At 39.0% G+C, this 72,089-nt stretch overlaps 1 protein-coding gene and 1 non-coding gene across 2 annotated transcripts; both read left to right on the plus strand.

Moving 5' to 3' along the window:
* The first annotated feature begins 1,567 nt into the window (after positions 1-1,567).
* TRNAV-AAC (transfer RNA valine (anticodon AAC)) lies at positions 1,568-1,640 on the plus strand. Its single transcript has one exon. It is a non-coding gene; the product is annotated as a tRNA-Val (tRNA).
* Positions 1,641-1,948: 308 nt separating this feature from the next.
* On the plus strand, positions 1,949-58,501 carry MYNN (myoneurin). The gene is made up of 8 exons (XM_053709028.1): positions 1,949-1,978; positions 8,444-8,734; positions 15,562-16,334; positions 49,523-49,682; positions 49,793-49,971; positions 50,465-50,548; positions 56,311-56,397; positions 57,978-58,501. The coding sequence occupies exons 2-8, from the start codon at positions 8,469-8,471 to the stop codon at positions 58,235-58,237; spliced, it is 1,809 nt and encodes a 602-aa protein (XP_053565003.1). The 5' UTR covers positions 1,949-1,978; positions 8,444-8,468; the 3' UTR covers positions 58,238-58,501.
* Positions 58,502-72,089: the final 13,588 nt, after the last annotated feature.

Raw genomic sequence — 72,089 nt, forward strand, 5'->3', positions numbered from 1 at the left:
GAAAGAATCTATATAGTCTCAATTGACAGCTGACACTCTGCGCAGAGTATAGGAAGAGACTATAAGAAGAAACTACAGAAAGAGACTTTAAATAACCATAGATCACAACAGATGAACACAGACGTAAGTGGAGGTGAGAAGAACCAGTAGCCCTGATTTCCCCGCCACCTCTGTGAGATCTACGGCAGATCCGAAATTTCAGCATTTCGTATGTGACGCTATCACACTCCAAGAGGTCAGAGGTGAGATTGGAAGTTCAACGGTCCATGAACAGACCGCAAACGTGTTGGTAAACACGCTACAAATTAGAAACGGCAAAGGGACTGGTAACGTATCTCCACTATACGTAGTAGTATGTTCATATCTGAATAATTATTAACCTACACCGGATAGCTTACGCAGCATTCACTGCAGTATATAACCTTAACGATTCAGCTAACTATGCAACCAAGTAAAAGCGCCTACTAAGTGCACTAAACAGAAGAGTAACATTGATATATTGTGAAAGTAAACAGAAGAGTAACATTGATATATTGTGAAAGTAAACAGAAGAGTAACATTGATACATTGTGAAAGTGAACTTTTTATTAACAAGTGAACTTTGCAACAATCTAACAAAAACGATCACTATATTAATACCCAACATTTAAAGGTGGTATCGATTTATAAAGTGGTATTTAAGTTTAACACAGCTGTATGAAGGTGATATTTAATCTTTGTACCGATCACCACAGAGAAGATGTTCTCAACAGTAGCAATAAGTGTACGTTTTTTTATTGCATGAATTTTATTGTATGGATTTTTATTTTTTTTTAAATTATTTTTTTATAAGACTTATTGCTTGATTTTTATTGCAACATTTTCATTGCTAAATTTCATTCTATATACCTTCACTGCATTTTAGTGAATACAATTAATTTTATATTATAACTAAGTTATGGTAATAGATTGTGTTTTATTATTAGAGATAATAAGTGTTTGATGTATAACCCTTGCTTCCTTATACTCCTAGTATTTGTTAGCGCTGTTTATTACAACTTTTTCCACATTTAACTCTTATATTAGTAGTGAGACTGATCTTATAAATAGCACACAGGGTTAAAGTTTAGCGCTTCTTGATTTTCCACATTAACCGGCATGCTTATTGAGGTAATGTCGTAGTTAATGAGATGGCGGGATGCTTACTGATTGTGGCATAATTACTGAGGGTCATATATAATGGTGGCATGCTTACTGAGGTGATGTCATAGAGGGAATGAGATTGCAGAATATTGTGAATATATTGTAATGAACAAAGCAAAACAGATTTTGGTATTCTCTACATAGGTATATATATATCCTCTAATATTAGTCTATTGTATATTCCAACAGTTAAGTGATTAAGCGAATTGATATCACAAATTATTGATGGTAAACAATGAATTTAGATTTTCTGTCGCAATGAAAATATTATATAGTAGTGAAACAAATATTGGGTATATTTTACATATGGCATGAACTATAAAACATGCAATTAGAAGGTGTCAAAGATTTAAATAAAGAGCTTGAAGGAAATATAGACAGTTGAGTTTCCGTAGTGTAGTGGTTATCACGTTCGCCTAACACGCGAAAGGTCCCCGGTTCGAAACCGGGCGGAAACACTTTTTTTTTTCGCTCTTCATTTAAACCATTTTGTAGCCGCAATAGATCGCAGTTACAATTCTCGTGTAGGCATTTTTACATTAGCTTAACTACTATAGTTACGAGTTAAACCAAATAATACGTAGCACCCTGCCATTTATTTAAAAAGAAGCAGTGAAAATCATGGTATTGAATTATTCTGCCGTAATAACCCCATCCCACTGATCCCAGAACAACAAATACACTGTGCCCTGCATTATTCGTCTAGAATGCAAAGGGTTACAATGCGTTGTGACCGGTTCCTGCGTGCTTTGCGTGTGACGTCACAAGTACTATGGCTGAATAACGAGCAGCGGAGGTAAGTGATGGAAATGGTTTCCTTGTTTCCTTCAACCACATTAGTGTGGATTTGCATATCCGGTACTATTAACCCTTAGAGTGCATTCGAACGTTAAGTCAAGGGGGTAGAACTACGTTGTTATATAAAATTAATATTGCACGGCCCCATTGTAGCTGTATTATTTAGGTTTCACCTTTATGGACTTTATAAAGCCTGCATTTAGGTTAATAGTTCTTCTTGCTTTATAAAACTACATAAATACCGCAATTTAAGACGTCTAACATAATAATAATGTTCATCTCTTCTTGCAATACGTGACCTTTTTAAAGTTGCATCAGTGTTGCAAAAGTGTTATAAAGGACAACATATATCATTTACATTCGTATGCTTTGGACAATGTTTTCCGACTGGCTACTTAGATCGTGGAACTTTTTTAGTTCTTTAATATCTGTAGATTGGAGTCATAAGCCAAAAAGAAAATGCCCATTTCATAGTTTAAAAGCAAAATGGAATTCCCTTCTCCAAATTATAGAACCTCTGCCCACTGTGCAGCTGCAGGAAGAGCAGTTTTCTTGTATAAGAAAAAATAATTAACATCAGGATCTCACAGAACATTTTCTTAGATTTACTTCTGCACTACCAAACCAACCAGTCAATGTGAAAGAGTTTAATAAAAGGAAGGATAAAGTAAGTGCTAGGTTTCTAGGAGCAAAATACATTTTTCAATCAAACAATGGCTGCATCAGGCAAGAAGGATTTGCTACTACAAATCTGAAAACAAAAAAGCAAATTGTGAAAAGAATGTCAGAGAGCACTACAATAGCAATCACATTTACAGTAAATACTCATTTGCATTTGTAGGTTTCAAAATATAACTAGACCCAGCAGTGAATGGCTCCCCCCCCCCCCTGAAACCTGAAAGGGACAGTCTACTCCACAGCATTTATTGTTTAAAAAGATAGAAAATTAGCTAGGTTTAGCTTTCAACAAAGACTAGACTGTCCCTTTAAATTTTATTTATATCTCAAAATTAATTTCTATTTAAGAGCAATATTTGCCACAAACACAGAAATAAAAATATTGGTGTTTAAAGACATATTCCCATAGAACAATACATCCCTGTTTTCTAAAAGTAGATTGTACAATCCTTGCCGAATTTAGTCGCTGTCTTTAAAACAACTATTATGATAAAAGATCATTTTAATATAACCAAGGGTGGCAATTAAAGGGACATGAAACCCAAAAATGTTCTTTTGTGATTTAGGTAGATCATACAAATTTAAACTACTTTCCAGTTTACTTCTATTAAAGTGAAGGACCATTTTTACTAGATGCACACCACCTATGTAAACAATATAATCTAACTATTACAGTCGCTAAGATATTTTTTTGAAAAAGACAATTATTTATTAATAAATTATATATATATATATAAAACCTTTGTTTCGTCATTTTACTCCTCCCCCGATCCACTTCCTTTTTTGGCACTAGTGACGTAGCGAGCGTTTCAACAAGCCCGCCGCGTCACTTCCAAGCTTGTGCACAAGACTGATTTCAAAATGCGCATGCGTATTGTAACAGCATTCGCGCATGCGTGGCAATTTTCAAGAACGTAGCACTGTTACATTGTATTCACACGTACCAAAAGTTTCAGTGTTATTTGGGAACGCAATTGTGACAAGAAATACATACTTATATTACGTCTAAGCGATTATTCGATTACCTTTCGATTGCGCAATAAGAGCATACAGCGTAATATGCATGCGCATATCATGCACAAGCATGATGACGAGAGCTGCATTTACACGCATGCGCAATTGTTACAGATGACGTGGGTAGAAAGGGGCAGGACGCCACGGGGGACGTAAAGGAATTGGATAAAACTACAAAAAAAACTGTCAATCAAATGAGGGAAGATGTCGGGCGGACATTTGCGGTGAAACGGAGGGTAATTGTAAAATAAAAATTAAAATGACACAAATATTTTTGAAGTTCTTGATCAATGAACATGCTTATTTTACATGTAAATGATAATACTAGAATCGAGTGAGGCGGACTTGACCTTCACTTTAAATTTATTTCATTCTCTTGGTATAATTTGTTGAAGGAGCAGAAATGCACTACTAGTTTATAACTGAACACATGGGTAAGCCAATGACAATCAGTATATATGTGCAGCTACCAATCAGCAGCTAGAACCTGGGTTCTTTGCTGCTCCTTAGGTTACCTAGATAAACCTTTCAGCAAAGAATAACAAGAGAAGGAAGCAAATTAAACAATATAAGTAAATTGGAAAGTTGTTTAAAATTGTGTTCTCTATCTGAATCATTAATGTCTAATTATGACTTTACAGTCCCTTTAAGTACAGTTCAGGTATCTCACTTTCCCGGGTTCCGGTAATATTTAAAGTCTGTTCAAGTGGAGACAGGGCGATTAGAGCGTCCGTTTGTGTCTCAATGAGTGGTATCAAGTAAAGTTTAAAACTGAAAAAAATGGGTGATTTTTTCATGTAAGTTGGAAGTTGTCGATAAAATCTTATAAGAAATGAAAGGGATACTAAACAGTGCTCCTTTGGTAAAAACAAATAGATTGTGTAAAGAAACAGCAAACAAGTTACCCGTTTTCTTGCAAAATTACTAGCACTTAGAATATCTCACTGTAGCCCCTGCCCCCAATGTGATAAGAACAAAACATTTTTGAAACCTAAGTTTCATTCTGTGAGTTCTGAGCATGAGCAAATCTGACTCCCTGTTAATCTAGTCTATTCACTTAATAATAAACTAACTCTAGAAGTTTTATGAGATCATGCTAGATAAGCTACCTGTAGAGACCACAGCCTCCTTGCAAGGATGTGACAGGAAGTAATGAACACTACACAAATAAAGTTTTAAAAAAAAAATATAAGGTAAAAAAGGCTGTTTAATATCCCTTTAAATTAATCTTTACCTTTTGAGACCACCTTATTTATGTCACTAAGGGCATTTCCTTAGCCAGATCACCTTTAACCCCTCTATCTTTACATGCAGAATTCCTGAGGGAGTTAATTTCTATTGCAGGGAATAGGGGGGTATGGGGGGACTCTATACCAATCATTGACGTTAATGTCCAGGCAACAGTTAAGTCGGTTGGCATTTGGAGTATTTTCCTTAGGGTTTAAAGTGAATGTAAATTTTGATGCTAAAGTGCCCGTTTTTTAAAAATTCGATTAACAAAAGGGGCACTTTAATTCATCAAAATTTACATTTCACTTGTGAAAAAATACTTACCTTTTAAACTTGACAGCCGCTCCAGCTTCCCCCGGTCGTTGCAAGCCATTTCTGACGTCAGAAATGATGGATCGATCATCCTCCAATCACTGCTTCCCCCCGGGGGAATCAGTGTCTGATTCAACGCCGTAATTGGAGGAAGCCGGATTCCTCATTTTAGACCCAGGAAGAGGCTTTGTGACGACCGTAGGAAACTGGAGCTGCTGTCAAGTTTAAAAGGTAAACTTTTTTCACAACGAGTGAAATGTAAATTTTGATGAATTGAAGTGCCCCTGTTTAAAGGGACATGCCACCCACATTTTTTCTTTTATGATTTAGAAAGAGAATGCAATTTTAAACATATTTCTAATTTACTTATATTATATAATTTGTTTTATTCTCTTGATATTCTTTGATGAAAAGCATATCTAGATATGCTCACTAGCTGCTGAATGGTTGCTGCACATAGAAGCCTCGTGTGATTGGCTCACCATGTGCATTGCTTTTTCTTCAACTAAGGATATTTTAAAAATGAAGCAAAATAAATAATGGAAGTAAATTGTAATGTTGTTTAAATTTCTATTCTCTATCTGAATCATGAAAGAAAGATTTTGGGTTTAGTGGCCCTTTAAATCAAATTTCTAAAAAACGGGCACATTAGCATCAAAATTTACATTCACTTTAAGTATGCTCAGGTGCATCACCTTCTTCATTCCTCCACTCATAGAGAGGACTTCTTTAGACCTCCTACTGAATTTGAAAAATGGAGGCTGGTGAAATCCCCACTAAAGGGCTCTTTAGCCATGACCAAACGCTTCTTAAGTAGACTCCACAGAAAGAATCTTCCTAACTACACTAACAAGTGGCATGCAGAATTAGGAATGGATCTTGCTGACAAGACATGGTCTCCCCTCAGCTTTTAGAGCTGAATTATAAGATATTAACACATTGGTATTTAACGGGACAGTCTACCCCAGTATTTTTATTGTTTAAAAAGATAGATAATATTACCCATTTCCCAATTTTGCATAACCAACACGGTTATATTAATATACTTTTCACCTCTGGGATTTTCTTGTATCTAAGCTTCTACAAACTGCCCCCTTTTCTCAATTGTTTTGACAGACATGCATTTTAGCCAATCAGTGCTTACTCACGACTAACTCCATATGACACATATAAACTAGCATTGTCTAACTGTAAAAAACTTAAAATGCACTGAGATAAGAGGCGATTTTCAAATGTTTAGAAATCAGTTTGAGCCTATATAGGTTTACCAAGAGAACAAAGCAAATTTGATGATAAAATAAATTTGTTTAAAATTGCATGCCCTATCTGAATCATGACATTTTTTATTAGATTGTCCCTTTAACTCTGATACGGATCAAACAGTTATTCCCTCATACGTATGAAAATTGTTGTAAAGAATGAGGAAGGGATGGGTAGCATGGTACACATTTGGTGGGAGTGAACACTTTATAAGACTGTTATGGTCGATAGTAGAGTCCTTAGGAAGACATCTTTTTGGGGGGCCATGTTAAATTACTCTTCACTCATGCTTTGTTAAACCATAAACCTAAAAAGTCATGTAAAATTAGGGTTACTCTATCTCAGATAGCCATCAATAGTGCTAAGTTTTTGTTAACTAGAAGGTGGAAGTCATCACAAATGCCTACAAAACATATGTGGATCGATGGAACGGACGAGCTACTGGGCCTAGAGGAATATGGATATTATAGAATTCAGAAAAGTGACTTTTTTTTCTTAAATGGACATTAAACACTTAGAGATGGTAATATAAAATGATAAATTGTATATAATAAAACAGCTCTGCAATATACTTTCATTATTTAGCTGCACTTAGTCTTATGGCGTGGTCGGGCCGGGCTGTGACTATACAGCTGGCCCGATACGCTGACTAAATATAACAGACCCGCTCAGCAGAGAGCGGGTCTGTGATACAGCGTTTGTTTTTTTAAATTAATAGGGTACAATTATGTTTTTTAATGTTTGGCTACTATAATGTTATATAATTCTGCACTATGTGCAGAATTATATAACATTATTTTTAAGGTTTACTGTCCCTTTAAAAAATACATCTACATGTTAGTCATGGACTAATCTTTTCTTTGAATGCATCATTCTATCTAGCATGTATTAAGTGTTTAATGTCCCTTTAATGCCATTTTTTATTGGGAACCATATAAATTATAACACCCTGAATTTGGAGTCACCATGGATTATTTGAGGCCTTCCGTCCCTGTCTCCCCTCTCTCCTTCCTCCCCCGCCATCGCTGTATTAGATAAAAGGTGCTAGGACTTAAAAATGTAACTCCAGGTAGGGGTTGGAATACTCAGTTACCATAGATGGTTCTGGTCAGGATCAACAGACTAGTAACAATGTTTCAGAAATGTATGGCAATTCGGCTACTTATGCGGTACCATGACAAATGTAATATGTTATGTTCATTCTCTTTTTCTAGATAAGATATTATTGCTTCATCTTTTATTTGTCTTCACGTATGATGATTGTAACATCAGTAAAAATGTAATAAAAAAAAATCTCCAATGTAAATCTATTAAGCAATAAAGCATAAGTCCATGGGTATCAAAAACATTAAATAATAATAATTCAGTGTAAGTAAGAAACATATTTTATCAGGCATAGTATATATATATATATATATATATATATATATATATATATATATATATATATATATATTGTATTTAGGGATGCTTTTTCATGGTCATATTTCAGTGTTTCTTAAACTGCTGATTGTCAGTTTAAAGGGAGATATAAATGCAACAGTAACATGTATTAGAACATTTTGCATTGCACAGGTGTTTGCCACAAAGGGGTTAAGGATCCACAGTAGAATATCATTCCAGAGTATCTCATGGCTGGTAAACTAATCAAGAGAAAACTACGTAATGGCTCTAATCGCTGTCTATGTTTAGTTTTAGCGCCAGCTCACCTGGTGAATAAATTTAACAGTATGTTTAACCCTATATCAGAGGCTAAAAACATAGTTACAGTCATTTGTGCAGTGAAAAAAAATGTTCTTCCACAATCACAATTGCTTAACATTTTCAGTAAAATGAAGACCTGGAACAAATCTTACAGAGTGTAACTTTTAAATTACATTGTGGACATTGAGTACACCTTGGTTTGTGTTATAGCTTGACTACTTTGTAGTATTATTTTTACAATTGCCTTCTATTCTTTTTTTATTAGGTTTAAAATCACACATCCTACCATCATGTCCTATTCTAATCACTGTAAGCAACTTTTAGACAAACTAAACAAGCAAAGAGAAGCTGGCTTCCTGTGTGACTGCACCATATTTATTGGCGAGTTTCAATTCAAGGCTCACAGAAACGTGCTTGCTTCTTTCAGTGAATACTTTGGAGCCTTCTTCAAGGATGCATTGGACAGTATTGTACTTCTGGATCAGAAGCAAGTGACACCTGCTGGATTCCAAACACTTCTAAATTTTATTTACAGTGGAGATTTACATTTTGATAGGTGAAGTACATTGTTTGAATTTGTAAATGTGTTCTTTTTAAATTGGAATAGTAATTAGGTATCAACAATAAATTAAGTTTAGAAAATTATCCAATTTGAAATGCATATACATAAGGATTGTGTCATATTACCCACAGTCTCTTTAAAGGATGTAACAGAACAAAATTAAACATACTGATAAAGGGGTAGCCAGCCTTGCTCTTTGGTGTTCGGGGTAATAGAGACAGATGGTAAGTTTTTTTTTTACCAATGGTGGACTGATCATAAGCAGGATGACATTAAAAGTGATGCTTAATCCTATTGTTTAAAAAACCCTAGGATTTACCATCGCTATAAATAAAAGCTACCTTAATGAGTTTTAAAAAAAGTGTGTTAATAGAACCTTTCTTCTGCCTCGGCTTTACTGCTAAATTAAGAATTTTATTCAGTGGGGTGATGTTTCAACCTCTTAGGCAATATCCGTGTTCTAATGGATTAGAGCATGTCATTTTTTATTATTATGGCCCTTTAAATGCCCTCTGAAAACTAATTTATAGAAACAAATAACTTGGCTCCAAAAATATATATATCGTATCCTTCACCACTAAGACCAACTGTTCTACCTACAAACAACTCTCCCTGACTCATTTGCCATTCTGCTTATAACTATTCCATCATTGGTCATGAAACTCCCTTACCAAATAAAATCGTAACCTATATCTGAATTATGATAGTTTCATTTTGATTTCCATGCCATTTCAAGCAATGTCCCATTAATTTAATGCAATAGCTGACAACTTCATATGTCAGAGCTGCAAGGTATGATATGTTCAGATACAACCCAAACAGGACCTGCAGCTATCTATACTATTGAAAATCAAGGTACATGTTACCTCTGCCTAATTGTGACAGTGGGAGCATGAATTAATTTTCGTTAGCAAGGCTCCAGAAGGATAAAAAAAAAAAACACCAGAGAGTTGGGCAGAGGCTAGGAAGGGTAAATGCAGGTTTACGCAGGACTATCTTTAACCAAACTTAATTACATCACACTATGGTAATATCTAGAGATGAGCATACATCAAAATTTTGCTGATTCATGGATTTGTTTACTATCAGCTAGATTACAAGTTTGTGCGTTCTTCTTTTAACGCTGAAAATATGGTATTTTAAGCGTTAAAACAGCACCGCAGCCATTACAAGTCTTATCGGTTTAGGTGTACCGCAAGCCTTTTAGCCTGTAACGCAACGTCAGTACCGCACTCATAAAAATGACGTTTTTTCATGGGTTTCCCATAGCGCTGGTATTACGAGTTTCGTGGTGAGGCTGAAAAGCGAGCGTTACAGCCTAAAACCACAAGATCCATAATGGCATCTAAAGTCAGTAGTTATGAGTTTTACGCTACAAAGCTGTAACATAAAACTCATAACTAATGTGTTAAAAAGTACACTAACACATAAACTACCTATTAACCCCTAAACCGAGGCCCTCCCGCATTGCAAATACTATATTAAATTTATTAACCCCTAATCTGCCGCTTCCGATATCGCCGCCACTAATAAACTTTAGTAACCCCTATTCCGCCGCTCCCCGACATCGTCACCACTATACTAAAGTTATTAACTCCTAAACTGCCGCACTCCCGCATCGCAAATACTATTTAAATATTATTAACCCCTAATCTGTCGTCTGCCCACATCGCCCCCACTATACTAAAGTTATTAAGCCCTACACCGCCGCCACTATAATAAACCTATTAACCCCTAAACCGAAAACCCCCCACATCGCAATAAACTAATTTAAACTAGTAACCTCTAAACCTAACCCTAACGTAACCATAACACCCCCTAACTTTAACATAATTAAAATAGAGCTAAATTAAACTTACAATTATTAACTAAATAAGCCTATTAACCCCTAAACCGCCAGCCCCCCACATCGCACCAACATAAATTAAACTATTAACCCCTAACCCTAACGTAACCCTAACTTTAACATAATTAAAATATAGCTAAATTAAACTTACAATTATTAACTAAATCATAACTAGTTAAAACTAAATACATACCTGTGAAATAAAACCTAAGCTAGCTACAATATAACTAATAGTTATATTGTAGCTAGCTTAGGTTTTATTTTTATTTCACAGGTAAGTTTGTATTTATTTTAACTAGGTAGACTAGTTTGTCAAATAAAACCTAAGCTACCTTAAATTAAAACCTAAAATAAAAAAACTTACCATTACAAAAAATAAAAAAACCTACCATTACAAAAAAGAAAAGAAATTATAAATAAATAAAAAAAATGTTTTAAAAGGGCCTTTTGCAGGGCATTGCCCTAAGTTAAACAGCTCTTTTGCTACAAAAAACAAACAAACACCCCCTAACAGTATACAAACCCCCACCACCAAACTACCAAGGGCCCTTAAAAGGGCATTTTGTAGGGCATTGCCCTAAAGATAATAGCTCTTTTCCTACTAAAGAAAAACAAACACCCCCTAAAAAAATACATTACACAAAATAACAAATAAATTATCAAAAAAAAAAAATATTTCTATTCTAATACCTATAAAAAAACACCCCAAAATAAAAAACCTAATCTAGAATAAACTACCAATGGCCCTTAAAAGGGCCTTTTGTAGGGCATTGCCCTAAGTTAAACAGCTCTTTTACCTGAAAAAAAAATACAAAATCCCACTAACATTACAAACCCCCACCCCCCCCAAACTACCAAGGGCCCTTAAAAGGGCCTTTTGTAGAGCATTGCCCTAAAGATAATAGCTCTTTTCCTACAAAAGAAAAACAAACACCCCCCAAAAAAAAACATTACACAAAATAACAAACAAATTATCAAAAAAAAAAAATTTCTATTCTAATACCCATGAAAAAAAAACACCCCAAAATAAAAAACCTAATCTAGAATAAACTACCAATGGCCCTTAAAATGGGCCTTTTGTAGGGCATTGCCCTAAGTTAAACAGCTCTTTTACCTGAAAAAAATACAAAATCCCACTAACATTACAAACCTTCACTCCCCCAAACCCACAAAATAAAAAAACTATCTAAAAAACCTAAGCTACCCATTGCCCTGAAAAGGGCATATGGATGGGCATTTAGCTCTTTTACTGCCCAAACAATAATCTAAAAATAAAACCCACCAAAAAAACTCTTAAAAAAACCTAACACTAACCCCAAGACGATCAACTTACAGTTTTTGAAGTCCCGCTTTAACGATCTTCATCCCGGCGGAGAAATCTTCATCCAGACGGCCTCTTCAATCTTCATCCAGGCGGAGAAGTCCTCATCCATGCAGCGAGAAGTCTTCATCCAGGCGGCATCTTCTATCTTGATCCCAGCGGCGCAGAGCGGGTCCATCCTGAAGACATCCGGCGTGGAGCATCCTCTTCATACGGTCGCCTCCGTATACTAAATCTTGAATGCAAGGTACGCGATCCAAGATGGGGTCCCTTGCATTCCTATTGTTTTTTTTTATTTGAACAGCCAATTGGATTTAAGCAGCTCTCATTCTATTGGCTGATTCGTCATCCAATAGAATTTCAGCTGCTTAAATCCTATTGGCTGATTTGATCAGCCAATAGGATTTTAGCAGCTTTAATTCCTATTGGCTGATTCAAATTTTTCAGCCAATAGGAATGCAAGGGACACCATCTTGGATCGCGTACCTTGCATTGAAGATTTAGTATACGGCGGTGACCGTATGAAGAGAATGCTCCATGCCAGATGTCTTCAGGATGGACCCGCTCCGCGCCGCGGGGATCAAGATAGAAGATGCCGCCTGGATGAAGATTGAAGAGGCAGCCTGGATGAAGACTTCTCGCCCCTTGGATGAGGACTTCAACGCCCGGATGAAGATTGAAGAAGCCGCCGGGATGAAGATCGTTCAAGCGGGACTTCAAAAACTGTAAGTGGATCTTCTTGGGGTTAGTGTTAGGTTTTTTAAAGTTTTTTTGGATGGGTTTTATTTTTAGATTAGGGTTTGGGCAGTAAAAGAGCTAAATGCCCTTTTAAGGGCAATGCCCATCCAAATGCCCTTTTCAGGGCAATGGGTAGCTTAGGTTTTTTAGATAGTTATTGTGTTGTGGGTTTGGGGGGGGTTTGTAATGTTAGTGGGACTTTGTATTTTTTTTTCAGGTAAAAGAGCTGTTTAACTTAGAGCAATGCCCTACAAAAGGCCCTTTTAAGGGCCATTGGTAGTTTATTCTAGAGTAGGTATTTTATTTTGGGGTGTTTTTTATGGGCATTAGAATAGGAATCATTTTTATTTTGTTTTGATAATTTGTTTATTTTGTGTAATGTGTTTTTTTTTCTTTTGTAGGAAAATAGCTATTATCTTTAGGGCAATGCCCTAGAAAAGGCCCTTTTAGTGCCCTTGGTAGTTTGGGGGGTGGGGTTTGTATACTGTTAGGGGTTGTTGTATTTTTGTAGCAAAATAGCTGTTTAACTTAGGGCAATGCCCTACAAAAGGGCCCTTGGTAGTTTATTTTATATTAGGCTTTTTTTATTTTGGGGTGGTTTTTTTTTTTTTTTTTTTTTTTAAAGGGTATTAGAATAGGAATAATTTTTTTTTTTTTTGGATAACTGTTAGTTTTTTTTTTGTAAGGATAGGTTTTTTATTTTTTTGTAATGGTAGTTTTTTTTTGTAATTTTAGTTTTTAGTGTAAGGTAGCTTAGGTTCTATTTGACAGGTAATATTTGTATTTATTTTAACTAGGTAGTTATTAAATAGTTAATAACTATCTACTAACAAGTCTACCTAGTTAAAATAAATACAAACTTCCCTGTGAAATAAAAATAAAACCTAAGCTAGCTACAATATAACTATTAGTTATGGTAGTTAGGTTTTATTTCACAGGTAAGTATGTATTTAGTTTTAACTAGGTATTATTTAGTTAATAATTGTAAGTTTAATTTATCTATATTTTAATTATGTTAAAGTTAGTGGAGGGGTTAGGTTTAGGGTTAGGGTTACTTTAGGGTTAGGTTTAGGGGTTAATATAGTTTAATTTAGGTTGTTGCGATGTGGGGGGCTGGTGGTTTAGCGGTTAATAGGTTTATTTAGTTAATAATTGTAAATTTAATTTAGCTCTATTTTAATTATGTTAAAGTTAGGGGGTGTTAGGGTTACGTTAGGGTTAGGGGTTAATAGTTTAATTTAGGTTGTTGCAATGTGGGGGGCTGGTGGTTTAGGGGTTAATAGGTTTATTTAGTGGTAGTGATGTGGGAGGCTAGAGGTTTGGGGGTTAATAGATTTATTATAGTGTGGGCAATGTTGGGGTGCGGTGGAATAGGGGTTAATAACTTTAGTATAGTGGCCGCGATATCGGGAGCGGCAGATTAGGGGTTGATACCTTTATTTAGGTGGCGGCGATATTGGGAATGGCAGATTAGGGGTTAATAACATTATATAGATGTCGGGGGCAGCAGATTAGGGGTGTTTAGACGTGGGGTTTATGTTAGGTTTAAACAGTATTTTTATTTTCCACATAGACATCAATGGGGCTGTGTTACAGAGCTTTTCTTTCCGCGATCGCAGGTGTTAGACTTTTTTCTGACCCGCTCTCCCCATTGATGTCTATGGGCAAAGCGTGCACGAGCACGTCAAATCAGCGATTGTTTTTGGTGCGGTATGTAGTTTAAAAACCCCATATCGCCCGCACAAGCCTGTTTTTTTTAAAACTTGAAATGGCAGCGCTATAGGGGATTAAATAACGCCACTTTTGTTGCGTTCGTTAATTTCCATATAGTGCTCAAAACTCGTAATCTAGCTGTATACGAACAGCCAAATACATTATAGGATGAAATGGACAAAAAAAACTATAATTGCTTGACAAAATTAATTTGTTCATGCAGTTTGGCGCCAAAAAAGGTGCATGAACAGGGGGGAGGAGTTATATTGTTTGGTTCATAAGCTCCTTTGTTTGTAATTATGTTTGGCGGGCCTCACTATTCTATTCTCCATCGTCCCTGTCCAATTCAGCCATAGTATTACTAATGACTGATGCAAGGAACAGCCGGTCAGGCACTAAATGCTGGATTTTAGTCTTATAGGAGTTGTGTGTTTTTTTAAGATTGAAAAATAGGTTCTTTTAATTGTTTGAATCCTGTAATGTAAGATTTTTGTTAATATAGTCTATATTAGTTGTTCCCATTGGAAATAACTGTAACAAATCCAAATCCAATATTCGCTTGAACCGAATGCCTGCATGGACGAAATTCAGCCAAACCGAATGTTCGAAAAAGTCAGAAACAAATCTTTCTGAAAAAACAAAATTTTTGCCTGTGCACATATCTAGTAATCTTTTAAATACGGTAATGTGTATTGTAAAAACAGGGACCTATTATACAAATACTTGTATGTCCTTTTAAAGAAACACACTACAAACATGTACACCATTACCCCCATTCACATGGCACTTTCACTTTCACAGACTCTGCACCTTCACACAAACATATATTTACATGCACACTCATTCAAACCTGAAGATCCTGGTACTCCTGTTCTCCATGTCCGGAAGCAACATAAATCGATCATCACAGTAGAAACTAAAAGCTGATGCTTGGTGTTAGCTATATCATACTCAGTTGACCCTCCAGCAATTTACCACTGCCTGCCTTTATTGACCTAATCCAGTGATGGAGAACCTTGGTACTCCAGATGTTTCAAAACTTAATTTCCCATGATATTCAACTGGACTTCAGAGTGCCCAAGCATCATGGGAAATGTAGTTCTGAAACATCTGGAGTGCCAAGGTTCGCCATCACTATCTTTTACCATATATGTAACCCAGGTTTAAAACATTTTATTCAAACCGCCATTGTATTTCTTTCAGTTGCAATATTGAAGAGATTCATTTGGCTGCAGAACATCTCAGGCTAGAGGATGCTCTATCAAAATGCAAAGACAAAATGGAATCTCTGGTATCAAATTCTTGTGTTACCAAGTTGCCTCATGTGAAGAATACCCTTGATTCTCCTGAAGTGTCTTCCCAATTTCACACTACTGGTGCAACCAATGTCAAGAAAACAAAAGCTACTTGTGCCCAGCTTGAAACAAAAACAATAGTTACAGTAAAAAAGCCCCCTCGAAATAAAAAATGGAAAAAAACAATGCGATCCCATCAAAAAGTTCTGACTGCTACACAAAACCAGCCTGTTAATCAAATAAATACATTTGATCTCACCTTAGATGCAAATAAGCTGTCAGCAGAGAAACTAACCCAGGATAGCAGTATCTGCCTGTTGCAGTGTCCATCTACCATAGAGTGTGAAACCTTGTTTACCCAAGATATAACTATACAGACTCTGCATGTGAATCAGAAAACTGCAAAATTACAGCAGGATTATGCACTCAAAGAACACTGCATGTCTAATATTGCAAGTGCTACTAATGTACGTAAGATGGAGAGCTCAAATGAGGAACTGGCTGAAAATTACTTAAAGAATAAACCAGTGTGCAATACATGTGGCAAGGTGTTCTCAGAAGCCAGCAGTCTTAGGCGCCATATGCGGATCCACAAGGGTGTTAAACCTTACGTGTGCCATCTATGTGCAAAGGCTTTTACTCAGTGTAACCAGCTGAAAACTCATGTAAGAACTCACACAGGTAAGTCACATTGTATATCAGTGCATTACAGAAGAGCTCATACATTCTCAGGTGTAGAATATATCATTGTATTGGTTGTATGCAAGATTGTTCAGTTAAATAATCTACTGGAATTTTATTAGGTGATCTACAGTATTTTAAGTATCAAGAACCTTTTTACAAAAATACTCAGTCTCAGTTTCAACCATAGAGATCAATAGCAATGTTTTAAAGGAATGGTGTACTGTAAAATAGTTTTTTCCCTTAATGTGTTTCCAATGCCTTGTTATTACAGCTGCAGAGTATAACATGTTTAAGAAATTGCTTCTTTTGGCTAATGTTTGTACAGGGAGTGCAGAATTATTAGGCAAGTTGTATTTTTGAGGATTAATTTTATTATTGAACAACAACCATGTTCTCAATGAACCCAAAAAACTCATTAATATCAAAGCTGAATAGTTTTGGAAGTAGTTTTTAGTTTGTTTTTAGTTATAGCTATTTTAGGGGGATATCTGTGTGTACAGGTGACTATTACTGTGCATAATTATTAGGCAACTTAACAAAAATCAAATATATACCCATTTCAATTATTTATTTTTACCAGTGAAACCAATATAACATCTCAACATTCACAAATATACATTTCTGACATTCAAAAACAAAACAAAAACAAATCAGTGACCAATATAGCCACCTTTCTTTGCAAGGACACTCAAAAGCCTGCCATCCATGGATTCTGTCAGTGTTTTGATCTGTTCACCATCAACATTGCGTGCAGCAGCAACCACAGCCTCCCAGACACTGTTCAGAGAGGTGTACTGTTTTCCCTCCTTGTAAATCTCACATTTGATGATGGACCACAGGTTCTCAATGGGGTTCAGATCAGGTGAACAAGGAGGCCATGTCATTAGATTTTCTTCTTTTATACCCTTTCTTGCCAGCCACGCTGTGGAGTACTTGGACGAATGTGATGGAGCATTGTCCTGCATGAAAATCATGTTTTTCTTGAAGGATGCATACTTCTTCCTGTACCACTGCTTGAAGAAGGTGTCTTCCAGAAACTGGCAGTAGGACTGGGAGTTGAGCTTGACTCCATCCTCAACCCGAAAAGGCCCCACAAGCTCATCTTTGATGATACCAGCCCAAACCAGTACTCCACCTCCACCTTGCTGGCGTCTGAGTCGGACTGGAGCTCTCTGCCCTTTACCAATCCAGCCACGGGCCCATCCATCTGGCCCATCAAGACTCACTCTCATTTCATCAGTCCATAAAACCTTAGAAAAATCAGTCTTGAGATATTTCTTGGCCCAGTCTTGACGTTTCAGCTTGTGTGTCTTGTTCATTGGTGGTCGTCTTTCAGCCTTTCTTACCTTGGCCATGTCTCTGAGTATTGCACACCTTGTGCTTTTGGGCACTCCAGTGATGTTGCAGCTCTGAAATATAGCCAAACTGGTGGCAAGTGGCATCTTGGCAGCTGCACGCTTGACTTTTCTCAGTTCATGGGCAGTTATTTTGCGCCTTGGTTTTTCCACACGCTTCTTGCGACCCTGTTGACTATTTTGAATGAAACGCTTGATTGTTCGATGATCACGCTTCAGAAGCTTTGCAATTTTAAGAGTGCTGCATCCCTCTGCAAGATATCTCACTATTTTTGACTTTTCTGAGCCTGTCAAGTCCTTCTTTTGACCCATTTTGCCAAAGGAAAGGAAGTTGCCTAATAATTATGCACTCCTGATATAGGGTGTTGATGTCATTAGACCACACCCCTTCTCATTACAGAGATGCACATCACCTAATATGCTTAATTGGTAGTAGGCTTTCGAGCCTATACAGCTTGGAGTAAGACAACATGCATAAAGAGGATGATGTGGTCAAAATACTCATTTGCCTAATAATTCTGCACTCCCTGTATATTAAATAGCTGGTTTTGTTCTTTGAAACCACAACCCATTAAAATGGGTTGTTCTTGCAGGGAAATCACTTTACATACACACACAGATGCTTGAGTTGTGTACTAAAAAATATATACAGTTTTGATAGGTAAGAATAAAATGGAATGCTAGCAAAAATGCTTAACACGCTCTGGTCTTTTGGGCAAGTTTAAAGGGACAGTATACACCAATTTTCATATAACTGCATGTAATAGACACTACTATAAAGAATAATATACACAGATACTGATATAAAAATCCAGTATAAAATCATTAAAAAACTTACTTAGAAGCTCCCAGTTTAGCTCTGTTGAAAAGGTAGCAGAAACACCCACTGCAAGTAGTTGGGTACCAAAAAGAGAAGACACTCCCCCCCCCCCTTCCTCTGCATATGAAAAGACTCACACAAACAGGAGCAAGCCGGAGTAGGTATACATCAGTATACTTCTAAAACTTTAGGCTTGTTTAGGAGTATGAAAATCAGCACAATGTTATTTAAAAATAAGCAAAACTATGTATAACGTCCGTTTAATGGGTTAACAAGACACCAATTTTACAGTAAGTCTCCCTTTAAGTTCTGGTTTTCTTTCATGATTCAGATACAGCATGTGATTCTAAACAACTTTCTAATTTACTTCTATTATTAATGTTCTTCTTTCTCTGGATATCTTTTGTTGAAAAGCAGGGACATATGCTTAGGAGACGACCCGTTTCTGGAGCACTTTATGGCAGCAGTTTTGCAAGAATGCTATCCATTTACAAAAGCACTAGATAGCAGCACTATTTCCTGTCATGTAGTGTTCCATGGGAACAAAGCTAATTTGTTAATAGATGTCGACTTTACTACATTTACGGGCCATTTACGGGCACACGATAAATTAGTGCTCCACTTGTAATCTAGCCCTTAGTGTTTAATGTCCCTTTTAGACTAAAGTACACACCAGTCAGAGAACATTCCAATTTCTGTTAGGGGTGCTGGTCCTAGTTGGTGTGTATGTGTGCGTGTGTATAAATATTTTATATATCATTTTTTAGGGGTGACCACCCGCTCACGCGGCAATTGGGGGGAGGAAACGCAGACCACACATTAGGAGGGCGGGGAGGCAGGTACAGACCACCCCGCCGCAGCTGGCGGAGGATGTAGTGATCAACTTTAGCCAACATATATTGACCACGGTCGAAAGACAGACTGTCATTTGTACCTAGCCAGTCTATTTCTGAGTTAGACCTTAAGATTGACCTATATAAATTAAACAGAACCATGAAAATTAAAGAACACTTTCAACATCTACCAGAGAGTGAGGAAATTCACAGTTCCACACAGAGATGTAAAAAACCAAGTACATTCGAGCCCCAAAATAGCAGTGCCAGTACAAAAACATATATGAGACTCATTACACAGGACATGGAATTTGAAAGGACAAATAGGGCTTGGAAACACAATCTGTCCGACAATGAGAGAAAAGCTATCCAATCGTTGCAGGATGACCACTCTCTAGTTATCCGCCCTGCGGATAAGGGCGGGGCCATCGTTTTGATGGACTATACTGACTATAGGGCGGACATCTTGCAACAATTGGCGGACCCCGACACATATGAGTTACTGCCACATGATCCCACTTCTAAGTTAAAAAAAGAACTGGATAATACTTTAAAACTTGGATTTGAGCAGGGATACATATCAGATCAGATATATGATTTTTGTACCACACAACACCCCAAGATCCCCATTTTATACACAGTACCTAAAATTCATAAAACTCTTGAACACCCGCCGGGGAGACCCATCGTTTCGGCCATACAATCATTGACACAACCTGTAGCACAGTTTATAGATATCTTGTTGCAACCAACAGTGAGAAGTATCAAATCATATATTTTGGACACCACAGATTTGATTCGCAAAATGAGGGGGGTGGTAGTGGAGACTGGTGACATCCTGGTTATGCTGGATGTCAACAGTCTCTACACCATCATCCCTCATTCAGCGGGTTTAACTGCTGTCAGAAATCACCTGATGGAAGGTGCATTATATGATGGACCCCCAGTGGAGTACTTACTGACTCTTTTGGAGTTCTGTCTAAACCAGAATTATTTCCGGTTTGAGAGTAAATTCTACTTACAGACAGCAGGCAGGGCGATGGGGTCTAATATGGCCCCATCGTATGCCAACATTTACATGTCCCAATTTGAGAATGAACACTTGTGGAACACTGACACATCTTCTATTACTTTTTTCGTCAGGAACATTGATGATATCTTTTTGGTTTGGTGGGGGGGACAACGTGCATTATTGGATTGGTTTGACAAATTCAACGATACAGAGACACTGGTGAGGTTTAAGATAGCATATAGTGACAAACAGATACAGGGACATGCTCTGGGTACCACACTTTACAGTAAACCTACCGACCGTAACTCTTTACTCAGTGCAGCTAGTTGCCACCCCCCCACATTACTTAAGGGTATCATCAAGTCACAGTTTGTTAGGGTAATTAGAAACAACTCTAATAAAGCCACAGGGGTCTCTCAGTTGCAATTGATGAGGGACAAATTTCTCCAAAGAGGCTACAAGGCACGGATGGTGGATGACATATTACAGGAGGTTATAGAGTCCATACAGGATAGCCTTTTCAGTAATGGCACTGCAACTCGTGAACCAAAGAGATTAATCATGGCCACTACACTTGCACCCAATACTACCAAAGCAGGAAAGGCCTTGAGAAAACATTGGCCCATGGTACAGTCGGATCCAAGATTGGCCTTTACTAAAGATCTTACTCCGATGATAGCATATAGGAGGGGTACTAATCTACGGGACATCCTGGTCAAGACTGACCCAAAGAGTTGTTATCTAAACAGGACACATGTAAATGTCAAAGGATCCTACCGGTGTTTGGGATGCACTACGTGCAATGGTCTTATCTCTACAAAGACATTTCATCACCCACACAGCAATAAAGTTTACTTTATTAAGCATTCCATCACGTGCACTACCACTCACGTGGTGTATCTGCTGTTTTGCCCATGTGCCTGGTTCTATGTGGGCAAAACGATTGGCACATTCCGGGAGAGGATGGCCAACCACAGACGGGCCATTCGACTTGCTCTCATGTCAGGGGAATCCGAACAGCCAATGGCAAGGCACTGTGCACAGTCACCAAGTATCTTCTATTAGATATATCTTAATTGATCATATCCCCCACCCGGACAGGGGTGGTGATCGGGACAAGACCCTACTTCGACGGGAAGCCGAATTGATGTACCGCCTGGGTACGGTACATCCGGGTGGCCTAAATTCACCACCGGATTTTAGGATGCTTATTTAGATTGGAGACACATACCAGGGGTACATGTGCAATGGGGGTGGGCTTTGTCCTGGGGAGAGCTGCAGGCCAGGCCCCATTGGGGGTAGACCTACTGACTTTCTACCGGGTTTATAGTCCAATTGGGTCACAATTGTGTTCCTTTTACACTATTAAGTTAAGACACCCCACCTCATAAGGTTACCCATTTATTTTTCTCCTAGATCTAATATAAGGGCTCATCTGGTTCTACACATCTATATTATCTGGATGATCTCCTCTGTATACATATAGGTGATCCATGGGAAACATGTGAAATAAATACATTTCCTTCAAGGACACTATATGACAATAGTAATGACAGTGTATCATTACAAACAGTGGACTAGAATATGAGTATAGGTGAGGTATATCAAGGGGTTGCTACTACTCCAAATCATGTGTGAGATACAATATGCTACATAATTACACTGCCAATATGGCAGTAATAAAAGTCTGGGAGGTGACACTATGACACAATATAGCTATAAAAGGGCTAATAGCCTAGTTTCTTCTCTATATATCAGAGTGATGGTTCATCACTGCATGATTGAATTAACCTATTGTAGTCTGTGTGCCATGAATTGGCAGTATAATGGTTTTGTGAATGTTAATTTTTTTAATTTTTATATCTATTTTGATGAATAGTTCTCAATTAGATATGAGTAACTGTTTCATTGCATTTTCTTATTGAGAACGATCAACTTTCATCAATCCCATAATCTTTTTATTTTTTCCTCTAATTTCAAGGTTGTTTTAACTATATGCAATTTAATGCTTTAGTCCGCTTATCACTTTAATACTGGGTACTGTGCTGATTAACACACTGTTTAAGTTTCTTTGACAAAGCACAGACACCGTAGCTGGAGTATACACAGAGATGTGTATATGTGGGTTGCCATGACAACCGGCATGATTTCCGCTTATTTATCCATCAACAAGTGAGTGAGTGTGTCTAATGAAGTAAAGATCTAATAACGTTAAACACATGTAAATGTTTATTTTATGCTCCAGGTTGATAGGGGCGTTGTTTACGATCTCACTGACCTTTTATGAGCCTCCGGGGACAATAAGATTTGGTTTCCTAGGATGGATGTACACCTAATGTAAATTCATTTTGTATATGCTTTGCACTAATTTAGTTTTAAATTAACATTTTGGCATTCACATACCGGAAGTTCAAGACTATGCAGCACTTCCGGTTTTCACATAATCTGGAACGCATGTCTTGCGTTCCAGCATGATGCTGTGGCGGTTTTGTTCACTGAATATACACAGGTATTGTTTGTTGTTTCATTTTTTTCTCAATTTGTGTGCATGTATATAATGGTCACATTGTTCACTTGTGTGTTATGCTGATGAAGGGGAAGATATCCCTGAAAACGTTTCATCAATAAACAAGATTTTGTTTCACTTTGCAAAAAGACCTGAGAGTGCACCTTATTTTGGAGGATTATATATATAGGTTGCTAAAACTGGCAATCATTTATGGCAAATTTTACACTCAAGAAGATGAGAACTGTCAAAGTTACAAATTGTGAGCAACTAGCAAAACAGGACAAAAAACTTATGCAGGGTACTTTAACCAATTAGTGACCCTCTACCTCCTCCCCTGTTGCAAAGCAAGAGGGGGATTTTGCTCAATCCAAGTCAGTCTGGAGACCTAACCAGACTTGGAACAAAGGTAAACAGGCCAAGAAGCCCGCTGCTGCCACCAAGACAGCATGAAGGGGTAGCCCCCGATCTGGGACCGGATCTAGTAGGGGGCAGACTTTCTCTCTTTGCTCAGGCTTGGGCAAGAGACGTTCAGGACTCCTGGGCTTTAGAAATCGTGACCCAGGGGTATCTTCTAGACTTCAAAGATTCTCCTCCAAGGGGGAGATTCCATCTTTCTCAATTGTCTGCAAACCATACAAAAAGAGAGGCGTTCTTACGCTGTGTAGAAGACCTATGGGAGTAATCTGGACTGTTCCAAAAACAGAACAGGGGCAGGGGTTTTACTCCAATCTATTTGTGGTTCCCAAAAAAGAGGGAACCTTCAGACCAATTTTAGATCTCAAGATTCTAACAAATTCCTCAGAGTCCCATCTTTCAAGATGGAGACCATTCGGACTATTTTACCAATGATCTAGGAGGGTCAATATATGACCACCTTGGATTTAAAGGACGCGTATCTGCACATCCCTATCCACAAAGATCATCACCAGTTCCTCAGGTTCACCTTTCTGGACAAGCATTACCAGTTTGTGGCTCTTCCCTTCAGGTTGGCCACAGCTCCCAGAATTTTCACAAAGGTGCTAGGGTCCCTTCTGGCGGTTCTAAGGCCGCAGGGCATAGCAGTGGCGCCTTATCTGGACGATATCTTCAGGCGTCAACTTACCAACTAGCCAAATCTCACACGGACATCGTGTTGGCTTTTCTAAGATCTCATGGGTGGAAGGTGAACGTAAAAAAGAGTTCACTTATCCCCCTCACAAGAGTTCCATTCCTGGGAACTCTGATAGATTCGGTAGACATGAAACATTTTCTGACGGAGGTCAGGAAATCAAAGATTTTAACCACCTGCCAAGCTCTTCATTCCATTCCTCGGCCGTCCGTGGCTCAGTGTATGGAGGTAATCGGACCCAATGTAGCGGCAATGTACATAGTTCCGTTTGCTCGCTTGCATCTCAGACCACTGCAACTATGCATGCTCAATCAGTGGAATGGGGATTATGCAAATTTATCTCAGATAAATCTGGATCAAGAGACCAGAGACCCTCTTCTTTGGTGGTTGTCACAGGATCATCTGTCCCAGGGAATGTGTTTCCGCAGGCCAGCATGGGTCATAGTGATGACGGACGCCAGCCTATTAGGCTGGGGTGCAGTCTGGAATTCCCTGAAAGCACAGGGTGTGTGGACTCAGGAGGAGACTCTCCTCCCGATAAATATTCTAGAACTGAGAGCGATATTCAACGCGCTTCAGGCGTGGCCTCAGCTGGCTTTGGTCAGATTCATAAGATTCCAGTCGGACAATATCACGACTGTAGCATATATCAATCATCAGGGGGGAACAAAGAGTTCTCTAGCGATGATAGAGGTTTCCAAAATAATTTGATGAGCAGAGACTCACTCTTGCCATCTATCAGCAATCTATATCCCAGGAGTGGAGAACTGAGAAGCGGATTTTCTATATCGTCAGACTTTTCATCCGGGGGAGTGGGAACTCCATCAGGAGGTGTTTGCACAATTGATTCATCAATGGGGCACACCAGAATTGGATCTGATGGCATCTTGTCAGAATGCCAAACTTCCTTGTTATGGGTCCAGATCAAGGGATCCTCAAGCAGTACTGATAGATGCTCTAGCAGTACCTTGGTCGTTCAACCTGGCTTATGTGTTTCCACCATTTCCTCTCCTTCCTCGTCTGATTGCTAGAATCAAACAGGAGAGAGCTTCGGTGATCTTGATAGCACCTGCATGGCCACGCAGGACTTGGTATGCAGACCTGGTGGACTTGTCATCTCTACCACCATGGACTCTGCCACAGAGACAGGACCTTCTCATTCAAGGTCCGTTCCAGCATCCAAATCTAGTTTCTCTGCGGCTGACTGCCTGGAGATTGAACGCTTGATTTTATCCAAGCGGGGATTCTCTGAGTCGGTCATAGATACCTTTATTCAGGCTCGAAAGCCTGTCACTAGGAACATTTATCATAAGATATGGTGTAAATATCTTTATTGGTGCAAATCCAAAGGCTTCTCATGGAGTAAGATCAGGATTCCTAGGATTTTGTCCTTTCTCCAAGAAGGATTGGAGAAGGGGCTATCAGCTAGTTCCCTAAAGGGACAGATATCTGCTTTATCAATTTTACTGCACAAGCGTCTGGCAGATGTTCCAGACGTTCAGTCGTTCTGTCAGGCTTTAGTTAGAATCAAGCCTGTGTTTAAACCTGTTGCTCCGCCATGGAGTTTGAATTTAGTTCTTAAAGTTCTTCAAGGGGTTCCGTTTGAACCTATGCATTCCATAGATATTAAGCTTCTATCTTGGAAAGTTCTGTTTTTAGTTGCATTCCATAGATATTAAGCTTCTATCTTGGAAAGTTCTGTTTTTAGTTGCTATCTCTTCGGCTCAAAGAGTTTCTGAACTATCTGCATTTCAATGTGACTCGCCTTATCTTATTTTCCATGCTGATAAGGTGGTTTTGCGTACCAAACCTGGATTCCTTTCTAAGGTTGTTACTAATAAGAATATTAATCAGGAAATTGTTGTTCCTTCTCTGTGTCCTAATCCTTCCTCTAAGAAGGGGCGTCTGTTGCACAACTTGGACGTGGTTCGTGCTTTGAAGTTTTACTTTCAAGCGACCAAAGATTTCCGTCAAACATCTTCTTTGTTTGTTGTCTATTCTGGAAAACGTAGAGGTCAAAAAGCTACGGCTACCTCTCTTTCTTTTTGTCTGAAAGGCATCATCTGTTTGGCATACGAGACTGCTGGACAGCAACCTCCTGAAAGTATTACAGCTCACTCTACTAGAGCGGTGGCTTCCACATGGGCTTTTAAAAATTATGCTTCTGTTGAACAGATTTGTAAGGCTGCGACTTGGTCTTCGCTTCATACCTTTTCCAAATTTGATACTTTTGCTTCTTCGGAGGCTATTTTTGGGAGAAAAGTTCTTCAAGCAGTGGTGCCTTCTGTTTAGCCATCTGTCTTGTCCCTCCCGTTCATCCATGTCCTGTAGCTTTGGTATTGTATCCCACAAGTAAAGGATGAATCCGTGGACTCGTATCTTATAGAAGAAAAGTAAATTTATGCTTACCTGATAAATTAATTTCTTTTATGATACGGCCCGCCCTGTCAATTTAAGACAGATTATATTTTTTTGATTTGAAACTTCAGTCACCTCTGCACCTTTTAGTTTCTCCTTTTTCTTCCTGTACCTTCGATCGAATGACTGGGGGGGTGGAGTTAAGGGAGGAGCTATATAGACAGCTCTGCTGTGGTGCTCTTTGCCACTTCCTGTTAGCAGGAGGATAATATCCCACAAGTAAAGGATGTAAAAAAAATATAAAATATGATGAAAAAATTGGAAAAAAAAACACTTTTTCTAACTTTGACCCCCAAAATCTGTTATACATCTACAACCACAAAAAACACCCATGCTAAATAATTTTTAAATTTTATCCTGAGTTTAGAAATACCCAAAGTTTACATGTTCTTTGCTTTAAGTACAAGTAGCACTTTGCTATTTCCAAACCTTTTTTTTTTTTTCAAAATTAGGGATAGTTACATTGTAACACTGATATCTGTCAGGAATATATATTTTTTCTTTTAGCAGACAGCCCAAAGTATTGATCTAGGCCCATTTTTCGTATATATTACATGCCATCATGTTACCGCCAAATGCGATCAAATAAAAAAAATTGTTCACTTTTTCACAAACTTTGTTTCTTGCTGAAATTATTTACAAACAGCTTGTGCAATTATGGCACAAATGGTTGTAATTTTTTCTCTGGGATCCCTTTTGTTCAGAAATAGCCGACATATATGGCTTTGGCATTGCTTTTTGGTAATTAGAAGGCCACTAAATGCCGCTGCACACTACACATGTATTATGCCTAGCAGTGAATGGGATTAGTTAGGTAGCTTGTAGGGTTAATTTTAGCTTTAGTGTAGAGATCAGCCTCCCACCTGACACATCCCTCCCTGACCCCTCTCAAACAGCTCTTCTCTCCCCCACCCAACAATTGTCACCCCCATCTTAAGTACTGGCAGAAAGTCTGCCAGTACTATATATATATATATATATATATATATATATATATATATATATATATATATATATATTCTGCAGAGTAGGATCCCCCCTTAGCCCCAAACTCCCCTGATCCCCGCACACAGTTCTCTAACCCCCCCTACCTATTTTCCGCCATCTTGGGTACTGGCAGCTGTCTGTCTGTACCCAGTTTGCTAAAAAAAAAATACTTTTTTTATAAAAAAACAAACAAAAATATTTTTTATGTAGTGTAGCTGCCCCCCCTCAATACCCTACCCCCTCCCTCTCCCAGATCCCTTTCCTAACACTTATCCCCCCCCTCCCTCCTTCCTATTCACTAAACATTTGCCGTAGTGTAGCGGTCCCACCTGCTCCCGTCTCCTAACGCCCGCTCCCGGACCTCTTATGATCGCTCACCGGACCTCCCCCAGTGATGGGCCGCCCACCCGCCTCCCTCCTATACCTCCCATGCCACCAACCATTGCTTACCAGAGGGTATTGCAGGAATGCCTCAATATCGAGGCATCGCAGCAATACCCTAAAAGCAACTGGAAGCGATCACAATTGCTTCCAGCGCTTAAAACCCCTGAGGACATTCCAGACACGTCCTTGGTCGTTAATGACTGTTTTTTGTAGGACGTGCCTGGCACGTCTTCGGTCGTTAAGGGGTTAACAATTGGTAGATTATCCACTCGCCTCTTAAAACAACTAGGATCAACAGTATAGCTACGTTTCTTGAAATAAATCAATCTGAAGTCATGGCAGTGTAAAAAGCATTCACAATACTTTGCAGTAGACTGTCACTGCCACAGTTTGAAAAGTTATTTAACCTACTCCAGCCATCACTATGCCATTTTCACAAGCTAAGTCAGAGTGTTGATGGGTTAAGAACCATATACAAATAGTGGTTGCAGGGAGGATCCTGGTGGACAGAAGCTCTGAATGCATTCTCAGAGTTGTGGAGTGAGATTTACTCTCCTTAGTGTCTAGGAATCCAGACGGAGCAAGTGAATTGCACACCACAGAGGATTGCAATCTTGAATGCAGCATGCATTTATGTTAGATACAATAAGGCTTATATTCGCTGTAGCTGACGCAGCATGATTCATATGTTATTCTTTGGTAGGATATGTAGGAGTTGGTAGCTGTATCTGATCATTGCCACAGCGCACCACTTCCAAGGTAAATTCAGCTGGGTCAGGATTTGTCATCAATGGTGAATTAGAGTGAGATTCTAACGAATTAGTAAGAGGTTTACTTCCTCTTTGTATTTCTCTGTGCATTATTAGTTTCTGCATAATGTCTTCCATAGTCGAATGCAATGATACAAATAATGACAGTAGCATTGCAGATAAGGCTTCAATACTATGCGCCATTTTGTGTAAAAAGCCAGATAATTTTAATGTACTTACAGTATCTCACAAAAGTTAGTACACCCCTCACATTTTTGTAAATAATTTATTATATCTTTTCATGTGACAACACTGAAGAAGTTATTCTTTGCTACAATGTAAAGTAGTGAGTGTACAGCCTGTATAACAGTGTAAATTTGCTGTCCCCTCAAAATAACTCAACACATTAATGTCTAAACCGTTGGCAACAAAAGTTATATTTGCAAGATACAAGGGACACTACTCTGGAGATAGAGGAACATTTAAATATAACCAACCTGGAAGGAAATCTAATTATAGTATTAAATGTTTTAAGTGTAATGAGGTTGGTCATGTTGCCAGAGACTGTGCCCTTAAAGATGAACTGATGGACTATAGTACAAGTGATAATACAGGGCCGCACTCATTTCTGTCTAACTGTATTCATTCTGATAATAGTGATGTCTCTCACATGTGTTTGGTGACTGTAAATGATAGAATATGTAAAGCATTACTTGATTCAGGTAGTATGGTTACATTAGTGGCAAAATTATAGTACCTGATGTTACTATAGATCATATGCATAAAATGGGTATTCTTTGTGTTCATGGTGATAAACGTGAATATGCTACAGCTAATGTAAATTTTGAAAGAGAACGTGGTTCTTTAAAACATCGGGTAGGTGTAGTACCCAAATTATCTCTTGAGGTGGTGATACGAAGAGATTTTCCTAAGTTTTTAGAATTATGGGCTTTAATAGTAAATTCAGCTAAGGAGTCCAAAGGGAATGAAACAATTGAGGATTTTGTGTTTCCTTTTTCTGAATTTGATTTGGAAGAAAACAGTAAAAGTAAAACTTATTATCCTATGCCTGTATTGATAGGAGACCAGCCTATCCAGAATAATGAGGCAGGTGTTAGTACAAAAAGCAATGATGATTTAATAGATTTGGAGGTTAATTGAGGCCATCTTAAAAGTGCCCAATGGGAGGATCCAACTTTGGCTGAAGCAAGAAATTATATCCGGGTTGTAAATGGTGTTATTTCACAGCCAGAAAATCCATTACCTTATCCTCACTTTGAAGTAAATAATAACCTGCTATACAGAATAGACAAAAAGGGCACAACTATTGTTAAACAGTTGTTGGTACCTCAAGTTTTTCTTAATACAGTGTTAAATCTTGCACATAGTCACATACTAGGGGGGCACCTGGGAATGGATAAGATTAAATTAAAGGGTCCTTAGAAGATTTTACTGGCCAGGTGTGTTTAATGTTGTTAATACTTATTGCTTTTCATGTCCCAAGTGCCTGCTAACTGCTCCCACTAAGGATTTTCGTAGTCAATTAGTGCCTTTACCAATAATTGATGTGCCATTCGAAAGAATTGCTATGGACTTGATTGGTCGACTGGTGAAGTCAGCCAGAGGATACTAGTATATACTGGTTGTCCTGGATTATGCAACCCGCTATCCTGAGGCAGTACCTCTACATAATATTTTTGCAAAATTTATAGCAAAGAAACTTATGCTTATGAGGCTGGATGTGGTTAAAGAGATAACCACAAAAAGGAGTACACTTGTAGCACTCAAGAGCTAATTAAATGTAGTGTGATATACTGAAAAGCTCAATGTGGCAAACTAGTTAAAGAGACGACACTAGTCTCCAAATATACAAAACCTAACTAATTAAAACAATATTTATTAGTTACACAGTGCTAAAATTTGCGGAAAACAATAAAGATTTAAAAACACTAACCGTAATTGGAGCTAAGATTGAAGTGGAACAAGATAATAGGCTAGTTAGACCGTTACAAGGGTCATTATGTAATAGTCTCCTCTTAGGAGGCTGTGTAATACTGATACAATTATCAAGGGATTGTGTATACTCTTGGTTTCAGTACTGATGAATATTTAGTGTATAGCCAAATCAAATACACAGATAATTATATGTAGGTATGAGCTACAAATAACCAGAGATAGCTAATGCTTTGTGTAATGTGTCCCAAGGTTATATAGTATAGCAGGTTAAATAACTAAAGCCTAGAAGTAGTAACGTTATCACTCCATTAGGAGTTTAACAGTTAATATTGTGTTATAAATGCAGTGTAATTTAAGAAAATTGAAGTCGTGGGCTAACTCAGGATAGTTAGAGTAAACACTGGTTTTGTGTACCTCAGTTTAGATCTAATATGCACGCATTATAGTAGTGTTTATTATATTGAGGTATGTGATGTAAATTATTCAACATTCTAGTTTGAGCTATCTACAACATCACAATTTAAGTTGTGTGGCTTTTTAGCATATAATAGGAAGATTGTGATTTCCCATCTTGTTGATATATTTTTATTTTTAAATTATTGTTGAATAATTTACATCACAACCATATGTTAAATTATATTGACAACTAATGTGCTTATACTGAAATGTGGTTTGTTAAATCACTCAAATCCTTATTTGTCACAACAGATTTAAGTACAAAATCACTTTCAAGTATTCAGCAACTGAATCACAGAACACATCTATTTATTTAAACAGTTTATCAAACACTATTAACTATACAGTTAAAAATTAGCAAAACACCAACTTCTGATTGCGAGTAAAAACTAAACTGTTAAATTCTAACCTGTGATACAATAATCAAGCCCAAATATATATTCAAAGCCTTGTTTGCTCAAATTAAAATAACAAATAAACTATGATATCCAATGTAACCAATGTTCACATAAGCACAATTGAAACAGTTACATTGCAATAAAAATACGTAACACATATTCCTGCATCAATTGAACTTGGAACTTTGTATCCATAACCAATGAGTTATACTATATAACTGAACTCCCAGCTACATAAATATATTTAACATACAATTACTACTGGGTAACACAAACGATAAGTTGTAGCACTAGAGAATTTGAGAATCAATACTATAATATAGCAAACAAGACAGACCACGTCTTTTTATGCATGCCCATCTAGAGACTCAGGTTTCTAACTATAACATACATTAGCCTAGCTACTTATATCTGACAATACTATTGTACCCAAAGTGGCACAATTTAAGAGTGGGTGAAATTGACTGGAATTGTTACATACCTCAATATAATAAACACTACTATAATGCGTGCATATTAGATCTAAACTGAGGTACACAAAACCAGTGTTTACTCTAACTATCCTGAGTTAGCCCACGACTTCAATTTTCTTAAATTACACTGCATTTATAACACAATATTAACTGTTAAACTCCTAATGGAGTGATAACGTTACTACTTCTAGGCTTTAGTTATTTAACCTGCTATACTATCTAACCTTGGGGCACATTACACAAAGCATTAGCTATCTCTGGTTATTTGTAGCTCATGCCTACATAGAATTATTTGTGTATTTGATTTGGCTATACACTAAATATTCATCAGTACTGAAACCAAGAGTATACACAATCCCTTGATAATTGTATCAGTATTACACAGCCTCCTAAGAGGAGACTATTACATAATGACCCTTGTAACGGTCTAACTAGCCTATTATCTTGTTCCACTTCAATCTTAGCTCCAATTACGGTTAGTGTTTTTAAATCTTTATTGTTTTCCGCAAATTTTAGCACTGTGTAACTAATAAATGTTAAGTTTTAATTAGTTAGGTTTTGTATATTTGGAGACTAGTGCCGTCTCTTTAACTATTTTGCCACATTGAGCTTTTCAGTATATCACACTACATTTAATTAGCTCTTGAGTGCTACAAGTGTACTCCTTTTTGTGGTTATCTCTTTAACCACATCCAGCCTCTCAAGTTTATATATAGTACACAGCACCACAGACTCTATTATTAAATAGTACTGATCTGGGACATACTCCAGAGTCCGTCATATTAAGAGATCTAGAGCTTGCTTTCAATTTAAACAAGTAGTGCCATTGGTTTTTCTTTTCTGTTATGAAACTTATGCTTATGTTTAGTAGTGTGGGTGTACCCAAGGAAATTTTGACAGATCAAGGGACTCCTTTTATGTCTAAGGTTACAAAAGAATTGTGTAAACTGCTTCATATTAAAGGGACACTCAATCAAAATTAACTTTTTATTAATCAGATAGAGAATGCCATTTTAAACAACTTTCCAATTTACATCTATTAACAAAATGTGCACAGTCTTTTTATATTTAAACTTTTTGAGTCACCAGCTCCTACTGAGCATGTGCAAGAATAAGTGTGTATGCATTTGTGAATGGCTGATGGCTGTCACATGGTACGTGTATGCATTTGTGATTGGCTGATGGCTGTCACATGGTACAGGGGGAGTGGAAAAATACATAACTTTTAAAATTGTCAGAAAAAAAATCTACTACTCATTTGAAGTTCAGACTAAGTGCTATTGCATTGTCTTGTTATCTTGCATTTGCTGACTATGCAAGTCTACTGTGTTGACTGGTCCTTTAAGCATCTGAAACCTTCAGTATATCATCCTGAAACTGATGGGCTGGTAGAGAGGTTCATTAAGACCCTAAAGAGTATGTTACGGAAGGCAATTGATGTGGATGGAAAAAATTGGGACCTTGTATTGCCTTTTTTAATGTTTTCTATCAGGGAAGTTCCTCAGGCCTCCACAGGGTTTTCACCTTTTGAAGTTTTATAAGGTCGACATCCACGGGGGTAACTTGATATTGTTAAAGAGACACGAGAACAGGAAACTACACCTTATAGAAGTGTTATTGAGTATATATCTCAAATGCAGGATCGAATGGAGGCTGTCATGCCCATATTTAGGGAACATATGGTAAAAGCCCAAGAAGCACAAAAACACAGTTATAATCGTAATTCTAAGGTTAGAGTGTTTCAGTCTGGTGACAGGGTACTGGTTTTAGTCCATCAAACAGACACAGTCCTTTAGCCTAAGCACCAATAGAAACACATGTATACAAATCAACCTGGGATCCGGTATAAAATTAGTCTCTTTTTCCAAAAACTTTTACAAAGTCCTTCACCTTAAAAGTGTGTAGGTAAACTTTCAGCAAAATGTCGACATGTATGTATGTATATATATGTGAGATCACAATGACAGAGATTTCTCATACGGTATCTGGTCTTACCAATATCTGGCGTCACAATACCTCTCACAGCTCATATCTCCCTCCGGTCGGTCCACAGGAGCTGCCTGGATAGCAGCTTTGCCGCTGCTTCAGACCTGTAACTGTTCCCTCTATCACAATACACTTAAAAAAATCGACATAATGTTTCTTTCCATCTTATGACATGGGTATCGTTCCTGCTTACGCGTTTCAGCTATTCATGTCATAAGATGGAAAGAAACATTATGTCGATTTTTTTTAAGTGTATTGTGATACATGCGGCTGCAAGCTGGAATAAAAGTTACGTTTTATTTTAAATAATTGCCTAGTGCTCCTTTACTATATTGCTTTTTGGAACTAGTTTTAGTCCCTACAGGAGAAAATAAATTCTTGGCTACTTGGCACTGCCCATATGAGATAATTGAAAAGGTGGGTGATGTAAACTATAAGGTGAGTTAGTCAGGGAGAAGAGAACCTGAGCAGATATATCACATTAATTTACTGAAGCCCTGGAAGGATAGGGAGGTTTTGTGTGCGGTAAATACAACAGAGATACCTGTTACTGAGCCAGAGGTAAATATTTCTGAAACCCTATCTGCGCAACAAAAGCAAGAGGTCAAGGACTTTATTAGAAGGAACAGAGAGGTTTTTTTCCATGATGCCAAGGAGAACTAACGTAATTAAGCATGACATAGTTACAGAACCAGGAAAAAAAGTTTCCCTTAAACCCTATAGAGTTCCTGAAGCCTGTAGGGAGGCTATTAAAATGGTGGTGGGAAAAAAGTTAAAACTTGGGGTGATTGAAGAATCACACAGTGATTGGAGCAGTCCAATTGTGTTAGTTCCTAAACCGCATGGTACTTTACGATTTTTTAAAGATTATCGTAAATTAAATTGTATTTAAAAATTTGATACCTACCCAATGCCTAGGGTTGATAAGTTAATAGAAAGACTAGGAAAAGCATGTTATTTAACAACAATTGATTTAATGAAAGGCAATTGGCAGGTACCCCTCACTGACCAGGCAAAGGAGAAAACTGCTTTTTAACTCCAGATGGGTTGTTTCAGTATACAGTTTTGCCATTTGGGTTACATGGTGCTCCTCCAACATTTCAGAGAATGATAGTGTAACGGATACCCCGGCTACCCCGACTTGGTAGCTCCGCCTAACGGGTCCTTCTTCCTCCCTGGTGACTCCAGCTATGTAGCCCAAGAAAATTATTCTAGCAGGAGCCCACCTAAATGACTAGACAGACTAGCATTCAGGTGAAGTAAGAACTGCTTTATTTCACAGAAAACACAGCTTTTATACATTTCCAACAGAAAAGGGGGGTAGTTATAACAAATGTTATACAATGAGACAAACACCAGACAATGGTTAGTTAAACAAGATTCTAATCACAAAAGGACAATGGATGACTCACACAATAGCAGAAAGACACATAACAGCAGGAGGTCTCAGCATTCGATTATCTAATTACAAAAGGACAGTGGATGACTCATACAATAACAGAATGGCACATAACAGCAGGAGGTCTCAGCATTCGATTGTCTGTGCTGTGTGTAATCTCTGTGTCTCACACCTAGACTGAATGTACAGACACTTAACAGCAGGAGGTTGCAATAACCTCAAACATTTTGAGCCTGGGGGCGGGGGGGGGTTGGGACAGGCAATACTGAATTGGGCTGTCACCTTATACTCCAACCAAAAAAAGGGGGGTAAGAGTTCAACCCCTGCAGCTCAGTATCCATGACAGTGAGGTTGTAGGGGGGGGTGGGAGTTTAAACCCTTGCAGCCCGGTATCCGTGACAACTCCCCCTTTCCAGTTTGGCAGACCCGGCTAGATCCACACAGGTCTACTTAGGGCTGTCCGACGAGCATTCTATTTAAGTCTGCCAGGAAAGTCCATCGGCATTCCCATTGCCCTTTCCCGGCCTATACTGAACATCAAAATTAAAGGGCTGCAGGGCCAAACTCCATCTTAGTAGACGTCCATTATCTCCCGACACTCGGTTAAGCCACACCAGGGGGTTGTGATCGGCGAGGACAGAGGAAGGAAGGGAAAGAGACAGAGGAAGGAAGGGAAAGAGACAGAGGAAGGAAGGGAAAGAGACAGAGGAAGGAAGGGAAAGAGAGACATAGTAAGGAAGGGAAAGAGAGACAGAGGAAGGAAGGGAAAGAGAGACAGAGGAAGGAAGGGAAAGAGAGACAGAGGAAGGAAGGGAAAGAGAGACAGAGGAAGGAAGGAAGGAAGGGAGAGACAGAGGAAGGGAGGGAGAGACAGAGGAAGGAAGGGAGGGAGAGACAGAGGGAGGAAGGGAGAGACAGAGGGAGGTAGAGACAGAGGGAGGGAGGGAGAGAGAGGAAGGGAGAGACAGAGGGAGGTAGAGACAGAGGGAGGGAGGGAGAGAGAGGAAGGGAGAGACAAAGGAAAGGAAGGAGAGACAGCAGAAGGGAGGGAGATACAGAGGAAGGTAGGGAGAGAGAAACAGAGAAAGAGAGGGAGGGATAGACAGAGGAAGGAAGAGACAGACAGAAGAAGGTTACAATGTATGCACAAAAAAGGAAAGCTTCACTCTTTAGAATAGTTTGCAGCAGAATTAAATTGGGGTGCTATTATCCATTCTGTAGCCACAGAAAACAAAATAACTTTTGCTTGTAATAAGTGCTGGTATATACATTTTTTAGGTATCATTATTATACATACTATAACAGGATCCACTGATCTCCTAGGACCCACCACTGCCACACAATCTGTTGTTTTTTTTGTTTGTTTTTTTGGGTGGATCTTGAGGACAGAAGCTGTATTTCTAAGGTTTTTGGGTCCTTGGGTGCTATGAGGACCTTTGATGTTAGGGGATGTACTGGCATGATTGTGTAAGGCTAGTACACAAGATAGCAGTTGAAAGGGTCATATACACACAAACACACTTAGAGATACACCCATACATACACAAAGATATACACACATACATACATTCATACTTAGAGATACACAAACACATACATAAATGCGGATACACACACACCTACCTAGAGATACACACACACACACACACACATACATACACAGATATACACACATACATACAGAGATACACACACACACATACATACACAGATATACACACATACATACAGAGATACACACACACACACATACATACACAGATATACACACATACATACAGAGATACACACACACACACACATACATACACAGATATACACACATACATACAGAGATACACACACACACACACACATACATATACATACATGCACAGAGATACACATAGATACACAGAGATACATGCACAGAGATACACATATATACATACATACACACATACATACACACATACATACATACTGTAATGCTTGTGGGATACTTCACTATCAGACCGAACTCGGTCAGTAGTTTTCTTATTCCAGTGTCGAGCAGGAATGATAGGGAATATCCCAGAATATCACAGGCAAGATAATCTTCAGCGGCAATGGTAAAGCAGTCCAAAGGTAAACAACTAGAATGGTCAGGCAGACAGGGTTTGTCAATAGAGAGGCAATCCAGAACAATATGGGTTAATCAAGCAGAGTTGTCAGACAAGCAGAGTTCAGTATGGACAGGGATTCCATACTTAAATACAGGAAGAAAAGTCCAAATAATAAGTATGATAATAAACCTTTTTTTTTTATCACCACTTATAGTAAGGAGTACAGTCAAATATGTGATATTATTAAAGGAGCATTACCAATTTTACGAAATGATAATATTATGAATTGAGATAATCAGGTCTTGCATTTGTAAGTAGGAAATCAAGAATATTGGGTAACATGTTGTCACCCTCCATGCTACCTTCAGAGAATATAAAGAACTGGTTAAGTAAAAAGCCAGGATACCATAGGTGTTGCAGTGGGAGGTGTAAAACATGTTCCTATATCATTCTTGGAGATGAGTTTAAGTCAGAGGATGAATCTAAAACCTATAAAATCAAACAATACATAAACTGTAATACAAAATACGTAATATATTTGTTGACATGCAAGGGCTGTTGGAAGAAGTATACAGGTCATACGACCAGGTGTCTTAAGGACCGCGTTTTGGAGCACTTAAGTGCAATTGAAGACCCAAAATCAACTACACCCATAGCCCAGCATTTCCATAAATATCATGCATCCAATAGCTCTTTATTGAGAGTACAAGGTATTGAACATGTACTTGGACACACCAGAGGGGGTAACAGAATTAGATTGCCTAAAACATTAAAAAGAGAAGTCATAACTAAATTAAAAGTTATGAAAAAGAATGACAAGGCAGTACTCAGATATCTTTGATAACAAGTGGTTTATTTTGCTCTTCCCAACATGTCAAAGACATAAATAGACCCCTAAACCAAAATTGTGATTAAAAAGGAGTTATATACACATACCAGGCCTGGTTAACAGAACAATTCTGTTATATAGCTAATACACATCCCTAGTGGGTAAATTGGCATGTACAATTATGGTTGCTATATTCATTCTAGTTCTGCATTTTTCCATTTCTCTTTTTCCTTTGTTTTCTTCCAAATATTTTTTTTTTTTAAATCACAGGTTGTATATAAATTGGTATTCATTTAGCTTAAATATTACAAAAAGGGGGGGAACTTCCGGGTAGCGGCCATGATAGGCTGCAAATTCATCAGCTCCTGCAACTTTCTGCACCAGAATAAGTAAAATCCCTTTTTTACCACTTCATTGCATATTTTTTTGGGACCTCGGATACACAAGAAAGGGAGCCTGATCACACCATGCTATTATCTGTTGCACAGAGATAATACCCAGCGCACCGGAACGACTCAAGGGTTGCGGCCCACCATCTCACTACCCCCCGGCAGGACATTAATCTGTCTCTGTCGTTAAGAAGCAGCGAATACCGCAAATAGCTGCAAATTTCGTGGCACTAAACAAGTGCTGAATCGCAACCAGATATTATCTAATAACCCTGTGGGACACAACATTCAGTATGGATCAACTACACGAAACAATCTGCGTACTTCTAGAGGCGCACTTCCACAGATTGCATCAGCTAGTGGGCCAATGTTTCAGTTACAACAAGCCAACTACCTGTGATCCCGCCGTAGATGCTGGGGAAATGAACGGAATATCGCACTTACAGCAAGAAGCTCCTGCAGAGAACCTCTGTTATCTACCACCTTCTGAGTTGGACCGCCAGAATCTACAAATTTCTGAGGCGCACTTTAGCGGAGACATTTACAGCGAGCCTAACCCAGAAACTATTGCACTGTCAGGGCGCCTCATAGAATATTGCACTAATAAGGAGCATGATACTCTCTTTCATTCACCGAAGAAGAAGCTTTGTAATCTCCCGATACTTTTTTGGAAGTGGGGAGGTGAATCTGCAGCAAACCCTCTAACACACCGCATGGAGTTCCCGACCAATATACGGAGGCACTGTTTTATCCTGTTCTCAGGCAATTTCACTGCTAACATCACTCTTGCCTGGCGTTTTGGCATAGGATGACTGACACAAACCCCGTAAAAGGCTAAATGCTGGGACGGTCTTCCTTCAAATTTTACTTTCTGTTGGGGGCCTTTTCACCTTGCTGTTTGGATCTTATGACTTGGCTAAACTTGGATTGCATAAACCCTAATGACGGCATTCAGGCTTGAGGTTTGGGGGACACTATCTGTTTGAACTCATATAATTTACTCCTATTTGTGTATCAGACGCACCACCTTTTATATCAATTGTATGTAGTGCATTTGTTATTATTTATGTTCAGTCCAGCATGCGGGCGTAGAGATTCCAAGTTTTATTTATGACCAGCATAGAGGTTAATTACAAGCTAGACAATATACTTGTATAATAATATCACCTCACAGCGTTAGGTATATTCCTTCGAGAAAACTATACCCAGGGCTCTCTGTGTGCACGCTCTGATAGATCTCTTATCCTTTATACTTTTTCAGCCAATGCCGAGCTGTCAGCGGCCGAGACAGCAATGGCATGCTTATGTCACCTTTTCCTTTGGATTTGGGAGGTTTGTTTGGTGCGTGTTATGCAGCGGCCTCTGTAATTAGCTAGAATGTAGGGCGCAGTGGGATAATCATACTGACATAGAAATGGTCATAAATAACTAGCAACCCTCATTTATTGATAACTGTTAACTATATGGTGGGTGGATTGGTGATCATGGTCACAGGTTTAAGCTCTGTTAAGACTTATTTAATGAGGTATCTGCTACCTAACTATATTCCTGTTCCTCCATCATTATGTAGCAACTTGTTTTTCAGCCTAAACCTTTAAAATAAATTGGCCTAGCCACTTCAACTTGGTGTGGTGCTACAGTCTGGCTTTGTCCCATAATCTAGTTGGTAGGGGACCCACTTACTTCAAAGTTTACCTCAGTACTTTTGAAGGTATCAATCTCCTGATTATTTAGATTCTTGGGCTTACAAAAGTTTAAAACAAGGCTCTGTTCTCTAATTCCTTAAGCTATAGATTCACTATAACATTTATGGCAGCTAATAAAGAACCACAGAGTGGCCATTATTTATTTAATTTCCCCTTGGTAGTTCAAGCTCACAGGGTTTACATATAAGAGTTTATAACTCAAAGTATATTATTCAAATGCAACTATTGTATTAAGGGTCCAGATGTAGCCCTGTCTGTCCTATTATTATTTTATATCCCTTATCAAGCTCCCCTCTTAACAATTACTAAAGATTTAGGTCCAAGAGTGGCCATTGCTTTTCCTCCTTGGGGATTATAGATCTGTTACCATATACTGGCTATAAATAAGGGTATACCCCACGTTTTACCATGAAAAACTAAAATATGAGGTTATCATAGTGAGATCCAAGAGTGGTCTCGACATTCCATCATACCTTTCCTTAATGTTTGATTTGTTTCCTTATTTAAAGTCCAAAAGTGACTTTTTAGATTTATTATGGAAGGTTTCCTTATGAATAGGCACCAAGCATTTAAGTTTGCCACCTATAATTGTTTATTATTTCACTGATGAGCAGTACAGAAGGTTTCACATACCATTATCGATTTCACTTGGAATGTACATTTTTACTTTTGTTCTGAATGGCATTTTCATTTGTATGTTTATACTGTTTGTATGTCTATTTTAAGTACCTCAATAAAAAATAATTAAAAAAAAAAAAAAAAAAAAAAAAATATTACAAAAAGTACTATGAGCATATTTTTTTACTCAGCAAATTGTATATATTAATTAATAGACCGAGAATGGGTAATGTTATTTATGCATATATGTTTACCAAGTGACCAGTAGCCAAAAACAGGGTAAGGAAGTCTGCCTATAATAGTGGTGTTTATTTAAAGGGGCAGTAAAGTAAAAAAAATTCTTTTATGATTTAAATAGGGCATGTAATTTTAAACAACTTTCGAATTTACTTTTATTACCAATTTTGCTTTGTTCTCTTGGTATTCTTAGTTGAAAGCTAAATCTAGGAGGTTCATGTGCTAATTTCTTAGACCTTGAAGACTGCCTCTAATCTGAAAGCATTTGACAGTTTTATTCACCACTAGAGGGCGTTAGTTCATGTGTTTCATATACAGGGAGTGCAGAATTATTAGGCAAGTTGTATTTTTGAGGATTAATTTTATTATTGAACAACAACCATGTTCTCAATGAACCCAAAAAACTCATTAATATCAAAGCTGAATAGTTTTGGAAGTAGTTTTTAGTTTGTTTTTAGTTATAGCTATTTTAGGGGGATATCTGTGTGTGCAGGTGACTATTACTGTGCATAATTATTAGGCAACTTAACAAAAATCAAATATATACCCATTTCAATTATTTATTTTTACCAGTGAAACCAATATAACATCTCAACATTCACAAATATACATTTCTGACATTCAAAAACAAAACAAAAACAAATCAGTGACCAATATAGCCACCTGTCTTTGCAAGGACACTCAAAAGCCTGCCATCCATGGATTCTGTCAGTGTTTTGATCTGTTCACCATCAACATTGCGTGCAGCAGCAACCACAGCCTCCCAGACACTGTTCAGAGAGGTGTACTGTTTTCCCTCCTTGTAAATCTCACATTTGATGATGGACCACAGGTTCTCAATGGGGTTCAGATCAGGTGAACAAGGAGGCCATGTCATTAGATTTTCTTCTTTTATACCCTTTCTTGCCAGCCACGCTGTGGAGTACTTGGACGTGTGTGATGGAGCATTGTCCTGCATGAAAATCATGTTTTTCTTGAAGGATGCAGACTTCTTCCTGTACCACTGCTTGAAGAAGGTGTCTTCCAGAAACTGGCAGTAGGACTGGGAGTTGAGCTTGACTCCATCCTCAACCTGAAAAGGCCCCACAAGCTCATCTTTGATGATACCAGCCCAAACCAGTACTCCACCTCCACCTTGCTGGCGTCTGAGTCGGACTGGAGCTCTCTGCCCTTTACCAATCCAGCCACGGGCCCATCCATCTGGCCCATCAAGACTCACTCTCATTTCATCAGTCCATAAAACCTTAGAAAAATAAGTCTTGAGATATTTCTTGGCACAGTCTTGACGTTTCAGCTTATGTGTCTTGTTCAGTGGTGGTCGTCTTTCAGCCTTTCGTACCTTGGCCATGTCTCTGAGTATTGCACACCTTGTGCTTTTGGGCACTCCAGTGATGTTGCAGCTCTGAAATATGGCCAAACTGGTGGCAAGTGGCATCTTGGCAGCTGCACGCTTGACTTTTCTCAGTTCATGGGCAGTTATTTTGCGCCTTGGTTTTTCCACACGCTTCTTGCGACCCTGTTGACTATTTTGAATGAAACGCTTGATTGTTCGATGATCACGCTTCAGAAGCTTTGCAATTTTAAGAGTGCTGCATCTCTCTGCAAGATATCTCACTATTTTTGACTTTTCTGAGCCTGTCAAGTCCTTCTTTTGACCCATTTTGCCAAAGGGAAGGAAGTTGCCTAATAATTATGCACACCTGATATAGGGTGTTGATGTCATTAGACCACACCCCTTCTCATTACAGAGATGCACATCACCTAATATGCTTAATTGGTAGTAGGCTTTCGAGCCTATACAGCTTGGAGTAAGACAACATGCATAAAGAGGATGATGTGGTCAAAATACTCATTTGCCTAATAATTCTGCACTCCCTGTAGATAACACTGAGTTCAGGCACGTGAAGCTCCTAGGAGTCAGCACTGATTGGCTAAAAATGCAAGTCTGTCAAAAGAACTGAAATAAGGGGGCAGTTTGCAGAGGCATAGATACAAGGTAATCACAGAGGTAAAAAGTATATTATTATAACTGTGTTGGTTATGCAAAATTGGGTAATAAAGGGAGTATCTACCTTTTTAAACAACAAAAATTCTGGTGTTTATTGTCCCTTTAAGCAGTTAAAGGGTTAATCCTACCACTTTTCAAAGGGGGTGTGTTTATTGCCTATATAAGTGTGCATTGTAGTCCCTTATCCCATAGGTCATTGAGGAAGTTACATTATTACAGACAAAACATGTTTGCTTCCACCTCTGTCTTGATCTGATTTGATCCTTGTTACTGTTTTTATTGATTGATCTAAGAAATAAAAAACACTTTTTAGTTTTACACACATGGACTCGGTGTGTGTGTGTGTTACTCCATACCTTTGAGTGCTTGGATTTATTACACTTGGGAGGCATGGGTGAGGCTCCCCTACCCATTTCCTTCAGCACTGGACTGAGTGTGACTGTTTCAAGTTTACCGAAGGAACTCCTTGATTGCAGGATCGGGCAGCGGAAGGGACGTATAGTGCAACGTGAAGCACGTCAGAAGATACACAGAAGCGAGAGGAGGATTACCGGAGCGCTTACCACTCTTTACTAATAAGCAGAGTTCAGTAGTAGTATATCAATCCAGCAAATTAGGGGTTAATCAGGCAGAGTAGTCAGACAAGCAGAGTTCAGTAGCAGTATATCAAGCCAGCAAATTAGGGGTTAATCAGGCAGAGTAGTCAGACAAGCAGAGTTCAGTAGCAGTATATCAATCCAGCAAATTAGGGGTTAATCAGGCAGAATAGTCAGACAGGCAGGGTTCATCAACGATAAGGCAAATAGCAGTAACAATCTATCACACCCAGGAGCACACAAAGTAACACCTATACTTGGGCAGTTATAGATCATTACTATGGAAGTTACATAGGCGCAGGATTTGCACCACAGGAATCTGGACTGGCATGGACAGAGGAGCGTGCGGTGATGACGTCGGCTCGGCACACATTTGGACCCAACACAGCCCCTGACAGCGAGCAGGGAAGGAGACACCACGCCCCTAGCAATGGCTAGAGCGGCGTGACATAGCCCCCTTCTCAAGAGTTTCCTCCGGGAACCAGAGTCGACTTCAAAAGATGAGCAACATGGAATCTGGAGACCAAAGATGGAGCATGCACGTCACGGGCAGGAACCCAGGAATGATCTGCCACAGAATAACCCTTCCAATGTACAAGATACTGCAGTTGTCTGCGCCTGTATCAGGAGTCCAGGATCTTAGTAACCTCATATTTAGGGTCGCCATGGACCAGGAGTTGAGGAGGAGGAGTTCTGATTCGGGTATATCTATTCTTAATGTAAGGCTTGAGTACAGAGATGTGGAAGATTGGGTGTATGCGTAGGGTTTTGGGCAAGGCCACTTTGTAGGCAACAGGATATAGTCTCTTCAGGATTTTGTAAGGACCGATAAACCTAGGCCCTAATTTGTGACAGGGTTGACGTAGACAAATATGTCGAGTAGAGACCCAAACACGTTCACCTACCGAGAAGGCATGTACAGAGGCTCTATGAAGATCAGCCAATGGGTGGGGAGTTCAGTAACGTGTCGGTCTGCAGCAGGAACTCCAGTGGACTGAGCAGAAAGAGGGAAGACACAAGGTTGATACCCTGCTGCGGCTTGAAATGGAGAACATCGTAAAGAAGAGTGCCAATGAGTGTTTCTTGCCAGCTCGGATAAGGGCAGCAAGTCAGACCAATTGGCATGGAGAGAGTTGACAAAGGCTCTAAGGTAGGCCTCAAGATCTTGGTTTACTCTCTGTTAGTCCATTGGTGTGAGGATGGTAGCCAGAAGACAAGGAAACAGTGGTTCCAATTAATGTGCAAAAGGCTCTCGAAAAGGTAGAGATGAATTGTGGACCTCTGTCGGAAACAATATTCACATGAATGCCATGAAGTCGTACCACATGCAAGAGAAAAAGAGATGATAATTCCTGGGCCGATGGCAGTTTCGTTAAGGGCACAAAATGAGCCAGTCTGGAGAACCAATCCACCACAACACAAATAACTGTATGGTGGTCAGAAGGTGGGAGGTCCACAATGAAGTCCATAGTTATGTGTGTCCATGGTTGTTTGGGAATGGACAATGGTTGGAGCAAGCCAGGAGGCAAGGATCGGGGAGTTTTGTTGGCAGCACAGGTTGTGCAGGCTTTCACATAATCCTGAGCGTCAGACTTCATAGTAGGCCACCATACATGTTGGGAAAGACGCTTAAAAGTCCTAGTCAAACAAGAATATCCTGAGAGTTTACTATCATGAGCCTAAGATTGCATAGGGGTGCGTAGGTTCAGACGCACAAAGAGGATATCGGAGGCCACAGGCTCCAGGAGGTTTACTGGACTGGGCACGTTGCAGTCTTTGCAGAAGGGTGGTATTTAGTTGAGCAACCACACAGGAGGGAGGTATGATATGTTCAATAGGAGCTTCAGAGGAATCACTTTAATGAGGGAACTGACGGGAAAGGGCATCCGCGTTCTTGGTCCCAGGAAGATAAGAGACCACAAAGTTAAAACGGGAAAAGAACAAGACCCACCTGGCCTGTCAAGGATTGAATCGATGAGCAGTCTCTTGGTAACTCAGATTCTTGTGGTCGGTGAGAATCTGAATGGGATTGGCGGTGCCCTCTAACCATTGACGCCATTCAGTCAAAGCCATCTTAATGGCTAAGAGTTCACGATTTCCTACATCATAATTGCTCTCTGCAGGAGTAAAGCGTTTAGAGAAAAAGGCTACAGGGTGTGACTTGGAAGTCAAAGGATTCCCAGAAGACATTGTTGCCAAATACCTGGAAGATTGCAGGGGCGTTACACAGCCCAAAGGGCATTACAAGGTATTCGTAATGCCCAGATCTTGTGTTGAAGGTGGTCTTCCATTTGTGGCCTGGGAAGATATGAATCAGATTGTATGTCCCACGTAAGCCCAGCTTGGTGAAGAAGCGAGCATCCTGGAGTGAGTCATACAGTTCGGTGATCAAAGAAATGGGATAGTGATTCTTGATAGTTATGTTGTTCAAGGCCCTGTAGTCGATGCAGGGTCTGAGCCCACCATCCTTCTTACTGACGAAAAAGAAACCTGCCCTAGCAGGAGAGGAGGAAGGGCGAATGAAACCTTTAGCTAGGTTCTCTTGGATGTACTCCTCCATGGATTTGGTTTCAGCTTTGGAGAGTGGATAGGTCCTCCCTTTTGGAAGTGGGGCTCCGGGAAAGAGGTCGATCTTGCAGTCATAAGGACGGTGGGGTGACAGCACGTTGGCTGCTTTTTTTCTCAAACACATCTGCGAAGTCCGCATATACTGAGGGAAGGTTTGGAGGAGTCTGTATACTGGCTATGGGAATGCGGAGCAGAGGAGTGACTTTAGCAAGGCAGGAGTGTAAACAGTAGGTCCCCCAGGAGGCCAGTTGTCCTTCAGCCCAGTCGAACTGTGGATTGTGTATCCAAAGTCAAGGATGACAGGCTGTGCTGGGGAATGAATGACCTCGAACTGCAGCTGTTCGGTATGAAGGACTCCCACAGTCTGGGTCAGGGGTGCTGACTCAAAGTGGATCAACCCTGAACCAAGGGGGGTGCCACCCAGAGTAGTTTTTGACACAATGTCTATTCTGCAGTAGAGGTAAGCCAGCTTGAATCATAAAATGGTGATCCAGAAAGTTTCCTGCTGCCCCTGAATGAATAAAGATTTGAGTGTGGACAGTTTTCTGAAGGAAGGTGAGGGTAACAGGTACCAGAATTCGAAAGAAGTGAGGGGATTTAGAAGAGATCATGCTTAGAGGTATCCCAGTGTTATCCCCTAAGCATTGGCTTTTCCCGGACAAATGTCAGTTCTTTAGTTGGTGGGAGTTAGAACAGCATTAAAAGCTCAATATATATAGTCTCAATATCCTCTGTCTTTCAGACTCTGAGGTTTTGAAGGAAGAAAGATCCATGGGTTCCTTTACTGGGGTGGCTGGAGAAGTTGAAGGGGTAGAGGATACTGCAGAAACCGGACGAATAGAAGGATGGGAGGGAAGGACTCTCTGAGTTCTGTCTCACTCGGCTTGTCTCTCCTGGAAGCGAGAGTCTAGACTGATGCAAAGAAAAGGGAATATCACGATAAGTGAGTTAATCTTTGATGCGTTCATGCAGACCCCTCCTAAAGGCTGCCTTGAGGGCACTGCTATTCCAACTGGTCTCTTGTGCCAATGTGCAAAACTTAATGGAATGTGCCACAGTTCTATTGTCCTGGCGGAGATCTAGGAAAGAAAATTCTGCAGCAGAAGTATGGACAGAAGTCCCAAACACAGAAGTGCAGAAATTAAGGCATCAGCGTCGTTCAGGAGTGGAGCGTTCTGTTCCAAAAGGGGAGAGACCCAGGCTAGGGCCTTGTCTTTCAGTAAGGAAATGATAAAGGTGACCCTTGACTGGTGAAGCTGAAAAGTGTGAGGATCATTGCGGAAGTGCAGCCTGCATTGGTTAAGAAAACCCCTGCAATCAGTAGTGTCCTCATACTTGTCAGGAAATGGTATCCGGGGTATACTGTCAGAAGCAGAGGAAGAAGTCGCAGTACCAGGAAAAGCAACGGTAAAGCAGTCCAAAGGTAATCCACTAGAATGGTCTGGCAGGCAGGCAGGATTTGGCAACAGAGAGGCAATCCAGAACAATAGGGGTTAATCAAGCAGAGTAGTCAGACAAGCAGAGTTCAGTAGTAGTATATCAATCCAGCAACTTAGGGGTTAATCAGGCAGAGTAGTCAGACAAGCAGAGTTGAGTAGCAGTATATCAATCCAGCAAATTAGGGGTTAATCAGGCAGAGTAGTCAGACAAGCAGAGTTCAGTAGTAGTATATCAATCCAGCAACTTAGGGGTTAATCAGGCAGAGTAGTCAGACAAGCAGAGTTGAGTAGCAGTATATCAATCCAGCAAATTAGGGGTTAATCAGGCAGAGTAGTCAGACAAGCAGAGTTGAGTAGCAGTATATCAATCCAGCAAATTAGGGGTTAATCAGGCAGAGTAGTCAGACAAGCAGAGTTCAGTAGCAGTATATCAATCCAGCAAATTAGGGGTTAATCAGGCAGAGTAGTCAGACAAGCAGAGATCAGTAGCAGTATATCAATCCAGCAAATTAGGGGTTAATCAGGCAGAGTAGTTAGACAAGCAGAGATCAGTAGTATTATATCAATCCAGCAAATTAGGGGTTAATCAGGCAGAGTAGTCAGACAGGTAGGGTTCATCAACGATAAGTCAAATAGCAGTAATGATCTATCACACCCAGGAGCACACAAAGTAACACCTATAATTGGGAAGTTATAGATCGTTACTGTGGAACTTACATAGGCGCAGGATTCACGCCACAGGAATCCTGACCGGCGTGGACAAAGGAGCGTGCAGCGATGAAGTCAGCGCCGCACATATCCGGACCCGACACAGCCCCTGACAACGAGCAGGGAAGGAGACGCTGTGCCCCTAGCAATGGCTAGAGCGGTGCGGCGTGACAAATGCAGTGATACATACATACATGCACAAAGATACACACACACACATACATACATACATACATACATGCACAGAGATACACATACACACATACTTACATACATACATGCACAGAGATACACATACACACACACATACTTACATGCAGAGATACACACACACACACACATACTTACATGCAGAGATACACACACACACATACTTACATGCAGAGATACACACACACACACTTAAAAAAAAAGTACATACTGAGAGCTGAATGAAAACTTCATAACAAAGGCCACCCCTTCCCAGTGCACTTGCTAAATCTATGAGATACATTTATCTTAGTATTTGAAACACATGTAGACCTTAGACACCATATACTGTAGCTAAATGCTCTTCTATATTCATTCTATATTCATATTTGCATCTCACGATCCTGGCAAGCTGTACCGAATCTAACCCAGCACATACTGCTCTCAATCAGTTATTCCTTACTGCATCACTTCTTGATTGCAAGGAAGTTGGAACACAGCCCATTGAGCGCGCGCACCCCCCTGCCCCCCCCCCCATCAGAAAAGTCATACAAAAAAATTTAATGTAAAATATTAATAAAAATAAAAAAAACTTCGTTCTGCACCATCACTATCTTTAGTGATGGTAAATCCTAGCGTTTTTTAAACGCTCGGATTTACTATAATTTTAAGGGACCTTGCAGTATTGATGAGACTACTTCTTACATAATCTAGCCAGACCAGAGGACTTTGGAGAATTGGGCCCTAAGTCCAAGTTTTGAATTTCTACTAAGGGATTGCTAAATCCATTACATTTTCTTATTTTAGAAGAACATAACATTTGGCAATAACATACAGTTTTTTGTTGTTGTAATTATTTCTTATCTTTCATTTGTTTTACAACAACCCATGAACATTTATTTTCTGCCACACTAAACATACAGTATGTGTACTGTTGCCCATGTTATACATTTTTGTTTTTAACTCACCAGGAGAAAAGCCATATCAGTGTAAACTCTGCGATAAAGGCTTCGCTCAGAAATGCCAGCTGGTTTTCCATAGCCGAATGCATCATGGAGAAGAGAAACCTTATAAATGTGATGCCTGCAATCTACAGTTTGCCACCTCTAGCAACTTGAAAATTCATTTAAGGTCAGTTATATGCTCCCTAAGTGGAAAGAATATTTTGACATTTTTGTGATTAACCTCTTATTTGCTAAATAGGGTTTTCAGCACATACTATTTTTTTTCATTGCCCACAGAAAACATAGTGGAGAAAAGCCTTATGTCTGTGATAGATGTGGTCAGAGGTTTGCTCAGGCCAGCACTCTGACATACCACGTGCGCCGGCACACAGGAGAAAAGCCTTACGTTTGTGATACCTGTGGGAGATCATTTGCTGTCTCAAGTTCCCTAATAACTCATGCCAGAAAGCATACAGGTAACTCTTGCACGCAGAAATATGTTCTCTTCCAGGCTTTTTTTTACTCATCTAACAATGGGACCACTTTTTTTTTTGTATGTGTAATGCGAAAACTGTTAACTTAATGTGTGTGTGTGTGTGTATGTATTTATATATATATATATATATATATATATATATATTACACACAAACAAACCATATATAAGTAGAGAGCATAACGAAGTGAAAATTATTCTTATAAAAATGTAATAAATTATATATGACTACTAATTTGTGATCTAAAAGTTAGTGCTATCAAAAATATCTCTCTCCTAGCTCAATATGGCTGAATATACAGTATACAGTTTAAAACGTGTATAGAGAGACTCAGAGGACCTTGCACTAGGATATAACAAAGGTGAAGAATTGATTATCTATAAACATTCAGTGTTATATTACATGTAACCAAATATTTATTTTCTTAGCCTCTGTATATGTAGTGTGACAATGTGTTTACTGTGTTCCTTCTAGGGGAGAAGCCATACACATGTCGAGTTTGTGCAAAGAGTTTTATTTCTTCAGGCGAACTGAATAAACACATCTGGACTCATACAGGTAATGTTTAGCCAGGTGCTACAGTATTGCTACAATCTTTTTACCTCTGTGTTTAAGTGACACAGCCATTACCATTTCTATTTGGGGTTAGCATACAAAGAGAGAAGCGCTCTACCAGGAACGAACAACAGCTCAGTGGCTTGTTCTATGGCGATTTACCACCCAGAAGCAGCCTCTTTTAGACCAGTGTGCTTTTCACAGAAGAAAACTTTCCTGAAGTATATCAGTCTGATCCCGCCAAGTAAGGTCAGTCCAGCCCCGAAATACCAGGCAATTCTCCTCTGAACAAGGAACATGACAACCCCAGACGATAGTTTCGGCCTCCTATGGGCCTCGTCAGTGAGGTGCAGCCACATTCCTCTAAGCACACTGGGCAAGGAGTCCACGTCTGGTTTCCCCCATCACCCATAGGGAGACTTCCCCAGGGTCATAATAATTTGCATAGAAAGAGAGAAGCGCTCTACCAGGAACGAACAACAGCTCAGTGGCTTGTTCTATGGCGATTTACCACCCGGAAGCAGCCTCTTTTAGACCAGTGTGCTTTTCACAGAAGAAAACTTTCCTGAAGTATATCAGTCTGATCCCGCCAAGTAAGGTCAGTCCAGCCCCAAAATACCAGCAATTCTCCTCTGAACAAGGAACATGACAACCCCAGACGATCGTTTCGGCCTCCTATGGGCCTCGTCAGTGAGGTGCAGCCACATTCCTCTAAGCACACTGGGCAAGGAGTCCATGTCTGGTTTCCCCCATCACCCATAGGGAGACTTCCCCAGGGTCATAATAATTTGCATACAAAGAGAGAAGCGCCTCTACCAGGAACGAACAACAGCTCAGTGGCTTGTTCTATGGCGATTTACCACCCGGAAGCAGCCTCTTTTAGACCAGTGTGCTTTTCACAGAAGAAAACGTTCCTGAAGTATATCAGTCTGATCCCGCCAAGTAAGGTCAGTCCAGCCCTGAAATACCAGGCAATTCTCCTCTGAACAAGGAACATGACAACCCCAGACGATCGTTTCGGCCTCCTATGGGCCTCGTCAGTGAGGTGCAGCCACATTCCTCTAAGCACACTGGGCAAGGAGTCCACGTCTGGTTTCCCCCATCACCCATAGGGAGACTTCCCCAGGGTCATAATAATTTGCATACAAAGAGAGAAGCGCTCTACCAGGAACGAACAACAGCTCAGTGGCTTGTTCTATGGCGATTTACCACCCGGAAGCAGCCTCTTTTAGACCAGCGTGCTTTTCACAGAAGAAAACTTTCCTGAAGTATATCAGTCTGATCCCGCCAAGTAAGGTCAGTCCAGCCCCGAAATACCAGGCAATTCTCCTCTGAACAAGGAACATGACAACCCCAGACGATCGTTTCGGCCTCCTATGGGCCTCGTCAGTGAGGTGCAGCCACATTCCTCTAAGCACACTGGGCAAGGAGTCCACGTCTGGTTTCCCCCATCACCCATAGGGAGACTTCCCCAGGGTCATAATAATTTGCATAGAAAGAGAGAAGCGCTCTACCAGGAACGAACAACAGCTCAGTGGCTTGTTCTATGGCGATTTACCACCCGGAAGCAGCCTCTTTTAGACCAGTGTGCTTTTCACAGAAGAAAACTTTCCTGAAGTATATCAGTCTGATCTCGCCATTACCATTTCTATTTGTGGATAAATGTAGATACCAATCAGCAAGCGCTCCCTAGGGTGCTGAACCAAAAATGGTTTATAAGCTTACATTCCTGCTTTTTCAAATAAAGATACCAAGAGAATGAAGAAAAATTGATAATACTAGTAAATTAGGAAGTTGCCTGCTCTATCTGAATCATGAAATAAAAACAAATTGGGTTCAGTATCCCTTTAACATGGGTTCTTTAGCATGGTTTTTGTTGAAACATAGACCTCCTGCCCTTTTTAATTTTCCTTTGCTTTCGGAATTCTTTAGGAAATGGTACAAAATCATATAAACTAGTTCCCCCTAATCTCCATTGACGCCGATATGGTATAATCCTGATATCCCATTATCCCTTACAAAAAGGAGAAATTCTAGTTCATACAATTTGAAGCAGAGTATTATCTCCTGTGCTATGAGTCAAGGGAAACTCAAATCACAGGAAGAGCTGGCTGATAGTAATTTGGACCCCTCTTCCTCTTGGTTCATATACGCACAGATAAATCACTTTAACAACATATAGGCAGAAACATCACAGATACCACACCATTTGAGAAAATATGCATAACCTCTTCACCTCCTAGACGCCTAATATCCATAATATATAAACTTCTTCTAATACCTAAGGAAGACATCCTCCCTATGTACATATCTAAATGACACAAAGAGCTGGGGTCTACTCTTACATCCCAAGAGTGGACAAAAGTTTTTAGGTTGGCTAGAGTTATTTACATCCTATAAAGAGAAGACTATTACTCACTTGTCCATTCATGCTGTCTGTACAGCTTCTCTGCAGTTTCTAGAACTCATCAAAAGCTATTGTCTCCTGTTCAGAGGCTGCTTCAGGATTAGTGTTAATGAGACTGTAAAGTGCTTTAGTGCACTTAAAAAGAGGGCATTTTGTATTTTTAAAAACTGACATGCCTACACTGAAAATATAAACTATTTTGGTCTAATACTTGTGGGGTGTGCCTCTGTGCATTCAGTAGGGCTATGAGAGGAATACATGCTCTCCCACCAATCAGTGTGCACTACTGTTAGTTTCAAAATCAAAATACACAGTTTGAACTTATCCTTTTCATACAAACAATTTATTTTTTATACTTTTATTAAAACCAGCATCCTACAAGTAGCAATCAAGTAATCTCATACAGATTTCTGGTTACATTTTCAATATTTAACCATAATACAAAACCTTTGATTACAATGTGTAAGCAAACAAATACCTTATCCACCTTTTTGAGTCCATTTCACATGACCATTTTTGCTAAAGTCCATTATACCAAAGGCCCTAGAGCATGAACTTAAGAGTAAATATGACTTTAGCAGTTTTGTCTTAGTTACTTACTTTCCACATATGAGCAGAGTTAATCAAACATGTTACAAAACTTTACTGACTTAATATAAGAATGTTAAATATCAAATTTCTATGTTCCTCCCATAGAGCTTTCATTTGATCATATACGGTAGAGCGTTTAAACTTCACATAATAATATTTTGATTACATTCTTGAATCCATTCTGCTATTGTCGAAATGGCATTACTCTTCCAATTTCTCTTGTAAAGTGTATCCAGTCCACGGATTCATCCATTACTTGTGGGATATTTTCCTTCCCAACAGGAAGCTGCAAGAGGATCACCCACAGCAGAGCTGTCTATATAGCTCCTCCCCTAACTGCCACCCCCAGTCATTCTCTTGCAGCTCTCAACAAGGGAAGTAGCTAGAGAGATGTGGTGCATTAATGTAGTTTATCTTCAATCAAAAGTTTATTATTTTCAAATGGTACCGGAGTTGTACTATTTTAGCCTCAGGCAGAAAGTTGAAGAAGAGTCTGCTTGAGGTTTTTGATGATCTTAGAGGTTTGTAACTAAGATCCACTGCTGTTCTCACACATAACTGAAGAGATGGGTAACTTCAGCTGGGGGAATAGCGTGCAGGATTACCTGCTCTGAGGTATGCGCAGTTTTAAATTTTTCTAGAGAGATGATAAGCTAGAAAATGCTGACAGTGCCTGATTTATTTAAGGTAAGCCTGATTACAGTGATTTAATAACAACTGGTATCATGCTTGCTGTAAAGGGTAATATTTTTGTTATTTACTCTCATTACTTAATAGATATAACGTTTGCTTGATGTATATAAACGTTTATTACAAATGGTGATAAAACTTTATTCTGGGGCCAAGTTTTTCCACATGGCTGACTAGATTTTGCCTAGGGATAGTTTTTTAAGGCCCTCTCACTGTGAGTACATGTTGGGAGGGGCCTATTTTCGTGCCTTAATTGCGCAGTAGTTTTTGGAGCTTGAGACATCCAGCTTCCCTGAAGGAGTCCCCTGAACATATAGGACCTCTCTAAAGGGTTTTTGTGCCTTCCAAAGTCGTTGTATGGGCAGGTAGGAGCCACAGTAGAGCTGTGGCAGTTGGTTGTGACTGTTTAAAAACGGTTATATCGTTTTTTTGATCCGGTTTTGAAACTAAGGGGTTAATCATCCATTTGCAAGTGGGTGCAATGCTATTTCAGTCTATTATACACACTGTAAAAATTTCGTAGAATTTACTGCTTTTTTCCCTGTTTTGCAGTTTCTGTGATTGTTTTTTTCTCTTAAAGGCACAGTACCGTTTTTATATTTTGCTTGTTCACAGTTATTAAAGTATTTTCCAAGCTTGCTGGTCTCATTACTAGTCTGTTTAAACATGTCTGACATAAAGGAAACTCATTGTTCATTATGTTTAGACGCCATTGTGGAACCCCCTCTTAGAATGTGTACCAAATGCACTGATTTTACTATAGATTACAAAGACCATATTCTGGCTTTAAAAAATTTATCACCAGAAGAAATTGACAAGGAGGAAGTTATGCCGTCTAACTCTCCCCACGTGTCAGAACCTATAACTCCCGCAGACATGGCGGCAGTTATGAATCATACCCTTACAGAGGTATTATCTAAACTGCCAGGTTTGCAAGGAAAGCGAGACAGCTCTGGGACTAGAATAAATACAGAGCTCTCTGACGCCTATAAAAATATTTAGGCTATTACACACTATATTAAATGGCTTTTTCTGTTGTGTAGAACATTTTTTGGTACCTTTGGGGGTAAGGGTATCCCCAACAACCCAGAAACCTCAATTGTTACCTCTGACCAAAGTGGAGTTAGCTTTAGGCATTGCCATCTGATATGTGTCATGATTCCCACAGGCCCACCACATCTCCAGCATTGCTCTTGAGAGAGCTTATAAATTTTACATAACTAAACTTCAGACTTCAATACCACTTATCTTACAACAACTTGAGGAGTTTGGAAGAGTTTCTAATTTCCTTATTAATGAAAGTATGACATTTTAAATATTAGTCTTACAGAAGAAGATGAACAACAGGTTCGAATGATTTTCCCATTCCGTTGGCAACATTGGTTTTTGAAGTACCTAGGGATATTCTTAGGCCCTACAATGCAAGTAATGATGCATATGGGTAGTACATACAGTGTCCGCTGTCCATACACTGCAAACCAGGCAGACAGGTTCTCAAGTTGAGAACCTTCTCCACAATGGCCTTAGTATATGGGGCTGTAAGTAGTAATTATTCTTGTCATGGAGAACATTCTATTTACTAATGAATATCACAAAAAGTATTGGGCATCTAGCTTCATAAAGAGCTTGCTTAGGATAATCAAATATGTCCTCTGATCAAATGGGTAACTGTATAAAATTTTCTTAATACAATATGTATCAACTAAGAAGTCAAAAGCACCTGTAATGTGTTTTATATGACACATCCATAATTATTACAAAGAAAAGAACTTAGAACTTGTGTCTTGATGGTGTGTTACTACACTGAATCATTGGACAAATGTTTAAAGAACACTTTAAAACACCTTTATTTTGCATTCTGGGTAATACATTTTACTGTGAAGGGGTATCCAAGAAAAAAAAATAGCTATTTTATTTCATTACATTTTTTGTCTTGGTTAATGCTGTATCTATAACACCTACAATAACAAATTTTATTTATTGATGCATAGTATTAGCAGCTTGTGTATGTTCTCAATTAATTTAATAGATGTTTATATGCAGGTAAAACAGAAGATAATATATTCTTAATTTGCAGGAGAAAGGCCTTTTGTATGTGACCTGTGTGGAAATTCATATACGGATGTGAAAAACTTGAAAAAGCACAAATCCAAAATGCATCATGGTAAGTATATTTATGTTCTGTTCCTAATGTACAACTTGTTTCTAGAGGTTTTTACCTGTCATGGAGCAAATTTTGAAAGCACATAGAATTGATGCATTATTAACTTTAGGTTTTGTCCTTTTTAAGTTTTATTATATATAAGCTTTCTGGTTTCTGTTTTGTGCTTAAATGCATTTAGATTTTGTATATATCAGTGTATTGATTGCACTTTAAATCTTTATGTTCAACTGTAACAAATTAGGATTGATCAGAGGAGTTCATTATTTTGTCTGAAGTTCACTTAGGTCTCTGATAATATTCTCTAAGCATTTTACAATTGCAGGTTTTACTGATATATTTCACCAATTGCATTCAGGTGAAGATTGCTCAAAATTCGCAATACATTTATTTAGCTAACATGTAATATATACTATACTAGAAGCAAATGCAAGTTATACTGTAGAGAACATTTTTAGTTTAATTTATATTTGCTGCAAACTGAACATTTATATTAGTGTTATGTGTTCCCCTATTAATCTTACTCTACCCTGTGAGATTCTCTATCCCAGAAAGCTTCATCACTTCCTATCAAAGGCTGCTCTCTGGGACTTCCAGGTTCCACCCCTTTTCTTACAAAATTTAGTTCTGCCCCTGCACTATAATTTCATTCCAAGATGGAGAGTTTTTAAGAATTGGGCCCTGATTCATGTTTCCAATTTCAACTATACCCTTTGATCACCAGAGAGGGCTGAAGCATACTGCTCTTCTTTCTCTGGCAACCATTGGGTTAAGAAAGGCAAAAATGGCTACAACTCCAGACTTACTCCCTACAGGCAAAATAAGACTTGGTGTATCAATAAATTGTTATTCTTTTTTAGTAGACATAATCATCTTGTTTTCCATAAGCTTTCAAGATCTCACAGGTGTCTTTAGATCTATTTAAATATTTTGCTTTTGACTTTATGAATATGCCAATCCATCTTTTCAATGTGTCATAACATTTTTGTACTACACAGATTTTCTTCGGAGGTAAGAATGCATCTAAACAATTTGGTCTTTTGGCTCTCTTAATGCTATAACTGCTACAGACACAATCCTTAGCATAAACAGTTATTAATTAAAACTTGTTTATCCTAAGGAAATACTGAAGCAAAGAAGTACATTTATGTGTAAACCAGTTTTACTATGGGGTACAGTTCTATAAAAGCTTTCTGATACAGCACAGATTGTACTAATAAATCATCCATTTAAAAGACTGCCATTTATTACTGATGCCTAAAAAATGTGTTGTAATAGTGTAAATGCAAACTAATACAGCAGTACCAGTTATGTACTTCCTGCCTATGTTCATTGGCTGATAGGTACTTCTATCTAATGCTCATTGGCTGATAAGTGGAAATGTTTATTGTACCTGTTAGCCAATGAACATGATTAGTATGTTTATTAGACCATGAGCATTGGTAGAAAGTACAAAGCTGATACTTTTGCATTTGTTGTTATTTAATTTTTATCAATATCTCTTTACATTCATTTTTGGTGCAAAAGGTAGGATGGGGTTTTCAGGAATGACATATTACAAGCTGTATTTTATTATATTGTAGGAACTGAGAAAACAACTGAAACTCTAGAAAATGACAACACTTTAAATGAAGAGGATCATATGAAGAATAATCCTCTGCAAGACAACCTTGATTTGAAACCTGAATTTTCTTTATCATTAACTCTCCCTATTGGCCCAGAAGACCATCAGATGTTGCTGCCACTAACCGATAGCCAGTGTCTATCTTCAGAAACACTCCTTAGATCATCTGCCACCAATTATTCAGAACCACAGTTCATTTTTTTACAGCAGCTGTATTGATTAGAACATTTTAAAAATCAAAAGGATGCAAGAAATAATTGTATGTTTCAGTTAACCAGAACATTATCATGGTATCTTCTAAATTTACCAAAATAGGTTTTTGTGAAAGTGTTCTCAAAACTAGACAGAAATATTAAAATAAACTCTTAGGGCGATATTATATTCTGTTACTGAAGCTTGCAGTCAGTACTTTTTCTACAGATTATTTTTATTAAAGTCTACCAGAATGTTTGTATAAATTATTATAAAGGGATTTCTACAGGATACCCCCAGTATGTCTTGTATACTATTTTTCACCAACATGTTTTGTTGCCAATCATTTTTGGATGCAATTTTGACAGTTGAAGACAAATTTTAGAATTGGAATGATTTCTCAGTGTAATTTCTCCAACATTGGTGTGTCCGGTCCATGGCTTCATCCTTACTTGTGGGATATTCTCTTCCCCTACAGGAAATGGCAAAGAGAGCACCCAGCAAGAGCTGTCCATATAGCTCCCCCTCTGGCTCCGCCCCCCAGTCATTCTCTTTGCCGCTCTGAACAAGTAGCATCTCCACGGGGATGGTAAAGAGTATGTGGTGTTAGTTGTAGTTTTTTATTCTTCTATCAAGAGTTTGTTATTTTAAAATAGTGCCGGTTTGTACTATTTACTCTAAAACAGAAAAATGATGAAGAGTTCTGTTTAAAGAGGAGTATGATTTTAGCAGCAGTAACTAAAATCAATTGCTGTTCCCACGCAGGAATGTTGAGCCCAGAGAACTTCAGTTGGGGGGAACAGTTTGCAGACTTTTCTGCTCAAGGTATGATCAGTCATATTTCTAACAAGACATGTTAATGCTAGAAGACTGTCAGTTTTCCCTTAAGGGGTAAGTAAGCCATTTTCTTAGACTCATAACAGATTAAGGCTTACAAATGGGCTCTACACTGGTTGACACTATTGTGGGCTAAATCGATTGTTTTATTTCATATTTTAATGGCATTTAGAGTGTTTTGTGCACTTAAAAGCACTTTTGGGAAAGTTTTTATCGCCTGGCATTTAGTTAGACGGCTATTTCAGTCAGAAAGGCCCCTTCACTTTGGTATGCAGAGGAAGGAGGCCCCGTTTTCGCGCCTCAATTGCGCAGTTTACTTCTATGGCAGTGCATGCAGCTTCATGTGAGGGGTCCTGTGGCATACTAAAACGGACTCTGGAAGGTTTATTTCATTGCTGAATAACTCTCAGGGAAGGTAAAAAGCCGCAGCAAGGCTGTGGCTGTGATTGTAGTGTACTAAAATTGTCTAATTGAACAAATAGCTCCGGTTTGCTCATTTTAAGGGTTAAAGTGTTGAAACTTGGTGTGCAATACTTTCAAGGCATTAGGACTCTGGGGTGACAATTTTGTAAAAATTGGACATTGCCTTCATTGTTTTTCAATATATCAGAAATAAAGTGTGCCTGTTTATTATTTAAAGGGACAGTAACGCTTTTCTTTAAAAACGCTTTTATTGCATTATTAGCCTGCCAAATTCTGTCTAACATGTCTATACCTTCAGATGGCTTATGTTCTGTGTGTATGAAAGCCAAGGTGGTTCCCCCAATTAATGTATGCGCAAATTGTGTCATAGCGTCCAAACAAAGTATGGACAGTACTGCCACATTGAATAAGATTGCCCAAGATGATTCTTCTAATGAAGGTAGTGGGGATAGTTCTTCATCCTCTCCTTCTGTGTCAACACCAGTTTTGCCCGCGCAGGCGATACCTAGTACATCTAGCGCGCCAATGCTTGTTACTATGCAACAATTAACAGCAGTAATGGATAATTCTATAACAAATCTGTTATCCAAACTGCCATCCTACCCTAGAAAGCGTGACAGCTCAGTTTTAAATACAGAAGATGAGCAGGTTGGCGCTGAGGACAATTTATCAGTTATACCCTCACATCAATCTGAATTGGCAGTGAGGGAGGGCCTGTCTGAGGGGGAAATTTCTGATTCAGGAAAAGTTTCTCAGCAGGCAGACACTGATGTCGTAACATTTAAATTTAAGTTAGAACATCTCCGCGCCCTGCTTAAGGAGGTCCTAACTACTCTTGATGACTGTGATTCTTTGGTAATTCCAGAGAAATTGTGCAAGATGGACAAATTCTTAGAGGTCCCAGTGCACGCTGATGCCTTTCCGATACCCAAGCGGGTGGCGGATATAGTGACTAAGGAGTGGGAAAAGCCAGGTATACCTTTTGTTCCACCTCCTATATTCAAGAAAATGTTCCCCATTGTTGACCCCAGAAGGGACGCATGGCAAACGGTTCCTAAGGTTGAGGGGGCAGTGTCAACGGTTGAGGGGGCAGTGTCAACGTTGGCTAAGCGCACAACTATTCCTATTGAGGACAGTTGCGCTTTTAAAGATCTTATGGATAAAATATTGGAAGGATTGCTAAAAAAGATATTTGTTCAGCAAGGTTTCCTGCTTCAACCAATCTCGTGCATTATTCCTGTCACCACGGCAGCGTATTTCTAGTTCGAGGAACTAGAAAATTCGCTCCAAAAAGAGACTCCATATGATGAAGTCATGGACAGAATTCACGCACTAAAGTTGGCTAATTCCTTTATTTTGGATGCCGCTTTCCAATTGGCTAAGTTAGCGGCGAAAAATTCAGGGTTTGCAATAGTGGCGCGCAGAGCGCTTTGGCTAAAATCCTGGTCGGCGGATGTGTCGTCCAAGAATAAATTGCTTAATATTCCTTTCAAGGGTAAGACCCTTTTCGGGCCGGAATTGAAAGAGATTATTTCAGACATTACTGGTGGAAAGGGACATGCCCTCCCACAGAATAGGCCTTTCAAGGCTAAGAACAAATCTAATTTTCGTTCCTTTCGCAATTTCAGGAACGGACCGAATCCTAACTCTGCGGCCTCCAGACAAGAAGGCAACTCTTCCCAGCCTAAGCCAGCATGGAAACCATTGCAAGGCTGGAACAAGGGTAAACAGGCCAAGAAGCCTGCTGCTGCTACCAAGACAGCACGAAGGGGTAGCCCCCGATCCGGGATCGGATCTAGTAGGGGGCAGACTTTCTCTCTTCGCTCAGGCTTGGGCAAGAGACGTTCCGGATCCCTGGACACTAGAAATAGTCTCTCAGGGGTATCTTCTAGAGTTCAAGGAACTTCCTCCAAGGGGAAGGTTCCACATGTCTCGCTTATCTTCAGACCAGATAAAGAGAAAGGCATTCTTACATTGCGTAGGAGACCTATTAAAAATGGGAGTGATAAACCCAGTTCCAACAGCGGAACAAGGTCTGGGTTTTTACTCAAACCTGTTTGTAGTTCCCAAAAAAGAGGGAACTTTCAGGCCAATTCTGGATCTAATTCTGGATCTAAAAATTCTAAACAAATTCCTCAGAGTTCCATCATGGAAACCATTCGGACAATTTTACCAACAATCCAGGAGGGTCAATATATGACTACCGTGGACTTAAAGGATGCGTACCTGCATATTCCTATCCACAAAAATCATCATCAGTTCCTGAGGTTCGCCTTTATGGACAAACATTACCAGTTCGTGGCTCTTCCGTTCGGTTTAGCCACTGCTCCCAGAATCTTCACAAAGGTGCTAGGGTTCCTTCTAGCGGTTCTAAGACCGAGGGGCATTGCTGTAGCACCTTACCTAGACGACATTCTAATCCAAGCGTCGTCTCTTTCCAAAGCAAAGGCTCATACAGACATTGTTCTAGCCTTTCTCAGATCTCACGGATGGAAGGTGAACGTAGAAAAGAGTTCCCTGTCCCCGTCAACAAGAGTTCCCTTTTTGGGAACAATAATAGATTCTTTAGAAATGAAGATCTTCCTGACAGAGGTTAGAAAGTCAAAGCTTCTAAACGCTTGTCAAGTTCTTCACTCTATTCTTCAGCCTTCCATAGCTCAGTGCATGGAAGTAGTAGGATTGATGGTTGCAGCAATGGACATAGTTCCTTTTGCTCGAATTCATCTAAGACCATTACAACTGTGCATGCTCAATCAGTGGAATGGGGACTATGCAGACTTGTCTCCCCAGATTCAAGTAGACCAGGTAACCAGGGATTCTCTCCACTGGTGGTTGTCTCATGATCACCTGTCTCAGGGAATGAGTTTCCGCAGACCAGAGTGGGTCATTGTCACGACCGACGCCAGTCTCTTAGGCTGGGGTGCAGTCTGGGACTCTCTGAAAGCTCAAGGTCTATGGTCTCGAGAAGAGTCTCTTCTTCCGATAAACATTTTAGAACTGAGAGCGATATTCAATGCGCTCCTGGCGTGGCCTCACCTAGCAAAGGCCAAATTCATAAGGTTCCAGTCGGACAACATGACGACTGTAGCGTACATCAATCATCAGGGGGGAACAAAGAGTTCCTTAGCGATGAGAGAGGTATCCAAGATCATCAAATGGGCGGAGGATCACTCCTGCCACCTATCTGCAATTCACATCCCAGGAGTGGACAACTGGGAGGCGGATTATTTGAGTCGTCAGACTTTTCATCCGGGGGAGTGGGAACTCCACCCGGAGGTTTTTGCCCAGTTAACTCAACTATGGGGCATTCCAGATATGGATCTGATGGCGTCTTGCCAGAACGCAAAGGTTCCTCGATACGGGTCCAGATCCAGGGATCCCAAGGCGACACTGGTGGATGCATTAGTGGCGCCTTGGTCGTTCAACCTAGCTTATGTATTTCCACCGTACCCTCTCCTTCCCAGGCTTGTAGCCAGGATCAAACAGGAGCAGGCCTCGGTGATTCTAATAGCCCCTGCGTGGCCACGCAGGACTTGGTATGCAGACCTGGTGAATATGTCATCGGCTCCACCATGGAAGCTACCTTTGAGGCAGGATCTTCTAGTACAAGGTCCATTCGAACATCCAAATCTAGTCTCTCTCCAACTGACTGCATGGAAATTGAACACTTGATTCTATCTAAGCGTGGGTTTTCAGATACAGTCATAGATACTCTGGTTCAAGCCAGAAAACCTGTAACTAGGAAGATTTACCATAAGATATGGCAAAAATATATCCGTTGGTGCGAATCCAAGGGATTCCCTTGGAGTAAAATTAAAATTCCTAGGATACTTTCCTTTCTCCAAGAAGGTCTGGATAAAGGTTTGTCAGCTAGTTCCTTAAAAGGACAGATATCTGCTCTGTCTGTTTTGTTACACAAACATCTGGCAGCAGTGCCAGATGTACAAGCGTTTGTACAGGCGTTAGTTAGAATCAAGCCTGTTTACAGACCCATGACTCCTCCTTGGACTCTAAATTTAGTTCTTTCAGTTCTTCAGGGGGTTCCATTTGAACCCATGCATTCCATAGATATTAAGTTACTATCTTGGAAAGTTCTGTTTTTGGTTGCTATTTCTTCTGCTAGAAGAGTTTCTGAATTATCTGCTTTGCAGTGTACTTCTCCCTATCTGGTATTCCATACAGATAAGGTAGTTTTACGTACCAAGCCTGGTTATTTTCCAAAGGTCGTTTCCAACAGGAATATTAACTAGGAAATTGTTGTTCCTTCTCTGTGTCCGAATCCAGTTTCAAAGAAGGAACGCTTGTTACACAATCTAGATGTGGTCCGTGCTTTAAAGTTCTATTTAGAAGCAACAAAGGATTTCAGACAGACATCATCCTTGTTTGTTGTGCATTCTGGTAAGAGGAGAGGGCAGAAAGCTACTGCTACCTCTCTTTCTTTTTGGCTGAAAAGCATCATCCGATTGGCTTATGAGACTGCCGGACGGCAGCCTCCTGAACGAATTACAGCTCATTCTACTAGAGCTGTGGCTTCCACATGGGCCTTCAAGAACGAGGCTTCTGTTGATCAGATCTGTAAGGCAGCGACTTGGTCTTCTCTGCATACTTTTGCCAAATTTTACAAATTCGATACTTACGCTTCTTCGGAGGCTATTTTTGGGAGAAAGGTTTTGCAAGCCGTGGTGCCTTCCGTTTAGGTAACCTGGTTTGCTCCCTCCCTTCATCCGTGTCCTAAAGCTTTGGTATTGGTTCCCACAAGTAAGGATGAAGCCGTGGACCGGACACACCAATGTTGGAGAAAACAGAATTTATGTTTACCTGATAAATTTCTTTCTCCAACGGTGTGTCCGGTCCACGGCCCGCCCTGGTTTTTAATCAGGTTTGAAAAATGTCTTTCTTTATACACTACAGTCACCACGGCACCCTATGGTTTCTCCTTTTTCTCCTAACCGTCGGTTGAATGACTGGGGGGCGGAGCCAGAGGGGGAGCTATATGGACAGCTCTTGCTGGGTGCTCTCTTTGCCATTTCCTGTAGGGGAAGAGAATATCCCACATGTAAGGATGAAGCCGTGGACCGGACACACCGTTGGAGAAAGAAATTTATCAGGTAAACATAAATTCTGTTTTTTATAGAAAAATAATAATTGCATTCTACTTAAAAAGTACCCTGCTATGTTGTTGCCCAATTCCTTCTATACTATATTTATTTATACATTTGTGTTAGCCAGAGGGTACATTTTGACATCAAATACCAGGGCCAATCATTTTAATATTGTGTTAAATAAGCAAAAAATATTTATATATTGTGCTATGGAAAACCAGCAAACAAATGTTATCAATATCATTTAATTTATATAAAACACTAATTTATTTTATGACAAAACAATCTTATTATTTACATGTTAATGTGTGAAATCAGGGTTTTTTCTTGCTGCATCAGATAAATCTTGTTTTTAAACATCTTTTCTGTGTGCAGCACGTCTGGTAGTATGTTGTAGTAATAGAGATAATATTCTCTTGGTGCCTTATTGCTTATAATTCAGGCTACAGAGGGTAGTGGTTACTATGTTCTGCGTTTCACTGAGAACAGCAACAGGAAATTGTGCTGCACTACAGGGGCGAGATCCGATAAAGATCGTAGTTTGCGGCGCAAGCGAGGGAACCAACGCCGCCCGTAGTTTCAGCTTGCAACTTGAGCTATTCCATATACGGCGCCGTCAGATGCTAAAGTGCCGTAAGTCGGATAAACCAGCAATGTCCAGAAATCTGCGTAAGTACAAATTTCTGGAGTCGCCAGTGACTTACGGCACTTTAGAAACTGCCGGTGCCTACAAAAGCTGACTAAGTTATGAAATCACCCGTACTGCCTAACACGCCTCCCAAACATAGCCCGACATGTCTAACTCTCTATCCGCTATCCCCCCTCACTCTCCTAATAATAAATGCATTAACCCCTAAACCGCCGCCACCTAATAAAGTTATTAACCCCTAAACCACTGCCACCTACATTAACTACCCCTAATGTGAGTTCCTACCCCACCGCCACCTACATTAACTACCCCCTAATGTGAGCCCCTATACCGCCGCCAGCTATATTACCTACCCCCTAATGTGAGCTCCTACCCCGCCGCCAGCTATTTTAACTACCCCCTAATGTGAGCCCCTACCCCGCCGCCAGCTATATTAAAATTATTAACCCCTAATCTAATCCCCCTACCCCGCCGCCAGCTATATTAAATAATTAATCCCTAATCTAATCCCCCTACACCGCCGCTACCTATATTAAATTAATTAACCCCTAATCTAATCCCCCTACACCGCCGCCACCTATATTAAATTAATTTACCCCTAAAATACTAAACTATCACTACCACTAAACCTAAGTCTAACCCTACAAATAGCTCTGAAAAGGGCTTTTCTTTCATGTAATTAGCAAGAGTCCATGAGCTAGTGACGTATGGGATATACATTCCTACCAGGAGGGGCAAAGTTTGCCAAACCTTAAAATGCCTATAAATACACCCCTCACCACACCCACAATTCAGTTTTACAAACTTTGCCTCCTGTGGAGGTGGTGAAGTAAGTTTGTGCTAGATTCTACGTTGATATGCGCTTCACAGCAGGCTGGAGCCCGGTTTTCCTCTCAGAGTGCAGTGAATGTCGGAGGGATGTGAAGAGAGTATTGCCTATTTGAATTCAATGGTCTCCTTCTACAGGATCTATTTCATAGGTTCTCTGTTATCGGTCATAGAGATTCATCTCTTACCTCCCTTTTCAGATTGACGATATACTCCTATATACCATTACCTCTACTGATTCTCATTTCAGTACTGGTTTGGCTATCTGCTATATGTAGATGAGTGTCCTGGGGTAAGTAAGTCTTATTTTTTGTGACACTCTAAGCTATGGTTGGGCACTTTATACGTAAAGTTCTAAATATATGTCTTTAAACTTATATTTGCCATGATTCAGGATAATCAGTATTCCTTCTTTCAGACTGTCAGTTTCATTATTTGGGAAAATGCATATGAATAAAATATTTTTTCTTACCTTAAAGAAATTTTATTGACTTTTTCCTTGCGGGCTGTTAGGCTCGCGGGGGCAGAAAATGCTTCAATTTATTTCGTCATTCTTGGCGCAAACTTTTTTGGCGCAAAATTTTGTCATTTCCGGCGCCATAGTTGACGCCGGAAGTTTACACGTGGTTGCGTCATTTTTGACGCATGTGTGTTACAGCCATTTTTTTGCGCCAAAAAGTGTGGGCATCATACTTGGCGCCAAAAAATGTGGGCGCCATATTTGGCGCCACTTTTTTTTTTTCACATTATTTAAGTCTCACTTTTTTGTTGCTTCTGGTTGCTAGAGGCTTGTTTGTTTTGCATTTTTCCCCATTCCTGAAACTGTCATTTAAGGAATTTGAAAATTTTGCTTTATATGTTGTTTTTTTCTATTACATATTGCAAGATTTTCCATAAATTATTCCTGGATCAGAACATACTGAGGGATTCCTGTTGACTAAGAAGTCCTACCAAAGCTAAGTTCATTTATTTTAAATGTTATGAATCTTTATCTTTAGCTATGGTTTGTAATAAGTTATCATGATAAACTTTTACATGCAGAATCCATTAGTATTTATGCTTTATATAGTGCTATTCTTTTTATATCTTATGTACAAGATATACTTAGAAGATTTAGAAGAATATTTTTCTGATTCTAGGTTAAGGCTTTGTTTGACTTTGCGCCTTCTATTAAAAAATATTTTAGGTCTTTTTCAAACTTCTTTTTGATGAAGTTTCAAATGACCAACAACATACTGAATTATCCTTCTCTGATGATGTTTTTTCTCTTTCAGAACTTTTCTTCATCAGATATTGACACTAACAAATCTACTTTTTAATTTTTTATTAGAGTACATTTGTTTTTTGTTGAAAAGGTGTTGATTATTTTGGATATTGAGGTAACTAGTTCTTTTTCAAAACTAGCTAACATTTTATTTCTGCTTATTTTATCTTCTGTGTCTTCAGAGGTTTTTTTTCCATTCCTTCATACTAGGGAATGGAATAGGCTGACAATTTTCTTCAAAGGTTTTAAATTATATTCTTTGCCGGCAGTTAAATTCAATTTTGAGGGTTCTCCAATTTAATGGGGCTATCTCTACTCCTGCTAAATTATGCTATTGTTTCTATAGCAAAATAGTATTTATTTTCTTTTTAAATGGTTGTATCCTATTTAAGGAAATTTTTTTATTTACAGGTACTTTTCTTGGACCTGTAATTTATTTAGATGATGTTGCTTTTGCTCCATTTTTTTCTGTTTACTTTAAAGATCAAGTATCAGATTATGTATTATTTAGCATTGTTAAGGGACAAAGTCTACTGCTCATTTGAGGTTCAGACTGGGTGCTGTTGTATTTGTCTTGTTGTCTTGCATTTTTGTTTATGCAAGTCCGGTGTGTTCTGGTCCCTTAACTGGATTAACATGCTAATAATTTTATTTGTTTCTTCATTTTTATTGAATATTTTCACAAATGAGGTTTAATCTATGTCTTTAGCTGTTTTTAGCTAGAAGAAATTTTGTGATTTCTAAAAAATCCTAATTTCTTTTTTTTCCAAGATAATCAATTATTTGATTCATATTGGATTCAATTCTTAACTGTTACTCTGGGCTTCAAGATTAAGTTCTTAGACTAAAACTTTAAGCTTATTTTAGTTTGGTTGTTCTTACTAAAAAACAAAATTCTAAATTCTTACCCAAGTAACATGTTTTTATTTAGAAGTTTTTTTGGTTCTATTCGGTCCAAAATTCTTAGATTTTGGGTACAAAATAAAATTTGAAGTAAAACCGTCTGTGAGAAGTCTTTTTCTCTCTATTATATTCCAGCTATTCCAGTAAGGCTAACACTTTCCTTAATGTGTTTCAGTCCCATATATTTTGGGTAATGTTGAAGTGCGGTTGATCACCTGTTGAGGATCAAGCGCTGCTCAGATCTGGAATCTTCTGGGGTATTTATTCCAGTTCCATTTTTAGGATCTGGGTTTTGGGGTTTTATTCAAACTATTCATTGTTCCAAAGATAGAAAATCTTTTTATTATATAAATGTACCATCTTTTAGATTGGTATTTATATGGTCTATTCTGACTTTTTTTGGTCAGTGATAGCATTATTTGTTTTCATTAGATACAATAGATGCATATCTTCATTTCTGTTTTCATTCAGATTATTTTTATTTTCTGAGACTATGGAATCTCATATGATTCAATTTTGTTTTTTCAAGACATGGTTAGATGATCTTTTTATCAAAAGCTCTTGATTCCTCACACAAGGGTCACCTTTTTTAGGTTTCCAGATAGATTGTGTCACTGTCTTTGTATCTAACAGATAAGTGATTTTTTTTCTTATTGGGTTCCGTCTGTCGGTACCTTCAGTCTCTATTTTTTCCTTCAGTTGCTATATATGCATGGAAATTTAGGTCTTATGGCTGCAGCATTGGATTCATTTTCCTTTGCTCATTTTCATAGAAAACCTTTCCAGTTTTTTATGCTGTATAATGGTGCAGGGATTCTAGGATTTCACTTTTTAAATCTTCGAATTCTATGTTTATCTATCTTTGATTCGGTGGTTAAGATCACCATCATTTAGTTCTACAGGTCTCTTCGATTCTTTCAACCTGGACCATGATCTCTATAGATGCGAGTCTTTTAGGTTAGGAGGCTGTCTGAGGTTCTCTGTCAGCACAAGGGGTTTGGAAATCTCAGGAGGCGAGATTACCATTTGATATTTTGGAACTCAGTGCATTCCCAGAGTTCTTCAGTTGGTTTCTTTTGAAGAAGAGACGTTTATTGTTTTTTTCAGACATTATCACATCTGTGGTGTATGTCAATCATCAGGGTGTGACTATCAGTCTTTAGACTGTGACAAGTATCTCGGATATTTGCTTGGGCTAAATCCAGCTCCTATCTAAATTCTGGGGTCCTTTTCCCAGGTATAGACGTTTGGGAAGCGGATTATCTCTGTTAATCAAGCTTTACATCTGGGAGAATGGTCTTTACCCAGATATGTTTTTCAATTTTTCAGATGTGAGGGCTTCCAGAAATAGATCTGTTGGCCTCTCATCTTAACAAGGAATTTCCCAGGGGCCTATTTCAGGTCCGGGGATCCTCAGGCGGAAGTAGCGTATGCATTGACACTTCCTTGGAATTATCATTCTGTCTATATCTTCCGCCTCTAGTTCTTCAAAAATTCTAATGGAGCGTTCGTTTGTACTGCTGGTGGTTCCAGCATGGCCTCACAGGTTTTGGTATGCGGATCTCATTCGGATGGCCAGTTGCCAACCTTGGACATTTCCGTTAAGACCAGACCTTTTATCTCAAGGCCCATTTTTCCATCAGGATCTCAAATCATTTAATTTGAAGATATGGAGATTGAACGTTTGATTCTTAGTCATAGAGGTTTCTCTGACTCAGTGATTAATACTATGTTACAGGTTTGTAAATCTGTCTCTAGAAAGATTTATTATCGAGTTTGGAAGACTTTCATTTCTTGGTGTTCTTCTCATAAATTCTTTTGGCATTCTTTTAGAATTCCTAGAATTTTACAATTTTTCAGGTTGGTTTTGTCTGCAAGTTATTTGAAAGGACAAATCTCTACTCTTTCTGTTCTTTTTCACAGAAAGATTGCTATTCAATCTGATATTCATTGTTTTGTACAGGCTTTGGTTTGTATCAAGCCTGTCATTAAGTCAATATATCCTCCTTGGAGTCTCAATTTGGTACTGAGGGCTTTACAGGCTCCTCCGTTTGAACCTTTGCGTTCTCTGGATATTAAAATTACTTTCTTGGAAAGTATTGTTCCTTTTGGTTATCTCTTCTGCTAGAAGAGTTTCTGAGTTTTCTGCTCTTTCTTGTGGATCTCCTTTTCTGTTTTTTCATCAGGGTAAGGCACTGTTCCTTCCTGTTATTCATTATTTTGTTCAGGCTTTGGTTCTTATCAAACCTGTCATTAAGCCAATTTCTCCTCCTTGGAGTTTTAATTTGGTTCTAAAGGCTTTACAGGCTCTTCTATTTGAGCATATGTTTTCTCTAGACATTATTTACTTTCATGGAAAGTATTGTTCTTTTTAGACATCTATTCAGCTAAGAACAATTTTTTTTTATAATCATTTATTTATTCAGGCCATTAGTGTGGAGAAAAAGAAACAGAACAAATTCAACATATGTGAACATTTCAAATACCACGCAGGGCATTGTCATGGTACACAGAATAAGAAGAAAAAAAAAAAAAATATTAGATACCCTAATACAAAACTGTGACCATTTATATCACTTCAAAACATATTTATAAAAATACAATAGATCTAATTGTCCACACGTCAAGCCAATTATATTATCGCTATATACAAAGAACAGAACAAGAGGTAAAGTAAAAGAGAAAAAGCAGCGAGAAGAGAAAGAAAAAAAAAGAAAAGGCCCCTCTACATAGTTTACTCTAAACCTATTCCCCCCCCCCCCCACGGCTCTCACCAAATCCGAGTTTAGCGTTCAAAACCTTAATTTAATGAATAAAATAAGATTATGTTTATTATATATCTCTATAACTCCTAATCCATTCTGCCGGAAAAACACCTGATAACACTAGATCACAATAACTATCTGAACTTAAAAAGGGGTATAAAATAGACTTTTGAGCTTCTGGCGAATATGTCTTAATTATGGGTAACCATCTAACTAGGAATTTCTTGACTTCTCTTTCACTTGCTTCTTTCAGCTGAAAAGATTCAAAAATTATCTGCGTCTGTACCTCTTTGATAAATACTGAAAAACCCGGCATTTTTTTAGCTTTCCAGTTCTTTAAGATAAGTTGTCTAACAAGAAGAATAATTACATTTTGACTTTTTCTCTGTGAGTATACCTCTGGACAACTGTGATCAAAAAAATATATACTGTCAGCATCTAACTGTAAGTTAGTTTCATATAGATTATTAAACCAAAAAACAACCTTTTTCCAGAACTGATCAATTTTTGGACAGGATACAAACATATGTGAGATATCTGCATTTACATAAAGACAACGTGGACAAAAGAAATTTTGCCTTCGAAAAATTTTAGATAATTTCAGTGGTGTGAAGTAGTAATTATTAATTAACTTGATATGACTTTCTTTCCAACTCATTGGAATTCTAGCCTTGTTAACAGTTTTACAACTGTCTTTTATTTTACCTTGATCCAGCTCTGTTGTTGCTAATCCCCATTTTAAATTCAAATTTTCCAGGAGAGAATCACTTTGTTTGGCCAGCATAATACTATATAGTAGTGAGATTGAGGGTGCCTTGACTTTAGATATAATAATGCAAGATTTTAACACAGACCATGCGATCATCTCACTGCCACTCCACTTCTTGGTTTTTATAAAATTATGAATTTGAAGATACGCATATAAGCTAGTCATAGATAGGTCAAATTCCCTCTTTAAATTATCGAACGTTATTAATTGCCTCTCTTCTTTAAGCAATTGATAGACTGCAACAAGCCCTTTAGAAGCCCAACTTCTAAATACCTTCTGATTAGTACCCGGAGAAAACTCTGGGTTACCCAGTATTGGTAAATACTCAGAAAAAGAATA

This window comes from Bombina bombina, chromosome 4 (genome assembly GCF_027579735.1).
Source record: "Bombina bombina isolate aBomBom1 chromosome 4, aBomBom1.pri, whole genome shotgun sequence".
Taxonomy (NCBI): domain Eukaryota; kingdom Metazoa; phylum Chordata; class Amphibia; order Anura; family Bombinatoridae; genus Bombina; species Bombina bombina.

Excerpts from the sequence above, each read along its gene's own strand:
- MYNN (XM_053709028.1), top strand. The coding sequence starts at position 8,469 with ATGTCCTATTCTAATCACTGTAAGCAACTTTTAGACAAACTAAACAAG. Across the intron at positions 8,735-15,561 it reads GGAGATTTACATTTTGATAG|TTGCAATATTGAAGAGATTC; the intron begins GTGAAGTACATT and ends TATTTCTTTCAG. Across the intron at positions 50,549-56,310 it reads ACACATCTGGACTCATACAG|GAGAAAGGCCTTTTGTATGT; the intron begins GTAATGTTTAGC and ends CTTAATTTGCAG.